Source organism: Acipenser ruthenus, chromosome 7 (assembly GCF_902713425.1).
Source record: "Acipenser ruthenus chromosome 7, fAciRut3.2 maternal haplotype, whole genome shotgun sequence".
NCBI lineage: Eukaryota > Metazoa > Chordata > Actinopteri > Acipenseriformes > Acipenseridae > Acipenser > Acipenser ruthenus.
The window spans coordinates 61559384-61619076 of record NC_081195.1 but is presented as its reverse complement, the minus strand read 5'-3'; the positions used below and the strand labels follow the sequence as shown (position 1 = coordinate 61619076).

The 59693-nt window shown below is 36.6% G+C and overlaps 1 protein-coding gene across 1 annotated transcript; it reads left to right on the top strand.

Annotated features, from left to right (window-relative positions):
* The first annotated feature begins 43906 nt into the window (after nt 1-43906).
* LOC117415930 (sodium-coupled neutral amino acid symporter 2-like) lies at nt 43907-54096 on the top strand. Its single transcript, XM_034026873.3, has 16 exons — nt 43907-44264; nt 45285-45536; nt 45835-45913; nt 46265-46380; nt 47555-47628; nt 47732-47824; nt 47992-48073; nt 48728-48810; nt 49140-49198; nt 49372-49554; nt 49682-49761; nt 49966-50066; nt 50450-50574; nt 50748-50892; nt 51010-51107; nt 51588-54096. Exons 2-16 carry the CDS (start codon nt 45406-45408, stop codon nt 51687-51689), a joined length of 1551 nt encoding a protein of 516 aa, XP_033882764.3. The 5' UTR covers nt 43907-44264; nt 45285-45405; the 3' UTR covers nt 51690-54096.
* The last annotated feature ends 5597 nt before the right edge of the window (nt 54097-59693 follow it).

Genomic DNA, 59693 nt, shown 5'->3' with positions numbered 1-59693 from the left:
TTTCTAAATTTATCACAGTATAGTAAGCAAACATCTGACATGGGAATGGGAGCATGCAAGCCTGAAGAACAAAGAAAATATATATATATATATATTTGCCGTGAAGTAGAGAATTGCCTAAATATCCCATGTCTTTGCTTCTTTCTTCTCCAAGTAGTTTGAACATGTTGGTACATGTTTCTCTTGTGATTTAAAATAAAAGTTACACCCTGTTTTATAGTACCGATAATTTTGATACCTACAGCTATAGCCAAAAGTTTTGCAGCACCCTATAGGATTAACAAATTTTGCTTCATAAAGTCTAATGAAACCTGCTGAATAATGTTACATTAACATATTGAATTACAAACTGCTTTGTAGTTTTCCATATGACTTTTGGTAGACTTTTGCGATATAATTTTGTAGTTTCTTTGATTACATGATGTTAAATAAAAGATATATATATATATATATATATATATATATATATATATATATATATATATATATATATATATATATATAGTATTATTTGGGCTCACCTAAGAGAAAAGAAACACAGGCCAACATTGTCTGATCTGTTGAAGGGACAGTAAACTTAAATTTATAAAACTCATGTCCTGAACAGATATGTAACACTAGTGTGTGGTTTGCTGGGGCTGGCAATGCAGCCAGAGAAAAAAATTGATGACCTTTCACTACTTTGAAAATGGTGCCACTAAAGTTATGCAATGGCGTTCATTTTACCTTTAGTCTGACATCAGATGAAACTTTGAGGTTTGCATTGAGCTTCAGAGATCTGTAAGGGCAAATTAAAGGATAAAAGTTTAATAAATCAATTTCATAAACATCATCTCGAACCGTTATTCACTTTGCACGTCACGCATTGCTTGTTATGAAAGAACCACACTTTATGAAAATAATATTTTATAGTGATAAAATTAGTCACAGGATTAACTGATTCTCTCAGAATTTCAGCTTCCAGGAAATGATGGAAGCATAGCAATCCAATTACCGCTCTTGTGATAACTTAGTCCAAGTTTCTATAAGAGAGAGGCAAACAGTTGTTTTAGTATTAGTCTTTTGGTTTACATATCAAAAAAGCTGCATCTAAAGCTCCTTTGCTATTTTCCTGTGTAATGTACATGGCTATTTTTCATTCATTTCACAGTTAAAATCACATGGGGATCCAGAGCCACTACATGCTTCTGTGCAGATTACCACTGCCATTGATATTGATATTGATGGTGACAGCTTAACTTGAATGGAGGGTCAGTCAGGTTCATCATTTGCAGTAATCCCAAAAAAACAGGTCACAGTCCTGCGCATGCTAATCGCTGTAGATTTGGGTTATATAAGACAGCAGTTGTTGGGGTGGAGATGGTAAAGACCACTTGCCCAGTGACATGTGTGGTCTGGCCATGACAATTCCTCTCAGGCCTGAAAGGAACAGCCAAGTCTATTAGATCCCCATGAGGTCAATGATATACTATATTTACTGCTTTCACCACCCTGTATTTGGATCATGGCCACTTTAAAACCAAGTGTGATTCTAATCTATTTGTATTTTATTCATGCACTTTTTGAGAGCTTTTTGGCAAGACATAGTACAGTGTTCAAATCGGTTACAAACAATCAACAAAAAAGATACAACACACAATACAAAATGGGAAATAGAAAATAGAAATAAAGCATAGTTGACAGTGTAGACCCAGATCAGTTTGTTCTGATCAATTTACAAAAGCTCGCATTATGACTGTGCTATGTGTACATATTAAAAAATGTTATATGTGAAATATATGCTGTACAGATTAACTAAAACATCATGTATTTATTTTGAATATGGGCCATGCTGCTACAGATGTCCTGTTGGACAAATTACACTTATTATATAACACTGTGGCAGGGTTTGTATTAAAATGGGTTAGCATGAGCAACCATTTTCTCATACACACCAACCTTCACTCACTTGGCCAGTTGAGAATATAACAGTCTGGTACTGATTCCTGGCAAGCATTCCAGTAATAAGCAAACACTACTGATGTCAGAGTGGAAACAGAGACAGAGATCTACAATTGTCCCAGACTGAAAGTACTTCTGACAACAACACTTTTGCCATAAAACCATTTTAAGAATCCTCCAATTTCCTACATAGTGTTATGTTGGTCATGAAGGCTTAAACAACCTGGACAGGTTTACTAATACTGTCCCATTTCCATAGCCCTAGGAGATGCCCCAGAAACAAACCCACATGGCCTGGCATCAGTGCAAACTGGCCTTTAACTCTGCCAACATAGGTGTTTGGGAATGTCACAATGTTCTGTCATCCCATACACCCCCAAGGAACAATGTGCCCGTTTTAAAGACATATTAAATATGTCCTTCCATTTGGTGCTAGGTTTTACTCCTTTTCATCTATGTGCTGTAAATGTGTTAAAAATGTTACATTATACATCTATTTACTATTATTAATATTTCATTATTTTCAAACCTGCAGACATGTACTGTGAGAGTGTCAGCTGCTTTCATCTTCCTGCACCTCTTTGAAATGTGATGTAAATGTAGTAAAACGATACAGAATCGAATTGATTTGAATTAGTGCATACAAAAACAGCAGTCTCTCACCAACCTTTGATGTTTCAGTTGATTAGATAATTCCACTGAAAAGTGTAGATCCTTTAAAGAAACCACAGCAATCAATGGTATGGTACAATGAATCACAGGCAACAAATTCAACATAAATGCACCTTTATATGTTATATTCTAACATTTCTCATCCAATGAAAGAGCTTTCTAGCAATGAGGAAGGACAGCACATGTTATTGGGTCCAAACAGGGCGAACAATTGATCAATGAAAGTTTAATTAAGGGTCACAAAATAATAGCCATGTCAATCAATAATCAATGCATTCATTCATTCATCTCTGACACCTTTTATTGGCCAGTAACATGATCAACAGGTTTTTGGAGGGAGTTCAATTAGAAATGTTATGTAGCATGCTAATCCCATGCAATTAATATACAATATTGACCTAAGAAAAGTATTCTTATTTAGATTGGATATGCTATTATTATTGATTTCTTAGCATCTGCCCTTATCCAGGGCGACTTACAATTGTTACAAGATATCACATTATTTTTACATAGAATTACATACAATTACCCATTTATAAAGTTGGGTTTTTACTGGAGCAATCTAGGTAAAGTACCTTGCTCAAGGGTACAGCAGCAGTGTCCCCTACCTGGGATTGAACCCACAACCCTCTGGTCAAGAGTCCAGAGCCCTAACCACTACTCCACACTGCTGCCCAATCAGCTGCAGTTGTATCTCTTCATTTAGTAGCATTGCTATTAAATTGAGAGCCATGTTATAAAAATAGTTTATCCACTCATCATATTTTGGCTATCTCTCCCTTTGGTTAGGATTTGAGAGCTTTGCTGTCCTTGGTAGATGAGCCAGATAAACAATTAACATTCTTATTCACTGATGCACAATAACATTTTAAAAACACATTCTTCACAAATCCCGCTTTGTGTGAAGTATTGTTGTTAGTGCTTGGGATTTTTGTCCTGAAAATGTTCCACCACAAGTTCTAGTGCATTCCCAATTGGCACTATATAAATCAAGCAATGCAGACTTCCATACACTGCCCCACACTACTCCAGTGATGTTCAGTCTACATGCCTAATGGAGGCTTGACATTTACAGGAGGAACAGTCCTCAACACACAATATACAGTATCTCTCTCCAGATTAAGCACTAACCTTTTAATATTGTGGTAAAGCTGTAAGAAACCGACACAAGCTGACAGACGTTGCTGTTAATGTCTTCATGCTGATGAAGGGAGTAGGAGAAACATTTGTCTACTACACTAATAGTTTTTGCTCAAAATGTATGACGGTTTGAGTATTTGAAGTATGGATGAACCTATAAATATTACTCAGATTTCTACCTTTCTTATGAATTCTCAACACACCGCCTGGCAATCGCTTTTCTGCCAAGCAGGTATTTGGGCAAAGTTATTTCAAACACGTCTTCTAATGCCCACAAATTGTAGGGCTTGTCCAAAACTACTGCATTTAAAGTCAAACATTGACGCCAATTATTTTTTTTAGCTGTGTAAATAAACAGTGCAATACTGAGGGCTCAGGTACTAATCTAACAAACTAAATAGCACTTCCTTGATGTGATTCTAATCCTGTACTCCAAAAGGAGTCAAAACCATGCAGAGGTCCACTATGTATTTCCTTCTGTAATTCTTTATTATTATTTATTTATTTATTTATTTATTTATTTTGCTGATGCACAGAATCGGGATTCCAAAGGCTCTTCCTGCAGCAGAAAGGCAGCCTGCAGTCAAGGCAGTGACATCAGAGCACGTGAACACTGCTGCATGTGGAGACGTGCTGCAGTGCAGGTATTCTTCATTGCATCCGGGAGGACAGCAGAGAGATCTAAGGATAGAGAGTGTCATGTGGTGCTAGTGCCGATTACATGGATAAGTGATTGCCATGTGGCACATCTTACTTTGACAGTGCAAGTGCGAGACAGTAAAGCTGTGTCCATTAGTGGTTAGTGCTGCTGGCATAGGAAAAAAAAGAAGCTTCAGACAAAACCATATGGACTGTGTGGCAAAAGCTGGTACAGTGCCAAAGAAAGGAGAGTGATGCCATAGCTGGTTTATTCCTGTACGGGCATATCTGTGTGCAGGCCCTTTTGTGCTTACTGAAACGTAAAATATTTAACACTTCCATCAGAGGCCATAACCCTAACTCACATCTGTCTCAGTTTTGAAGTGGGTTGAAATGTTACTGCTTCAGGATAAAAAATAAAAGCTTTTATTCATTGTAGATTGTCAACTGGTCTAATTAACAACTGCTTTTGTTAACTAGAATCTACTGGAAGACTTTTTTAGTAGAGGCTTAAAAGTGGTGTATTTTAATAGTTTATTTTCTGCATCCTCAACAGGGTTCTGCAAAATGTATCCCAGAATCCTGCACTATCCTTGTATGTGTGTCTCCTTTACTGTGGTAATCCTGATATGTAGGTCAGATGCATCAGAAACAGGTACACTGTGTAACCATGATTTATACTCTTTCTCTCATCTAATGTATTAGTTCTGAAGACGTCTCAGTAACTATAACAAATTCAACTCATTCTGTATAAGGTTTAACGATAAGACAGCTGGATCTGTATTTGATGCAATTAAATGTGTTACCCTGAGGAAATGGTGAACTAAAGATTGAAGAGTCTGGAAAGATGAATTGCATTTTCTAATATTGTATGCCTCTGTACCTTCTACATGTGGTAAGCAGAATGGTATTTTTTGGCAGTCAGTCCTATAGCTTTCCAGCCAGAACATGTACAAATGTTTAGAACGAGAGGACAAAACTGTCATACATCTTGTAGTGTGCCAGGGGTGTACCCAGTATAAAGTTTACAGTAAAACATATATAAGGTAGTCTGACTGTAGCAGTAACTGGGGCTATCTTCTCTGCCTAGCTGGCATAGGTATGCCCACAGGGGAAAGGCACCTTCACGTTAATAATAATTGTGACGGGTTCCCCCTGCTAAATTGCTTTTCCTGCTTGTATATCCTGCTAGCTTTTGGCAGAAGTAAAATTAGTAAAAATGCTCAATGTGTTTCCATTCTTCTTTTTTTTCATGTGGCAGGATGGGTTGAGGTAGCAAAATTGCTGGCAATCAGATTACACAGTAAATAGATCCAGCTTATTTTTTTTAACCAAGGATATTCAGATCACAAGACTGTGAGATTACCTGATTAATAAAGGCGTCATAATCTTTAGCAGTTATTATTATTATTATTATTATTATTATTATTATTATTATTATTATTATTACCATCACAGATAATGCTGGAATGCAGAAGCAGAGTATTCTCAGTAATAATAACCAGATAGTGTATAATGTGGCAGGTACTGTACAGCTGTGTTCTCTAGGAAACTGTTACATTTATCACATTTTGAGGGGCATTGTTCTGTTTGTCTTCAGAACAAGAATATTTTTTAAAATAAACTTTATGAATCTAATATCATTAGAATAGATAATGGAACACTTTATGATACAGTATGTCCACTTTTCTATACAAAATTGTTGAAATTGTATTTTTATGGGGTCCCATATACGCTGATCATGCCTGTCTGTCTGTCTGTCCATCACTCTCTGATTTTATTATCTTCACGAAACTCATACACTAATAAAAATACAAAGAAAAGTATTGATTTATGACGATCATATCTATGTGGATTCATTATTTGTAGGGCTGTATTTTTTCACAGTAAAAAGTAGCTTATTTCACTGGGTCATCTTTGGCCATCAGCAAATCCAGTAAAAAATAGCATCGTCCACCTTTTAAAGATTATTATTTGTTTATTTAGCAGACGCCTTTATCCAAGGTGACTTACAGAGACTCGGGTGTGTGAACTATGCATCAGCTCCAGAGTCACTTACAATTACATCTCACCCAAAAGACGGAGCACAAGGAGGTTAAATGACTTGCTTAGGGTCACACAATGAGTCAGCCGGGATATGAACCGGGGACCTTCTGGTTATAAGCCCTTGTCCTTAACCACTGGACCACACAGCCTCCTGTTATTATTTTTTGAGCACAGCAGAAACATTACCATCCTGCTAAATCCGTCCATGGCACCATGAACCACTAATTTCCAACAAATCAATTTGTGATTACCATCTATATGCCATAAGTAATTTGGGCATGTCACAGAGTACAGACGTCACTGTATTGTTCTGCTCCTGCAAGCCTCAATACCATGAGACTCCACTCTCTTTAGAGACTGTCTGAGATGGTTTCTCTGCATAACAATGCCTCTAGACCGCAGGTGACCATTTAGCATTACCTCTCCTACATGTGGGTGGTGGACTTTTATCTCACATACAGCAGCATCAAGTTGCTCATCACTTAAAGTGTCTGTTCAGAGTTGGTCTTGAAATCCCAAGTTGGTCTTGAAATCCCAAGATATTCTATTTTCACCATCAGTGAATTATCAAACAAAATAAAAACATAAATAAATAAAAAATAACAACAGACACATGAACTGTCCCCTTCTTCTAGTGGAAAGAGATAATTTAAAACATATATCAAATGTCTAGAAAACAAGACATATCTTCAATATACCATCCAAATAAAATATCTAGTTAATGCAACGCAAGTAATCTAATCAGCATTATTATAGTAAATGTAGGTTCAGCAAGAGTACACCCGTCTACCCACCAACATGTGAAAAATGTAACATACGTGATGAAAGCTTCTAGGCCAAAATGCATGAAAGATTCAGTTTCATTTCTGAATATCGCACATTCCCAACACTCTGTGTTCTGAGGTTGTGAAATTCAACTGCAATATTATTTCAACATCCTTTCATTTGGTGCAGGAATTCACCACGTGCTCAACCACCAAGGCATTGCCTGTCATGAAAACCAATCCAGTTAGTTAATAAAGGATTTTTCTTTGGGGCATACATATTGAAAAGCAAGTTCAATCAGTGAAAGGAAACAGTCATGAAAATGTATTGCTTAAGACTGTGCTTAACACTTTCAATAAAGTATTTCCTACTACACTTGAATAACATTTTAATTACATATGTGGTTACATAAACAAAAATAAACAAACCCATGTGTAAATATGGTGTAATTGCAAAAATGTGCATGTTGTTGCATTGAGACAATAACATCTTCTTTAGGTTGAATTGGGTTTTCTAATTTCTGTATTTTCGTCATTGGTCAGTTTTTGCCTGAAGGAAAAAAAAAAACAACACTTACGACTTTAAAGCCCTGGAATATGCATCTATTAAAGTTGGTCATTTTTACAGTTGCATTTTTATATTGAAAAAAATGGTGCAAATGATGTTTTGGAGGAAACAGGTTTGAGAATCTAGCCCTTCTAACCCTATGAAAAATCTTTAAAAGAAAATTATTCCCATGACACAGCATTACAGACTAAAGTATGATACCATTCGGGGTTCTGTGACCTGTGCATCTTCACACAAAATAATCATATTGCATTTCTGATGATAAAATGTGAAACAGAATACTCGATGTTCCTACATGAAAACGAAAGGTTATACCTCCCAAGTATGTCTTGCCAGATAAAAGACACAGATTAAGGATTTAAGGACAAAGATACAGACAAGGACCGAGTCCACATAGCCATGCAAGTAGTAATTAGGTTAAAAGAGTAAATGTCTTCAACTTCTATAGTTTATGTGTTTTTCTTACCCTTTTTGATGATGTTTGTCTTACAACGGGTCTGTTTCCCTAAAATCCCCTTTATAATTGTATTTACCTAGCTTCACTAAATTAACGCCTGACTCTAGACTGCTAAAGTACCTAACTCTGTATGTCTGCTTTTAGATTATCAGGTCTTAAAGAAACGGAGAAGTAATTGCTTTTTAAAATGTTTAATGCTTCAAGTAATATTTCCTTCCCATTGTGATAAGGGGCTGTGCCATATTATTTACAGAAAGGTGGAACAAAGGAATAGGGACATGCTTTGACTTATGCTCTGTGGTAATATTTAACCAACACCCAAAGCAAATAACCTACACGTATTCCTAAATGTTGTAAGTCTTGAAAATATTGCGTCAGACAGGAGGTTATGCAATTATTTTACTTCAGCTACTGAGTAACAGATACTGTATTTATGTACTGTTTCAAATGGTACATAAGCACTTTTTTTGCGTGCTACAAATAAACATCAATGTTTACATTACTACATTTTTGATTAGGCCTTTTTATTTTTACTTAACCTTTGTATGTGTCTTTTTGTTGACTTCACTGAAATACAAACTGCAGTAAACTGTTTTTTTAATTTATTTTTTAACTTTTCTCAGCTGTACAAAAAATACTACTCACTGCAGCAGCAGTAAACAAATAACCCCATTTTTTTGTAACAAAATCGATCAAATTACCAGCACCAGTGAGTTAGCTATATGTTTACTTAAATAATGTAACACCTTCCGGTGTAAAGAAGTTAATTTTTCAGACTTTATTGATGAAAAAAAAAAGGGTAAGTGTATCAATAAACACCCCCTGTGTTAACTTTTATTAAACTTGGTTATGTATAGTGTGGCTGGGAAAGCTCAATGTATAACTATAGGATGATGGCACACACCTCAAAACATTGAGTCACTATGGTGCACATAAAAGACTGCTCCTAACAGAAATACATACACCAATAAGAGAGTGCATACACTCCTTGTTACTTCCTTATTTCCTTACTAGGTTCAGTTAAATATTCTCATGTGGTTTCTTTATTAGCGGTAATGCCTATTCATTGTAGTTGTATTGCCTAATTAGGGATGTGTTGGAAATAATAATTATTATTATTATTATTATTATTATTATTAATTTCTTAGCAGACGCCCTTATCCAGGGCGACTTACAATTGTTACAAGATATCACATTATTTTTACATACAATTACATTATTTTATTTTTTACACATTATTTTTACATACAATTACCCATTTATACAGTTGGGTTTCTACTGGAGCAATCTAGGTAAAGTAGGGTACAGCAGCAGTGTCCCCCATCTGGGATTGAACCCACGACCCTCCGGTCAAGAGTCCAGAGCCCTAACCACTACACCACAAAGGGTGGTAAAAACAAACCCCAATGTAGGTGCCTATTAATAGAATTATAACAACTTTTGTTTCAGGGATTTTCGATAGCAGGATTTAGGGGTCGTCAACTGAGTTCTGTATACAGTAAATTACTTAACCCCTGTTGAATGTGAAATGTTTTCTTTAAATTTGCTGCAAGAAAAAACGGATATGCAGGGCTGGCATAGAGTCGCTAGGCTTCATTTATATCCATATAGACTGTGACTTATCTAGCCAATTTATGGATTTTGTATTAGCACAGAACAAGCCATGGGAAAAACAATGATGTAGTAAATGAGCTGCATAAAGGTGTGTGTTTGAGGCCTTGGCTCGTTCTTTCAGCACTGTATCACTCAGTGAGTTTACCTATGTTATATGGCCCCCCACTGACCTTTTCTCTCTTTTTTGCATCATTGTGTTTACCTTGGCATCACTGTGTTTTCATAACCTTCCTTGTATTCTTATCGTGGTATATTTTTTTAGGTTACTATAGTGTAAAAGAGGGTCGTGGGTATCCACTGAGCTTGGTGAGACACATGAATTGACTTTACAATGTTGTACAGGTGATTTATTTACAATATTTACAGAATTTGGTTGCAAATGTAGGTTTGGGTTTCTTTACTCACAAGATGAGTTTTTCCTTTGTTCCTGTGTTCCTTAGTTCCTTAGTTCCTTTGTTCTTTTGTTCTTTTGTTCTTTTGTTCTTTTGTTCTTTTGTTCTTTTGTGCATTTGTTCTTTGTTGTTTTGACCGTATGATTAAATGACGTCATATCTGTCACTATAAAGGAACTGTGTCCATCTCACTGTATTTGAAAATCATTATTACGTCTTGTTCTTGGTGTTTTGGTAAAAGTAAGTCTTATTTTTTTAATTAAAATAAGAATGTGTTATGCTCCAAAAAGTTAAATGAATGTTCTCAAGTTGCATGCATGATCGATGCTGCAGGATGTTTTCAATGATGTTTGTTGTGCAGCTTTGATTACAGAGCGCTTTTTCTAAATGAGTCCACTGCATTTTATTTGCACAAGACAAATTCCTGTACCCCAACGTGTCTTATGTAGTTTTGTTTTTATTTGTATTTAGTATTAAATTTATACATCATTAGATAGTGCATCTGCAAAAGTCGAATGGAACCTGCTGAATAATGTTATGTTAACATACTGAATTACATATCGCTCTGTAGGTTTCCATATATTAAAAAAAAAACTGACACAAATTAAAAAATGTGACATTTCAAAACATGAAATACTGTATTACTATTATGGCTTCCGGTAGACTTTTGTGATGTCATTTTGCAGTTTATTTGATTATATCATGTTAATAAAAGATCTAAAATATGTTCAAATAGTTTTTTTTTTGTTTTTTTTTTAATTATGTGTCAATCCTAAAATTCTAAGTGATGCAAAACTTTTGGCCATAGCTGTACCTACAGACATAAAGTGTTTGATTCTGATCTTGTTAGCTGAAAGGCAAAGAATCCAAACAAGAAAAGAGGCTTATTAAAGGGTTTTTTTGCCCCCTCTATCAAGATGACACAGGTACATTTTTATTCCTTGTAGCAGTAAAAAAAATAATGTAAAACAAAGTATGTTCCTTGCACTGTGAGAAAAATGATGTATATTGTTAGCAATATATGCCATATGGCCTTTGTCCTTTTTTGACCACTTACATGGCTCACTTTCTAGAAGAAAACAGAAAATACAATTAATCACAAACAAAATAATATATGATTTATGAATTTCTGACAAGAAGTACTCACAGACCACTAGCAAATATAGTTCTACTCACTCTATTAAATAAGCGGAATTTTGGAAAAATGTAGGAAGTACCTGTTTCTATAAAAAGGGTCCTAGCTCAGCCCTGCCACTGACACCCTGCCTCATTTTGACCCCCAGAAGTCCTGCTATCAGGCTGACACAGGTACAATTTTATTCCTCTCGTGGGCTTAAAAAAGTTAAAATCTTGACCTGGACCCCAGACTACTGGAACAAAGACTCTGAAGCGACAGCTGGTGCTACTGTTGGAGGACTACAGAATTGTGATAGTGTTTGCGGTGTTAAACTGAGGTCCTACTACTTTGAGGACATCCTATGGAAAAAGCAGGTTTATTAATCATGGTGTCTCAGCTAAACTCAATTTTAATTTAATAATATAATTTAATTAGTAAACATAAACCGCATACAGCATTCTGTGCTTTTCAATATCAATGACATTAGACAGGATGCTCTGCAGTAATGCACATAAGAATGGTGACATTTGAAAGGATAAGGATTAAAAGAAAGAAAACATAGTATTTTACAAACCCAGTGTTACAGGGGGGAGACATTATTATACAAAAAATATTATTAATTACAGAAATTTTAGCTTGATCACGCTACATTATGCAAAATGTTGTATTGGCTGTATATATTGAAAGTTACTAACTAATAAAAAATCTTGTTTCATTTTTTTCTTGTAAATGCTGTGCCCCTGAAACATGTACAGTTGATAGCTAGCAGTTAGTCATCATGGCGGCTTCCTCTTAAATATTTTCCAACTTAAATATTGTAATTAAAAGGGTTGCATTCCTAAATTTCGACGTGGTTTTATCTTGTATGAGATGTGCCCTGCAGGTAGAACAATCAGAGAATGTCCCAAACTGTGTATACAAATTATTCAATGTTTACATCTCTTCTGTGTCTAGAAGTGGGAGCAAATGGACGAGTACAGTAGAATTGACTTTTTCTTAAGTTCTCTGTCTCTCTCGCCACCCACATATCTAAATTGTAATCAATTTGTCACACACTGCAGTTCAATGTTTACTTTATGATTCATATGTTTCAGCACACCAAACATAACTAGACACCTGGGAGCTACAGCGATACTTTCTCGTAGGCTCTATCTTTCAGTCTGTACAATTACAGGTAAGATATCTGTCCAGAACTGTCTTTAAAAAGTCAGTAACACTTTACACTGAGTGTCTCTAATTACTGTGTATTTACATAGTAGTTCATTAATAAATACACTTCTACTTACACATAATTACAGTGTTATTATGCATAGTTACAATGTACTTAATGTGTAAATTCTTTTTGCACTTAATGTAAAGTGTTACCAAGAAGTCAATTTCACAACTTTTTTTGTACCTAGTTACAGTTTAAATAGAATTAAAGCAATATTGTCTTCCTCTCGTCAATTGCAATCCAATTGCTCATATTTTTTCTTTGTCTTGATAATATATTCAGTTTTAGTTTGGTTTAGGGTGAATAATAGGGTGTATAATAGCATCAATATCCTCTGCAGTGGTCATTACTTGTAGATAATTGCCCTGGTCTTTAAGTGCCCTCGACTTGGGACACCTAACAGCTGTGTTGGACATTATTATTATTATTATTATTATTATTATTATTATTATTAATTTCTTAGCAGACACCCTTATCCAGGACGACTTACAATTATTACAAGATATCACATTATTTTTACATACAATTACCCATTTATACAGTTGGGTTTTTACTGGAGCAATCTAGGTAAAGTACCTTGCTCAAGGGTACAGCAGCAGTGTCCCCCACCTGGGATTGAACCCAGGACCCTCCGGTCAAGAGTCCAGAGCCCTAACCACTACTCCACACTGCTGCCCCAATACTGAATCTGAAGTATACTGCTCTGACTGCATTGAAGCAAACAGGTTGGATTAACAAGTAATCTTACATCAGCACACGAAGAGAAAGGAGAATCTGATCTGCATACAATCATCAAGTTATTTGAGTCTTGAGTCCTGGCAACGTCAAGGGTACAGTACGTCACTGGTACAGTACGTCAATGGTACAGTATGTCAACAATACAGTAATTCAAGTAAGAAAATGAAATGTAAATATTGCGAGATGACTGATGTTTGTTGTTCTCCGTAATCATAGGATTATTCATCATCATTTCTGTTAGCTTCACTGTGTGTAACGAAAGCAATTTATACATGTAAAAATCTCCTGTTTTTCCAAATAGCATTTGGATTGTAGGAATCAAGGACATCCTAAATGTACTGTGTTATGTAATGTGGGATATCAGGATTTAGAATCCCAGTGAAACTGAATGTCAGAAAGTTTGATTATCAGGGTTTTAAAAACCATGCCTGTATTGTTATGTTACATTTTTAATTACATGGAGACAAAAGTCTCTCTCGTTAGCTTTAAGTGTCCACTTTTTCTTCACTTGGAGACTGTTATCTGCTTGTACACTTTACGCATTCTGTACATCTTGCTTTATTGCATACAAGGTATGCAATAGAGGCAAGTGACACAGAAGTCAAAAGTTGACATTCATCATTACCTAGAAAAGGACTTAGAGCTCAAGATCTAAGAAAGGTACGATTATTTCTGAACCCATCAACCGCAAAAGTTTATATTTTCATGCCAAGAAGGACAAAGTTCATTATTTCACAGCAATCATTTCTCGTTAACAATGTTTGTAACTGTCCACCTCTTTCATCTATTCACCTAAAGTTGAGATTTCCAGAGCTCTGTGGGATAATAGTGTAACAGTTATGACGTTTTATGCTGGCAAGCCTTGATGTCTAGTCTCATGAGACTACTTATATTTTTTTTCATTGACTAGATCATCACATGTGCCATGTGATGCACTAGAAAATAAAGTGGGTTTGTCACTGATATATTTCATTTTAATTAAACAAAATTATCCATCAATATAAGAAAATCAGATAGTACTAATCTTAATACCCAAACTTACTATAAATGCATGGATGATAAAGTCAAGAGGCTCTGGGAATAGTCTTATTTAATCCAGAAACTGTTAAGGATGTGCCAATAAACATCCTTATTAGGCAAGATGCATTCTTCAGGCATTTCCTAGGATCTGCAGCCAGCTCAATTCTTGCTAGATACTGTAATGAACAAAAAGGTTTCCCAGTACAACAATTTGAACTGCATATAGAAACATAATGGGAAAAGACAATAGAAACGATTCTCAAGCGCCATCAGAGTGATAACTAAAGTAATACTGCACAAAAAACAATGAAACATACTGTCCACTCCACTATAAACATAATATAGACTTCCTAGACAGCGTACATATTTAATTGTCAAGGACAGAATGACATGTTCTCTGTGTTAAACTTCAAACAGTGCTCTTTGAAATGGACTGAAGGGAGAACCTGGTCTCATTTGTAAAACTATAGATTCAATTGGAACACTTAAAAAAATGCTTCAATATGAATACGCTATGTAAAACATAAGTTAATAGACAAGTAAAGATAAACGTTAATTATGACTCAAGGCACTTTAATTACATATGTGTTACAAAAGGAAATTGTGTCATTTTGACCTGAGCCACTGCCACAAATTTTAATTTTGTAATTAAACATATAGCTGCTTTGTATTTACACAACCACATGTGTCATTTATTATTATGCTATTACAGACTACTTAGAGAAACACTTTCATTATGGTTTTACTCGTAAACCTTCCGCTCACCTCCCACATAGACTTATAGTAGCAGTCACAAAACAACAGTGTTGGGAACTCATGTATTACATGCATATGTATAATGGAGGCAAAAGTATATTTGGATGTCAATACATTCCATTTTAGCATAAAAATAAATGTTAACTTTGGTAAAATTCGGGGGGCATGAACCAGGGCTTCGCTATTTCCTAATTCCACTTGTCTATCATCATTGACTCCCTATTAAACACAGTCATGCTCAGCTCTTTCTCTTGCGTTAGCTTTTTTCATCCTCCTCCTCATTCTTTTTTCATATGCTGCGTTCTTCTGTGTTGGTCCCCTCTGGGGGGATAGTGAGTCTCACTTCCCCGACCTAGAGTTCCCATGACTCCACAGGTTCTTCATGCAGTCAGAAGGGACCACCGGCCACACTATTCTTTCACAGCTCATGTGCTATATCTTGCCTCAAGAAAGAAGGCTCTGTCTTATCCTCCTGGGATGTGGCCATCATACTCTTAGTGCTCGAGTCCCATAACTAACAATTGTTTGTGTTCTTTCAGATTCTCTTTTCTTCCTTACGTCAGGCTTCGTATGAGCCGTTCAGTCCTCTGAGGGTCGAACCCGGTCTCTAACTGGGACCCAGTCGTGAGGCAACACCTATAACGACTCTCCGAGAAGTCAGAGGACTCTGTGTTTTCAGGGGCCCGGAGGCCGATAGTGCCAGCCTCGACTCCATAGGGAAGGCTCTCTCGATTGGAGTCCGGCTCGTCCTTTTTCTCTCTCCCAGCTCTAGAAGCCGAGCCTCGAAAGTTGCAAAACACTCCCTTCATCTCGCAGCCCTGGTTCCCGCCCCGTGAAATGTAAGCAATAGCTGTTTAAATTCCTGGAACTTAATAGGACTTCAAAGGGTATTGGTATTTTAAACATATGGGTGTTACTGCTCATGAAGGGTTAACATTCTTTTTTTATCACAGTGGCATGTTCAGGGATTGCACAATTTGAATGAATACAACCATAGAATAGGAACATTACTGAGCTAATAGCTCAGTAACAAATACCTATATATAGTATACACTGTATTTTGATTTTATATCTCTTTCAGTTAAGCATTTAGTTAAATGTAGTTATTCGTTAAGGTTTATTATATGGGAATACAAAATACCAAATCAGAACTAATTGTGTTGTAAAGTACATGCAGTTCTCTGCTAAAGTATTATAACAAGTTCCTGGTATTCAATGAGTAGTCACAGAAGGGGTCAGGGAAACAACACAAAGCATGTAAGAATTACCTAACAAATTCCACATCAATATAGCAGGTTTTCAATCTTACAAAAAAAAGTCTTAAAATAGGACAGTGGACTCCTCAACCCGTCTAAATGAGGCACACTATGCAGTTTTAATGGAAGACAGACCCAAGCAATGGCCAAGGAAATAGAAACATATTTATTCCTTGGGGAGCTTAAAGTGTTTTCAAAATACCTGTCCTCAAGCATTGCTGTATCTGGCTCAAACCAATGTTAAATGCATTGTCAAGTCGCCACATTGGAAAACATCTATTAACTAGTAAAACTACCTCAGAGAAGCAGGTGGCGATTACTTTAAAGGTATAAAAAGAAAATAACGTGTGTCTATTCCATTCTTGCATGGAAGCCAAATGCATCTTATCCAGTTTATTAAATAAAGTCTACCACACTGTACTATTACCTCATGTTCTAAGGAAGGCAGGGCCAGAAGTTTTGTCATGTCTCTGAAGCTCAAACCAACTTTTAGAAGATGCTTGTTTGTTCATAAATTGCAATGACATATCCAATAGCTATAAAATATCTTGTGGTTAAGTTGGGAAGCAACTACTGTATCCTACTAAAAATAAACTTACCAACAACAAATATGAATTGTCGCAAGTTTTTAATATTCAGGAACATTTCTTGAGTTGCATACAGTTAAATTTCTCATTACAAGACTATGGGCTATTGGCAGAACATTATGGACTTTTTAAAGGAATGATTCGGTTAAACAATAGTTGAGAATAAACCAATAACTCTGAAACATTTGAATAAGAGCTCATGGAAATGCAAACTCAATTTAATTAACCAAAACAGGCTTAGAGCAGTCCTTAAAACAGTTTTTGTGAATATCTGTGTATATGATTAGAATATTGTATAAACACCAGGGTATTTTGGAAGCTCTGTGTAAGAAACACTATACAAGCACAATATTCGTTTAATGTACTGTATATACTTATTCATTATTACATATTGAGAGAGTGTAAATGAATGTGATAGATTTGTTTTAACACACTTCTGAGTTACCACCAGTTAATAAAATGAATCCTAATAATAATAATAATAATCTTTATTTTATAAAGTGCCTTTTATAAATAAATATCGCAAAGCGCTTAACAAAAGTGAAAAACAGAAAAAATTAAACAAACATACACAATATATTAAAACAGTTAGAATTAAAAAATACAATGACAATAAAAGTCTTAAGAATGCCAATTTAAATAAATGAGTTTTGAGGCAGGATTTAAAAATAGACAGAGACTCAGAATCACGGATCTCAGAAGGAAGTGTGTTCCACAGCCTAGGAGCATAGGAGGAAAAAGCCCTGTCACCCACTGTACGCAGTTTAGTCAGGGGGACAACCATAAGGCCGGCATCAGAGAACTGCAAAGCATGACTAGGAGTGTAGGTGGTAACTAACTCAGAAATGTAAGAGGGAGAGATACCCCTATTGGCTTTAAAAGTCAACAGCAGTACTTTGTAGTCTATGCGGTATTTGACCGGTAACCAGTCTAATGATTTCAGTATGGGGGTTATGTGACCACCAGAGCGAGACCTCGTCAGCACCCTAGCTGCAGAATTTTGAACATACTGGAGCTTTTGAAGGGTATTCTTTGACACCCCAGTAAGTAAGGCATTACAATAGTCAAGCCTGGAGGATACAAACGCGTGTACAAGATTTTTTTTTTCAGTTAGGCAGCACTACATTTATTTACTGTAAATCCTTTTTTTTTTTTTTAAGTCAAATGGAACCAGGATTTGAACCCTTGACCTAATAGTCAGTCATACATCTGACACACAAGAAAGGAAATTGCTAAATAACAGTCAGTCCCCAGGAATGCTTTGATAAAGTGACACCATTCTGGAAAAAAAAAGCTTGAGTTCTTTGTGTTTCATTAACTGTTATGTAATATCTAGAATTATGTGCAACTTGACACTAAGGTTGCACTATACATATATATATATATATATATATATATATATATATATATATATATATATATATATATATATATATATATTTTTTTTTTTTTAATCGCTCTTCCTGTAGTGATTTAGAGCAGTGGTTCCCAAACCGGTCCTGGGGACCCACTGTGTCTTTTATTCCAACTGAGCTCTCAATTACTTAACTAGACCCTTTATTGAATTGATAATTTGCTGAATTAAACCTTTTTAATTGTTTTCAGCTCATAACAGTTGCATATTTCAAGTTAGCGATACCATTTTATAAGTAACTTGAATTCTGTGACTGTTTAAGAGCTAAAAACAAAAGGTCTAATTAAGCAAATTATCAGTTCAATTAAGGGTCTAGTTAAGTAATTGAGAGCTCAGTTGGTATGAAAACCAACAGACACAGTTGGTCCCCAGGACCAGGTTTGAAAACCACTAATTCACAAGAGCAGACATTTTGAAAACAGCTTTGAAACAGACTTCAAAGTTATAAGTGTAAAATGTTGTCAGGATGTTAACAATGAAAAGAGAAATTACAGGTACATTATTTAAACAGTTGTAGCAACACTTGGGGATGTGTAACGCTATATTTTTCAGAACCCTACTACTTCCTCTTTAATGTCCTTCAACTGTTTCTATGGGTCTGTTAAAGTCCAAGTTAGGGGTTTCCTACCGTATAAGAATACTAACAAGCTGAAGATGGCTCACTGGAACATTATTGCATGCTCTAAAACAACACATTTGAATATTAGCACATAATAAACATAAGAAAGTTTTTACAAGCTTAGGATTGATATTCAATTCAATTTGGCTGATACTGGGGATTTTTTTTATTAATCACTTAAAATAAAGCTTTTAATAAAACACCAAATACAACATCAATCCCATTTAAATTAAAAAACAATACTGCAGGATGTATTGTCCAAACCAGAGCATTTAAACAAGGATGGGGTCAGCCAAAATTGGTTCTTGAGACATCAGTCCAGGTTTTGTTCAAACTAAGGGTGAATGAATACGGTAATTTAGCTTTTTTTTTCTGTAGTTCAGTTAAATTTTACACATACACTTGATGACCCATATGTTTTTAGATAATCTATTCCTGCTTCTAATACCAACACAATACGGTTTTATAAACCATTTAAAAAATAGAAAGAGTTGTTGTTGGTAATTAGGCAAAATGACAAGAATTTGAAATTGTAGCATGTAAGCTTTTTCCAGCACCCTCAAATGTTATAAAACTGCAAGAACCTGGAAGAAAATCTGTATTTGTATTGTTCCCAAATCTTGACACTGTGCAAATGTCAGCATAGTTGTATTGTATATTAATGTAAAGTGCTTGTATTGTAAACTACTTGTTTGAGGCGCTTCACAACTTATGATGATAGACACTGGCCCATAGCTTAATTAACCTACGATATAGTTTGTACTCTTGTGCTTTTGTTTATTATTTTTTTGTGGAATCTTCAGTAAAACACATCATCAAGAATCATTGTTTCTGATTAGACTAAAAGTTCTTTAGTGCTCAAAATGCCTGGTTGCAATTGCTGACAGTTTAAGATTCATCTGATCAATAAAATAATTTGTTTTAATTATTTTTTTTTTAACCTGTCTCAGGCTTCTTTATTCTTGTTATCAATCAATGCCTGCCCAATTCCAAGTTGAGGTATGCAAAGAAAATGTCAAATTCCTACAATCTCAGCAGTCAGCTATTCACTTCACTGACAGTATAACAACCCATTATATAACAACCCATTACATATTTTTCTGTAATTCACTGACGCTGTTCGATTATACTTTCTCAGTGAGAAAAAAAACATTAACTTGGCACACCTAAAGTGGTTTTAACAAAAAAGAAAAATTCAAGTGTTGTTTATGAATATGGTAACATTTAAAAATTGTGTATAAAAGAAATTACACACAACAAGGTTTTCAAATACGGCCCAATATCTGCATGCCAAGGATTTTGTTTTAACAGCCTAGGCCACCCTACCCCACCCTTACCAAAGCTAATTGGCTGTCAAGGAAATCAGGCAGTGGTTATATAAGTTCCAAACTGTGCTGCTATGGTGACATATTTGCCCAATAAGATTGCTCCCTCTATCCTTGCCAATTTATATAGATGTTATTACATATCAATGGTATCACAATGGTATCTAAGGATAGACTGACATATTTTGTTAAATCCTCATTATCGTATACACTAAATAACTTGTGCTAACTGTATGTTATTACAACTGAATGGTTTGGTTGCTTCCAAAACATACAAAAAATATAGCTGTTACAAAAAATGTAGCGTTACACGTCCCCACGTGTTGCTTCTAACTTGTAATACTGTATTTGAGAAATTTCAGTCTGGATTTTGTGCTGCACATAGCATCGAGATGGCCCTTGTTTAGTAAATGATCTTTGGGAAGTTCCTTCAATTTTAATTCTCTTAGATACCGTGGACCATTCCATTCTATTGAATTGTCTTGAAAGCTAGTGGGTTTGTGTGGCATTCTTGCATGTTGTTCCCGCACTAAAGCAGGCAGACAGGCAGGTGAGAGTAGGAATGGAGGCACGGAGACACAGAAGTGCAGTGAACCACAACAACATGGCGCCCAGTATTTATTAACACATGAACAAAAAAACAAACAATAATGTCATGTGACGCTACCAGCAATGGTAGCACACAGAGGACGATACAAGACTGTAAAAACACTAAAAATAAATCCAATACAACAAACTATAAATCAAAGGTGCCGTGGAAACATTAGGCCTTGCAGCAGCCCCAATCATAATGCTCACCATGTTTTTATACTGACTGCTTTCAGCTGCTGCTCCACGCAGAAAGGTAGTCGTCCCTGGCGGAGCGCCACAGCAGTTAAACAATTAATTAAATAAATCTATTTACAACAATTAACCCATAAATATACAATAAACTACATATTTCCCATGTGCAGGGCTTCCGCCCTGACACAGTTTGTCAGGAGGTCTTATCTTTCCGATTGGTTCCAGTTTGTCTCTATCATGCTTGTAGGCCCACAGCATCAACTAAAGAATATCAATTTACAGAAGTTAGACCTTAGCAGTCTCTCATTGGAACTAAAACTAGAAATGAGAAATTTGGGGGTCATCTTTGATCCTGATCTATCATTTGAGAATCACATTAGGAACTTACTAAAGTATCATTTTAGCATTTGAGAAATATGCTAAGCTGAGACCTATTATTCCAGTACCTGATACTGAGAGGCTAATGCATGACTTTGTTTCATCAAGAATTGACTATTGCAATGCACTTTTCTCTGGTATCCCAGAGATAAATATAGTAATGTGCATGTGATTGCCAATAGTATGTCATATGACAGTTAGTAGGTCATAATAATAGTGTCTTACAGTGTGCATGCATACAATCAAATTGAATATTGCTAAATTAGTAAAATTAAACCTGACCATTAATTCCACATGTTGCCCTATCTTGCAAGAATATGAACAACTTTGAATATCCTCATGTTGTAAATTAAAGTGAAGGACTTACACTAATAAACACGCATACATTTTTTTTTTTTTTTTAATAAAACCATTGTATTTAGTGCAATACGGTTTTCTATAAACATATACAGGATTCAAATATTACTTCTGGAAAGTGAAGTAATTACATTACTGGGGGCATTACTGACAAGTGAGTTCTAACCTAATGCCTGATGCAGTGGACACTAACAGAACAGTTCCTAATACAAGCATTAGGAGACCACAGCGTTGGCCAGCAACGGCAATGCAGTTAGATTTGGAACAAGTTAAACAATGCTGAGTGCATGCGAGTTGAATGTATATTACATATTGCACCCAAGGGGTCATGTTTAATAGCAAATGAGACAGATTTAGATTACGAAAGGTATTTCTGATTCGTATAAGCAAGTTAGTCATGAGCCCTCTGCTGCAGGTCCTTGCTGGAGAGCTGTTCCTCTAAGGCGGGTTGTAACATTGACATCTGCCTTGAAGGCACTTAACATTGTTTACCTCTGCCCAGTTAGTCAGGCACAGTTTAATTTAGCTGGTCAGAAACAAAGAATAAATTAAAGTTATCATATTATATTACAAATACTTCAAACCTATTGCACAATTAACAAGGTCACAGTGTTTCAATGAAGAAACGGGGCAGCTCAAAATGAATAAGTTCCTTTAAAAGGTGATTGATTTCTTACATAATTTGGCCACTTGTCAAAAAACTACAGCGAAAAGTTCAAGCCCTGCATATAAAATATAAGATACTATACGTCTATCTGGAGTCTTCTGTGTAATTCTTATAGGTGGCCCATTGAGAAATGGAATTGCTTAACATTGACCAGTTAACACTTAAAGTTTAATTGTATTCTGCATCCTGACAGAGGCTAAGCCACTTCTCCTTTCAGCACAAACATTGAATGGCGGTTTTACAGAAATACAGTACTTGACTTCCTGTTTCAACAGAGGAGTATCTCTTATATTATTTTATATTAACTTGTGTAATAATTAACCATAATTGCATTTTTAATTCTTGACCAAGTGATTTTTCAATGCATTTATTTGTATTCTCCCTACACAAAAAAATAAAAACAAAAATAAAAAACACCAGCTGAAGGCTCCCGAGTGGTGCATCCAGTAAAGGCGCTCCACATGGAGTGCAGGATGCGCCCTATAGCCTGGAGGTCGCCGGTTCAAGTCCAGGCTATTCCACTGCTGACAGTGGACAGGAGTTCCCTTGGGGCGGCGCACAATTGGCCGAGTGCCGCCCGGGGAGGGGAAGGGCTTAGGTCAGCCAAGTTGTCCTCGGCTCACCACGCACCAGCAGCCCCTGTAGTCTGGCTGGGCACCTGCGGGCTTGCTTGTAAGCTGCCCAGAGCTGCATTGTCTTCCGACACTGTAGCTCTGAGGTGGCTGCATGGTGGGTCTGCAGTGTGAAAAAGAAGCGGTCGGCTGACGGCACATGCTTCGGCATGTGTGTGTTCATCTTCGCCGCTCCCGAGTCAGCGCGGTGGTGGTAGCAGTGAGCTGAGCCTAAAAATTAATTGGCTATTCCAAATTGGGAGAAAAAAATGATAAAAACAATTGGCGACTACTAAATTTTAAAAAAAACACCAGTTGTTACCAGATTAATTCCTCTGTGTATAACCATTTTAAAAATGTTTTGGTTGTTTTCTGTAGAGAAGCTACCTTTTTTAAGACTGATTTTTGTATACGTTTTTAAGAGCTTTTCATATTTCTTTTGTCTTTTAACGCATTAGGAGCAAACAGTTAAAGGTTATTTTATTTTGTTTTTATTTTCAGAATATGACAAGAATGTATTTCAAGCCTTAGTGTGTATTTGACCTGCCTAAAAAACACAAAGAAGTAAAAACATTAAATAAACGGAATTTTAGGAATGTTGTCATGGCAGCAAATGATATTTCTTGACAGCTGTTTCCCTTTCAGTCTGAATTTGAAAACCCTTTTGTGTCTGGGATGAGGAATGCAAGGACCTCTTGATGTGGATTCTCTATGAAAGGCAGATGTCTTTGATGTTCAAACATAACTTCTCAGCAGTTGTTATGTATATTGTTTCATCCTGCTGTTGCTTTTCAAAATATATTATTTACATCTGTGTTTTACAGGAACACAGGATCTGCATCTATTGCAAGTACTCTTAAGATCAGAAAAAGAATAGAAATAAAAAAAATCAGCTTGTGTTACAAGTGGGATTTCAGCTTTCTGTATGTATTTCAATTATTTATCCATAACTTCAAACACTGAATGTAAGGTAAAACTAAGGGGTTGATTTGATCAACCTGTATTTTTAACCTGTATAACCTGATAATCCACCGAGCATTTTACAGTACCAGACAATCCACTTGTATTGCAGCACCCAATTATTTTTAGGTATAATCCACGGATATCTACAGATAGATGCTTGATTAAATTTACTCATCAAGCAATATCAAATAATACAAATACGACTTACCATTCTCAATTCCAGAACCATCCACTTTTATTCACTATTTTGAACTCCTGAACCCAGCAATATCACATAATAGAAATAAGATTTATTATTCTCAACTCAGCAATTCTGCAAATTCCAATATTAGCACAACTGTGCCCAGGGGGGTTGTTCGACACAAGGCAAAGGAAAGTTGCATTAAACAGCTTGGCCAAGCAGATATTTGACCATATTTGTACTTCTCAAAATGGCACCCCTCAAACCTATATTTAATTTAACATGTGCTCATAAAGGGAAATTGTAAATGACATGGTTTAGGATATTTAACCCCCAGCCACAAATATGGACTGTTTTCCGATGTTCCCTGTGTGCTCACTCTACCTGCACAGCCCAGATAAGTATGCACATTTATTGAAACGCAAGTATTGTATTGTATTGTATTGTACTGTTTTGTTTGTTCCTGTTTTGTTCTGTTTGTGTTAATAAACTCCTCCAACACCACCAAAACAAATGATTTTTCCTTCCTTTATATAGATGTGGCCATTCCCCAAATAGTACTCAATTACCTAATTAGGGAATCGCCACACCTGTGACTGTTGGCAGGGATAGATTTAACCCCATCCCTGCCAAACTTACATTCACACACCTATTTACACCAGCAGGGCTTAAGCCCAGCCACAGTTACCTTCTATATTTTCCTAATATTTAATTTCTTATCATGTCTATTCTGTATCATTCTGAAACAGCTTCTTAAGGCTGATAGTGGGGAAGTATATCAGAGTTACACAGGCTCCAGTCCACAATCATTCACATATTGGCTTCAGTGTACAGTGCAACACTAATCCTCTATAGCAATGTATTGCTGGAATAGTTAGTAAGTATGACAGCATGATAATAATACAGATCACACATATTAAACAAGTGAGACATTAAATTCAAGGAAAATGAAGATGATGTAAATCATCCCTTTAACTGTAGAGTGCATAAGAGTTGCTCTACAAAGTTGACACAGTTCTTTGATAAGTTATAAATTAGGCAAGAGCCCGCCCAACATATAGTATTAAACAGACACATTTAACACCTTATGCTGCTCAGACAGACTTGACATCTGTGCACTTGAAACAGACAATAAATTACAAATCAAGTGCCTAGCAACTGGATTGTCATTTGACTCTGTATCAAGTTACACTGACTGAACCCGTCTTGTGTTGCTCTCCAGCTGTGAAAGTAGCTTAAAAAGGGGATATGGGGTGTTCCCTTTGGCCCATAATGTCATCAATCATGCAAGTCATCGTGGCTTTCCTAAGAAATAAGACATCATGTCTTTCAGTTGTTGCTGAGTCTGCACACCACCCTGAATCATACATCTCTTATAGTGCAAGTGAGTCTCGTCAGTAACTATGTTTACATGCACAAGGACTCCTTTTGTCATTTATTTTCAATTCAAAATCAAGTTTACATGCCAAACTCAATGAGGTTCTGAGGAATCAATGTTTCTGAACCTATGCATTTGAATCTGTTTAAACCCTGACACGGTTAGAACTTGAAAGTGGTTTTAATGAAGAATTCAGTATGTAGGATTCGGGAATCGATTCCTGGAACATGTGACTTGAATCCGATTAGAGTGTGACTAAGATTAGTGTTGTTGTCTACGTAGGTTCTATAGACATTGTCATCTCAAATATATTGCAAATGTCATGGACTTTCTTATGTTATGATATTATACATTATCAGGAATCTACATTGAATGAACATTTAATCTAATTTGTCTAGCTTTGCCCAGAGATAACGATCAACCTAACACCTTGAATGCACCAGGCACTCAGGAAACAAAAGGCTAATCAAAACCGTCTCCATGATTTAATTAACCCGTCTAGTGAGAGAGGTGGTTTAAAATTGGAGTCTGAAAGAGAGAAAAATAGCTTAGAGATTTAAGACAAATTTCACATCATATTGATTCACATCATATGAGTACAAGATGCAAGCGTTTTTATTCTTAAATTGCCTAACAAGTATAGAATAACCCAGGTAATAAATCCCTAAGAGAACTAAACTGTTTGCAATGTCTAACCAAAGTCGCAACCCGACATGTTTGGTGTCTAAAGAAATGTAATTTCTTATGGTAAAAATAACGGGAATTCAGAATAAAATCTGAATTATTTAGCAAAAGTTATGCATGTTTTAAAAGTTTCCCCTTTCCAGATTATGAAAAAGAACTAATCAGACAGAGGAAGGGGGGAGCAATCAATCAAGATTGCAAGCCCATTCGCTACAAAATAGCCAATCGGAGCATGCAGCGGGAAATTATTATTATTATTATTATTTATTTCTTAGCAGACGCCCTTATCCAGGGCGACTTACAATCGCAAGCAAATACATTCAAATAATACATACAAATTCAAATAATCTCTTTGTTTGAAAAGTATAAAACCCTCTGCTTTAGCCCCAGCTCCTTGTTCCCAGCTCTGCACTAGCCCTCTAACCTGAGTCCCCAGCTCTACCCCCCTACGCCGCCCCAGACCTGCGATAGCCCCCTCCGCTATCTGCTCAGACTCTAAGAAACTACAAGACTGCACCTGGAGCCCTCAGCTCTCAGTATTTATCCATCAAGGTTGGGGGCCCTGACACTCGGAGAAACACATGGTAACAGAACGCTGAAAGTGAATGCTTTTCAGGCTAGGTAACAATACTCAAATATCTATTCAGGTATTGTGTGACCCCTTGTTGTGTCAGTATGTACTAGTATTTCTTTGGTAAATTGTTGTTTTAAACCTTAGTTCTCATTGAAATGCTTTTAATGTGACTTTAATTGTGTAACTGTTTTGTGTGATTTTCAAACTTATATTGCTGCATGCTTAATAAATACCATCTTTCTAAGAAGAGATTCCCAGTATTGAGTCATTCGCTCATGTTGAACAAACACGATTTATGTAGTTTGAACAGTCTGGAATGTGGTCTATTTTTGGCTTGTTGTAACGTGTAAATCCGCCATCGTTTTCAGAGAGCGATATTAAAAACGGGTTTGTACATTATAATAGGACACTGTTTATTATTATTATTATTATTATTATTATTATTATTATTATTATTTATTTCTTAGCAGACGCCCTTATCCAGGGCGACTTACAATCGCAAGCAAATACAAATACATTCAAGTGTTACAATACAAGTAATACAATAAGAGCAAGAAATACAATAATTTTTGTTCAAGTGTGACAAACCACAATTCAATAATACAGCAGATAATAGTGATAGTTACATAAGGATATGATTAAATAGTGATAGTTACATCAGGATATGATTAAGTACAAAATACTACAGGTTAAACACTTGGCAGATTACAGTATTCTGAAGTACAGGACTAAATGCAGTAAAATAGGGGGCAGATAAGAGCAAAATAAAGCACATTTACATGAAGGGTGATAGTGTGTTTATTGTAGAGGTCCCACCGAGATCTTGACTATCAAAGGTATCTCTTTGTCCCCTACAGTTTTTGGAGGTCCTTTAATTTATTGCTTTTAAGAATATATTAACTGCCTACAATAGTACCCACATCTATAAAATATTTCAATGCTATTACCTTCAGCAAATCAAAAGAAAACATGTGTGATTCTAGTTATTAACATACTGTATACTGTATACAAAGGAAACTCTGGAAAACAAACTACAGTTATGGTCCAAAGTTTTGTATCACCTAGAATTTCAGTATTGGAACATAATAAAAAAAATAATATATACTGTATATATATATATATAGAGAGAGAGAGAGAAAGAGAGAGAGAGAGAGAGAGAGAGAGAGAGAGAGAGAGAAAGCGAGAGAGAGGGAGATCTTTTATTTAACATCATGTAATCAAAGAAACTACAAAATTATATCGCAAAAGTCTACCAGAAGTCATATGGAAAACTACAAAGCAGTTTGTAATACAATATGTTAATGTACCATTATTCAGCAGGTTTCATTAGACTTTATGAAGCAAAATTTGTTAATCCTATAGGGAGTTTTTGGCTATAGCTGTAGGTATCAAAATTATTGGTACTATTAAACAGGGTGTAACTTTTATTTTAAATCACAAGAGAAACATATACCAACATGTTCAAACTACTTGGAGAAGAAAGTAGCAAAGACATGGGATATTTAGGCAATTCTCTACTTCAAGGCAAATGCTGTTGCACTGTAGCAAGAAGTGAATGAGTGTGGTGTTTAAAATAACTGTGTGCAATTATTAAATGCTAATGCTGCATAACAGTTATTTTTTGTTTTGTTAATTGGTTAATTTATAAGTTGCTATAAGAAGGCATGTTAACTTACTTTAAATCTCTGGGTAGATTACTGTATTATTTGTAATAATACAGTAATCTATTATTGAGTTCATTTTTTAAACATTAGGTTGTACAGCAATATCTATTATTTGAATAGATATTGCTGTACAACCTAATGTTTAAAAAATGAACTCCATAGGTGTTTCCTGAAATAATTGTATCCTCTATTTTGCTATGCTTCTTGAAAACAGCTTGAAGATCAAGGGATTTGAGTGTTTTACGGTTTTTTTTGTTTTTTGTTTTTCTTTGCTATAATGCCTTCATACCTCAGACCAGTATTCCCGTGTTTGCCATTGTGACAGAGACAGAATGATTCTTGGTGATAAATCTCTCTCCTGACCTGTGAGGGTGATGTGTAAAGGGAACAGAGTGCAGTGGACTGGATGGCCAGACAATTCATTCCCAGGGTTAGAAGGAAGTCGGTCATCTAGAAAGGTGGCGGAGCTACGATACACTAAATCATCGACCCGGAAGGGAAACAACATGGCAGCCGCGGATTGGAGGAGCGGTTGCACTAGTTAACCAAGGGGTCACGATTGAAGGTGCAAAAGGGGGCGTAGCGAAATGATCTGTTCCTTTGTATGGTTAGAGCTGAACCGGAAGGAGAACGTGAATTGTAATCATGAGTGTTTTGTTTGTTTTGTTCTGTCGTGTCTAAAGACTTACTGTTTGTTGTTATTAGACGGCTGAACACGAGCCGGAGCTGTCGCCAAGGCCAGCACATATGCGGGCATCACTGCACTTGTTTCACAATAAACTGTATTTATTATTTGTACAAATAAAATTCCTGCACCTGCACACTGTTAACCACTTTGCCACAGCCATGTAACCTGCTTCTGCTCTATAGTTTAGTAATCTATGTTAAATGTGTACTGAATCTATGTTAGAGCTAGAATGGCATCAGATTTAGAATATATTTTGGAATTCTTTGTTGCAGGGGGAAAATGGTTTGGATGGTGTTGTGCAAGTCTTGCCATTCATTGGCCCACTTCTTAGTGGGCTACTTTTAATCTTGTGGCAAGACTGACACAATGTAACTGTAAGTGATGTAACCATTGGGCTTTGGAATCAAATGGCTTTGGAATGGGAAGTCAATGAATTGTCAGTAGCAGTGGATAGTGTGGAATGCTTTACTTACTGTAAGTTCTTATGACTACAGTACTTTTTCAAATTATTAAAAATAACAGTAGGCCTATGTTCCCTTTTCAAAATATTAATTCCTCGTCATTACCCTGACCCTTTGTTCTCAAGCGGTACCTTTTAAGTGGGAAGCTTGTGTGCAAGTATTAGGTCCTCTGCTATTCCTAATCTACATTAATGATTTAGACTCTGGTATAGTAAGCAAACTTGTTAAATTTGCAGATGACACAAAAATAGGAGGAGTGGCAAACACTGTTGCAGCAGCAAAGGTCATTTAAAATGATCTAGACAGCATTCAGAACTGGGCAGACACATAGCAAATTACATTTAATAGAGAAAAGTGTAAAATACTGCACACAGGCAATAAAAATGTGCATTATAAATATCATATGGGAGATACTGAAATTGAAGAAGGAATCTATGAAAAAGACCTAGGAGTTTATGTTTATTTATTTCTTAGCAGACGCCCTTATCCAGGGGGACTTACAATTGTTGCAAGATATCACATTATTTTTACATACAATTACCCATTTATACAGTTGGGTTTTTACTGGAGCAATCTAGGTAAAGTACCTTGCTCAAGGGTACAGCAGCAGTGTCCTCCACCGGGGATTGAACCCACGACCCTCCGGTCAAGAGTCCAGAGCCCTAACCACTACTCCATGAAATGTGCAAAGAAGAGCAACCAGAATTTTCCCAGGTTTAAAAGGCATGTCGTATGCAGACAGGCTAAAAGAATTGAATCTATTCAGTCTTGAACAAAGAAGACTACGCTGTGATCTGATTCAAGCATTCAAAATGCTAAAAGGTATTGACAATGTTGACCCAAGGGACTTTTTTGACCTGAAAAAAGAAACAAGTACCAGGGTCACAAATGGAGATTAGATAAAGGGGCATTCAGAACAGAAAATAGGAGGCACTTTTTTACACAGAGAATTGTGAGGGTCTGGAATCAACTCCCCAGTAATGTTGTTGAAGCTGGCACCCTGGGATCCTTCAAGAAGCTGCTTGATGAGATTCTGGGATCAATAAGCTACTAACAACCAAACAAGCAAGCTGGGCTGAATGGCCTCCTCTCGTTTGTAAACTTTCTTATGTTTTAAATACAAGTTAACAAGATTTTAGGTCTGATAAAATCATGTAGAAAGTCTATTATGGAAAAATGATTTTGTGACACTGCAGCTTTAAGTTACTAGTAAAAAGAGGGTTTTAATTGCCTCCTAAACTCATTTAGCTGAACAATGAGAAAAAAGTTCTTTAAGAAAATGCAGCAATTTGAATAAAATTGAAAATACCTCAAAATCGCCCTGTGGAATGCCTTTATAGATGAAAGACATACATGAAAATTATTGGAGACCATTAACTGTGTATTTATGCCACAGTATAAATCCAGGGTAAGGATACTGCAGTTTTCAGGCAAAACTAGGTCAAATGTCATCACAATTTTACTGACTAGGTTTGATTACCATGAATAAGATTCATGACTATACAGGTAACAAGCTTGTTTCAGTGTGCTTTTGATGTGGTGGCACAACATAAAAGCCTCAAACGCATGGCAGCCTGCTCAGACACATGGCTAAGAAACATCCTTTTCTTTACAGCTCAAAGATTTGCTTTGGAGTAGATTGGGTAGACAACATCACTTAATTCATATTCTACATGGGCATTCCTAAATCAAGAAGCCAATTTCCAAAAACAACAGGATCAGCACGGTGCAGAACAGTGGACATTGTGTTACCAAGATCCATAGCATTTTGTAATAGGAATCATCACAGGGTTTTCCCACAGGAATTGACAAATGTTTTCAGGTTGCGCATTTGCTCAGCATCTAATGAAGGTGTGCAGGATGTAGAAAGTTTCTGTAGGTACCTCCTATGCTGTGCTCTGATGCCATCAGTTTTGTTCTCATTCTTGTTCTGCAGAATCAATACCATGTTGTTCAGGTTGCAGTTAGATGTGATTGATGCGCTCATGTAGATATGAGATACCAGGACTGACACCACATCCAACAGTGCAACTGACTAGCTCTTAGAGGTCTACAACTTTCATGTTGCTTCATGTTTGATAAAAAAGGGTATTTGTCCCCCCATTTAGATCTGTGTCAGCTGCTCATGCTTTACTCCAGATCAGAATCTCCAGGTTCTCATGTTATTAACTGAAGCTATGTGTAGGTTACAATGAAAAACTTCACCTCAATGGCCAAACGCCGCTATGGATACTCCGTAAAAAGAAATGCTTCTCTGGGTAATTGTATATGTTTTACTTAAAGAGTAAGTAGCGGGGTTCCGAAAATATATAATGGTATATGCCCCCACGTGTTGCTGCAACAGTTTAAATAACGTACCTGTAATTTTTATTTTCATTGTAAACATCCTGACGACTTTTTACATGTATAACTTTAAAGTCTGTTTCAAAGTTATTTTTCAAATGTCTGCTCTAGTGCCCTTGGGTTTGAGATCTGTCCTCTAAATCTCTGCAGGAAGAGCAATAAAAATATAAAAACAAGTGCTCTGGCTTTTCAGGACCTTTTGAAAATAGGGTCAACACATTACATATGGTAGCATATTGAGCGACTGCACTAAATTAGGATAATATAAATACAGTGAGGTCGTGCAGTTGGAGCTCAGTATTAATAGATATGAGGGTTGCATCAGGTCTGCACTGGAAGTTACTTATTGCACAAAAACATTTCCTGGCAGTCACACAAGTCTCTTTTCTCTTCCCATCACGAGCTTCTTCTTTATTCAAAAGTCATTAATCGAAAACATCTTTTCAACTGCTCAGTTTCCCACCAGAGCTGTTATGCTGGTAGTAGTTTATTGTTGTTACATTTCCTGTTCTCCCTCTGAAATAAGAATTTTAATTAATTATTTAGAAACAATAAAATAAAGTGTTCTTCACAATTTAAATGTTTGTTAGTTTTATTGTTTTCACTTTACTACCTGGTAAAGAAAGGGTAACTTAGGACAAAAATGCAGAAAATACAAAAATATGGGATTAAGTTGTAGTAATTTCATATACTTTTAAATCTCCTACTATGGTTTTTTATTTATTCTATACTCTGGGTTTATTTGTCATGTCAAAAAGCTCAAAATGTGGGGGCTCCCGAGTGGCGCATCCGGTAAAGGCACACTGCTGGAGTGCAGATTACACCCTATAGCTTGGAGATTGCTGGTTCAAATTCAAGCTATGCTACTGCCAACTGTGGATGGGAGTTCCCAGGGGGCGGCGCACAATTGGCCAAGCACTGCCTGGGCAGGGTAGGGGTTAGGTCAGCTAGGGAGTCCTTGGCTCACCACACATCAGTGTCCCTTGTGGCTGGCCAGGTGAATGCAGGCTGGCCTGTACACAGTTCAGAACTGTGTGGTCCTCCAACACTGTAAGTTCTGAGATGGCTGCATGGCAGGCTTGCAGAGTGAAAAAAAGCAGACAGCTGACAGCACTTTCAGAGGGCGAGTGTGCCTGTCTTCATCTCTCCTGAGTTTTAAGGGGTTGCAGCGGTGAGCCAGGCTGAATAATAATGGGACATTCAAAATTAGGAGAATTGGAAAATGAATAAAAATAATTGTTAAAAAAAAGAAGCAGCTTGCAAATGGGTCACCATGTCTTTTAATTTAAGTTATTGGGTCCATGGCATTTAATTTGGAAATGTTCATCTTGAATGGAATATTTATACATATTCCAAAATCCAACGAGCTTGCATTGGATACTTCTGTAAATGTATTCTGTTCAATTACACCAGTTTGAAATGATAATTTCAGGTAGATTCTGTTGCATATTGTAGGATCTCAAGTTGTAATAAAGGTCAATGGGAATGGACCTACCCTGTCAGCTGGTGGTTCATTGCCCCAAGTCAAATTCACAAAGTCAAAATCTAGTTGTGCTAAGATTGGGGTTGTCATGCTAATTCCCCCCCATTGTGATGCATAAATTTGACTTCTGCCTCAAAATGGTCAACTGCATCTATGTGTTCTGGGAGCAGAATGTACTGTTGACTTAAAGCTTCAGGATGCTGAACCCAGTCCCTGGGTACCTGAGCTGCACACTTACCGTACTCATAGCTGAAGCTATTTTATTAGGACCTGTACCTCATATTGGGTTGAGCCATTGTTTACCCCGATTACAGCCTGGACCACAAGAAACTGGAAGGTGTCTCCATTCAGTCATTATTTCACACAATGAGTGCAGATGTAGGCAGACGATCTTGATAACAAATGTGTTGAACAAGTTCAAACTTGCTCAACTAGATAAATATCTGGGATTGTGGCGGCCATGGAAGTTACCTGTCTCTGTCATGCTCCTCAAACCATTCACACACAGTTCTGTCATGCTAAATAGCATTATCGTCTTGAAAGTAGCCATCTCCATCTGGATAGAAGTGCAGCATTGTTGGGTGGAGCTGATAGTTCAGCCCAGGGTATACCAGGAGACCATGCTCCACACCAAGGCCATGCCAAGTCCAATTGGGTAGACAGGTTCTTTTAAAGTGGCCAGGCAGTGTAGTTTTTTTGTTTTTTTTTAACCAGACCAGCATAGTAAACAGTTGTCTGCATCCTGTTGATTTCAATTGTTCGTGTAAGCTTCTTTGCATGAGAAACAGATTAGGCAGTCAATGTGTTGCATTTAAAAATTAAGCAAGTGATGGCTGTGGTGAATAGCAACACATTCCATTATATTTCAGTGTCTGCTATAGTACCATAACAAAAACATGTTTATATAAATGTCCTAGGAAAAAATATTAATGGAAATTTTTTCAGCCCACTGGGGAACATGTCACTGGGGAACATGTATACTGTAGATTCTTTCAGTTGCATGACCTTCATTAACGTTTCCTTCCTAAAGAATTTTGTACTGAAATCACTTTCCCACCAGTAAGAGGATTACGAGGTAATACTTTATATCAAATTATGGTCCACTAGATCTGGGTAGCGGAAGATTAAACTGTAACCATCCATGGGGAAAATCAGCATCATAGTTTCCCTAATAGTTGCCAATAGTAATTTAAAGATATATCTGTCCCCTAAAAGTAGTCTGATTTTAACCTGAACAGTCCCTGTATGTGGTCTGAATGCTTATGGTTTAGATAGGATATTACTATCTTTGTGACAAACAGTATAACCTCCCAGTAGGCAATCGACAGAGGAAGACAGCATGCCATCATGTTTATTACATTCACTTACTCAAACAAAACTCCCTACATTGCAACTTTTCACCATAATCGACATTTAGTGTCATTATAGACTTAAGATGTGCTGATAATGCAGGTTGCTTTGAAGGACACCATGTTTAGCATGTGCGTCAAAAACACACTAGTTCTCTGTAATACTGCATTCCACAATATCGTGACCTTGATATGTTATTTTATACTGTCAGAGTTAGTTTGTATTTTTTTTTATGTTAGTACAGCAAATACTGTATTAGGAGAAATGGCAGGTGATTAGTTATGTGGGTGAATAAACATGAAGATTTCAAAAGCATGTTTTATTTTTAAATGTAACATTTCTATAATATTTTAAGCCGGTTTGCTATCGCTGCGAAGCTCACCCACACCAACTTTTCTATTCATTCCTGCAGTTCATTGTCACTCCAAGGGATTCTCAGGAGTTCCCCTCCTGTCTCAACCTTTTGCCTACCTACATCGACTGACATTCTTCAATTTCAATTCATTCCAGGTGCGTTGTTAAATTCATCGGTGCTCTGCATCGCTGAGTCGGAAGTGACATCACTTTGTGCACATCGGTGCAGGGAATTTAAGAACAATTTGGTGAATCAACATAGCTGATAATAATAAAAGAAAGGTTGCTGCTACTGCGGCATGCAAGGCTATTGGAAATGTATTGGGACAAAGGCTTAGTTATCTTTAACCGACTAATTAGGAGCTAGCTTGTTGTTACATTAAAATGTAGAAAGCAGCTAGCCTGCAACTGTAAATATTTATAAATATGAATATATTAATGGATACACTTTCAAATACAGTTCGTCCACTTTTCTCAACTTTGTAACATATTTGTTTGAAGTTTAAAAGGACAAATCCCCTTCGAGGACCTGGTCATGAAGACACACGCTTATCGGCTTTCTGAGATGCACAGAATCTACCGTCACATTAACTTCCAACTTCTCTGCATCAGGCATCCATTCCTGTGACCTCTTCCTGTCCCCTCATCTGGTTCAGCTCCTCCAAACAGACCAACTTCATCAAGACACTATTCAACTTTCAAAGTCATCATTTCACCTACGATTATCAACATTTCAGTCAAAGTGTCCTACCCCACAATAGACTATACACTCATAGACTGCTCCTGATCAAATCAATAGGTTTGTAGCAGCCTCAGAGCAATGCATTCTTCAACCTCTCAGGTCTGCAGTGGCCTCATATCTATGCATTCTTCATCTCTGCCCAAAGGCAGCCCCATCTCCGGCTCCATTTAACCCACCTTAACACTCAAGACCAATATCCACCGCATTCAGCAGATGTCTGCTCTCTACAGCAGACCACCACACAGTACCGATGGCAGTCCACCGTTCACTATTACAGATCACCGCTTCAACAGATCTCTGCTCTCTATAGCAGGCCACTACACACTACTGACAGCACTCCATGCTCTATAAAGGACGGTTCATCCAAATATCAAAAATCAATTCTCCAATATGTCCCTATTCCTCAATGCTCAGTTAATTTCCTGCAAGAGCTCTTTCCTTCCGGCAGACCCTCTATTCATCAATTCTTCCCAAACAATCAAAACAAGACATTGTATTAATTTAAACATCTATATTAAAGCTAGTAGAGTCTACAAAGTCGGAATAATATATTTAATTAATAAAACTAAAATGACAACCTAGTTCACACCAAACTGTGCAGACCATATTTAAACAATTTTATAAATGCTTACAGGGCAGTGTATGGGCAGTCATGCACATTCAACAGCATTCATAGACCTCAAGTTGATCCTAACCCTGAATGCCTGACCAGGCAGCCGCCATTTAGTTTGACATGAAGGACCACACTATCCATGGTTGTGGGCGGCAGCAGCCCAAATGACAGATCAAAGGTTAAACCATGTGACTGCATGGGCCTCTTTAGAAATAAAATGATTTCAGGATTATTGTTCTGTTATGAAGAGTAAGTATGGCATTCTGCTCTAGTGGACCATTTCTCCTATTTATCAAAGTTTTATACTCTGGTGTACGTATGTTTTTTACTACTACAAAGCTCAGAAGCTTAAGTCCACCTAAGCTGCTTCTTATAAGTTTGGTAAAATTACTGTTGGGTTTTCTATTCATAAAAAAAAAAAAAAAATGTTGATTTTGCACTCTGGAGTAAAATACTACAGCACTGATTAATTTAGAGGCTTTCCAAATGAAATTAAGCCTTGTATGACTTCTCATTGAATGATTTCAATGAGCCATTTGAGATCATTCTTTTAAATATTTGTTACAGTATGCATCATCAGAGTAGCCATGAAAGAAATAAGTGGGTATGTTGTTTTCCCCAAAAAGTCTTTCTTAATAGACTAAATATGTGAAACCCCAAATACCAATTGAATAATATCATTGTCAGTGATGTTACTTACAATGTGTTTACCAAAATGTGGGCATGGGGATTTTAAATAAATGCCATTAAAGTAATTTTCGGTACCAAAATAAGTCCAGAAAATGGCTCTGCAATGCACATCCATTCATTATATGGCTCTGCCATGCACATCCATTCATTATATGGCTCTGCCATGCACATCCATTCATTATATAAGTCTCAATGTGCAGTTTTGAAAGAAACATGGTATGGCAAACACGTATTTTCAATGTATTAAACATGCTATCATGTACTACACTAGTAAATAAATATCTGCTTACAAGCCATGCCTTTAGATCATCTTCTGAGTCGTTTCACCTGGAGAGCAACATTGGCCCCACCCCTTCACTGGTTTCTTTCCTGTCAATAACCAATCATCTGATTGCCGTATTGACTGACATGCTTTCAGCCAGTAGCATGCTTTGGCCCCCTGCGGAGGTCTAATGACCCAGGAAGTGCAAGTGGAACCAGATATAAGAATAAAGCACAGAAATGGAGAGCTTCCTTAACCTAAAGTAGCACCAGATACCATGCTTTCAAACATTAATCAACATATTGTGTAAGGAGGTGGCTATATATATATATATATATATATATATAGCACACTGTCACATGAATAGCATGCCCAGTCCCAGCACTGAGAATACTCCAGACAAGCTCAACGCAAATTCACAGACAGGTAAAGACAGCAAACACGATAAAATAGTAAGGCGAATGTAAGAAAAAAATGCATGGCTTTTATTCCCAGAAGAAATGAGGAAGTTCTTTGAGAGCTTTTTTCTTGGAATACATCTCCACACCAGGACAGATTATCCCACAGACATGTCCCAACCTTTTTATTAGTAACTCCATAATAATATCATAGTAATAAAAGCATAAAAATGTACTTTTGATTAAAAAAAATAGCTTGTGAATGTTTTGTTTTTGCAATGAAGTAAACTAAAAATAACCACAGTAATCCTTTACAAAGTAATGTTTCTCAGCAAATCTAATCCTGGAAAATGTAATGAGTGTCCCGCGCATCCTGTAAATCTCTCACTGGTTTCCGTTTTGCATTAAATAGAAAAAAAGCAGTGTTCTTCTGGGGAGTAACCCTTTAAAAATACATCTGCAGTAACAGCCAACAAACCTGAGCTTAATTTAACAAGCAGGTTGATATAAAATATTTCACATAAAGTCTCTGAAATATTAATAAAGTGCTTTTCAATGTTTTATCTATCCTATACATCGATATGTGAACATACAGTATGTTGACTGAAGTTAAGCTTAAGAGTTAAGAGATGCCCATTTTTGGTGTGTTAAAGCTTAAGTGAAATGTTTAGTTGTGCAAGGCATCCAGGTATTTGTCTTTAATAAAGTACTTAAATTATTTCGCATTCCTGTAGTCAGGAATAGGTTTCATGCCTTGTTATCCACCCCCAGAGGCAGTCTGTACATTGTGTCTCTGAGCAACCAATTGAATCAAAGTGACTGAGATCTTCCCTCTCGGGAATAGTGCCAATTAAACCAGGATAGCTTAAGGTCTGCTAAAATACTACGGACAAAGCATTAATAATTAAGCCGTATTTCACTTCTTTTTTTCAAGTAACCCTACTCATTGCTGACTTTCAGGATGCGATCAACAATGTAATGTTCATCATTAAAAAGCACATTATCTGCCATGGTAGAACATGGTAAGACTATGTTACATATTACATGAATGTGTGATCAGTTTTTTCTTCAACAGCAGAATTGGATTTAGTTGGATTTGCAACCAGGGGTGGACTAGTCTAGATGCTGGAATTGATTTTTTATTTATTTTTATTTATTTATTTTTTTTTTGCATGACCTGACATACTAAATGACCTGTTTTGACCAGCAACTTATCGAAGTTAAAAGAATCTCTACCAACTCTTTCTGGTTTTAAGCACCAAGCCATCTCACAAGTGCAGTGGCACACAAAGATTTTACTAGGAATGCAGAATGACTAGAAATGGGGCTTTTATCAACAAAGCCACCATGATCATTAATGGTCTTGGTATCTCTAGATCAGGGGTGTCCAGTCCAGGTCCTGGAGGCCATGACAGGTACAACATTGAATATTGCTTCAGTAAGAAACTATTTAGCTACTTTGTTAAGTCACTAAGATCCTACTGTTGGACCGTGTGGCGTAGTGGTGTGCGGTCAAGGCTGGTCTGTGGCAGAAATATGAGACCCAGACACGGAAACTGTAGCTTAAGCGCTTTTCTATGCACATAATCACAAATCAAAACCGGAACAAATAAAAGGTTTGAACAAAACTCTTCTTACAAACACTTAAAAATAAATTAAACACTATACAACACCCACGCTTCAGCTACCTCAGTATATTCTTATACATTTGCTTTCTCTACTCTCTCTGTTCAGGCTGGGCAACACACCTTCACTGAACCAGCTCCATCCAAACATTTCACATTGTCTTTTATAGGGTGTGTGGCCAGGGGTAACTGACATCAATCATTCAATTCTCACCTAGCCAAATTTCACAACCACTGCACCTTCCCTTACCAAATCGTGGCCACATTTAACTATATGTTATAACCATATGTATTAATATTTGTATCACTCATTTTTTATCATTTTGCTTACTTTTAGTTTAGTATAGTAGCCTTTATGAAAAATATTATTCTGGAACCATATGTAATATGATTTATGATTGTTTACCTAATTAACATATGGAGTGCTATCTGGCACTGGGAGTGTAATGTTGTAAACTGAGAGAAAAATGTCAGAGCACATGAACAGTTGGTGGGAAAAATGGACAGTCCAAGTCAGACTGGGGCGTCTGGGTGCCCTACTGTGTGTCTGTGATTGTATCAGAACAGTTATCAGGATTGGGACTGTTCTTTCACTAGTTGTTAGTTTACTGCCTTTATCTGCACTGACACTGAGCAATGATTGTTTGCAAAGTGTGGCTTACAAGTTCATATAGGATTCAGAACTGATTAGGATCATCATTCATTCCCTTTTGATAAAACTATACAGCCACATACCACTTCCTCAGATCAGACGTGTTTGTTTTTCAGTCTGTTAAGCTTGTCTCTAGAAAGCTCATGTAACAATTTTCAGTGTTTAATGTTGTTTTCCAAAATCTATGTCCTTTTAAAATACAGGCTAAGGTTTAATGGCTCACCCTTTCATTCATAAACAGTTGAACATTTAGTATTGTATAAACTCCTTTGCAAATACTAAAATACTGAAGTTGTGTTGAAGTATATTCATGCTAATTTGGCCCAAAAAGCTAATTTTAATAGCTTTCTTTTTTTTTTTTTACCCATGCCTAATGTTTGAAATTATTCTGAATGGTTCTGAGCTCTGTTTCTCTCATGTTGAGATGTTATATCATTTTTTTTATTGGTCAGCCTAAATAGCTTTCTTGCTTACAGGCCTCTGTTGTTTTGCTGTGTTTTTTGCTCCCTTCACTTGAGAAATCTTGTCACACTGTGACCTTTCAATATTGTCTGATTCTAAAAGTAGCGTTTAACCCTGAATCATGCCTAGAATGTACTAATTGTGTGTGGTTACAGGTTTAAAGTCCTGTCCTCCTTCTAAGTCTAAATGCAAATTGGGGGTGAGGCATTTATTGACTCCACTTAGACCCCTTGCTGACTAACCATATTGTTTTTTTATTATTATTATTTATTTCTTAGCCGACGCCCTTATCCAGGGCGACTTACAATTATTACAAGATATCACATTATTTTTACATACAATTACCCATTTATACAGTTGGGTTTTTACTGGAGCAATCTAGGTAAAGTACCTTGCTCAAGGGTACAGCAGCAGTGTCCCCCACCTGGGATTGAACCCACGACCCTCCGGTCAAGAGTCCAGAGCCCTAACCACTACTCCACACTTATTCATCTGTTGAACAGATATTTTTTCTTCAAATTAACAAATACACACCATTCACCATTATTTTAAACCAAAAACCTTTTGCTAATGTTGTTGCTAATGGTATCCCGATATTTTTTTTAGAACATAACTCAAATTGAGGTAGGTAGGAATATCCCATACATAATGTTGGTGGTCGTCTTCTCTTTCAGGGAACCAGGGTTACGGTAAGAAAGTTTTCTTAAACCGGGTTTCCATGAAGTTTTTAGGTTGTCTTAAAACACAGCCTGCCTCATTTGGTCCCCAAAACACACACACACACACACACACACACACACACACACAAAGAAATAAAAAAATATGTTGTTTCTGTGTGTGCAGCTCTGCTGATTCTGCTGACACAAATAATAATAAAAAAAACAACATCACATAAGAAAGCGCTGTGTATTATACTTGTATTATTTGCTAAACATTTTTGACTGCATATATATTTACTACAAACCTATTATACACATACATATTCAAGAGATAAGGACAATGCGTGTTCAGATAACTTGCTATTACGACAAAAGAGTGCAGTTTGCATTTCCCATGTTTTATTTGACACTGCAAGTAACTAAAACTAGGCGAATGCTCATTTTCAAAACTGATGCGAATTCAAACTTCGAATCAGGTCAAATATGGATCAGCTAAGACTGAATAATTTGACATTAATGTTAATTGAATGTGGTGGTAGTAAAACAGTAAAGGGAAGGAACTGAATATGCAGAGTGGCCCCCAAAACGATAACAGCCCCGGGCCCCCATTACTCTTAATTCCGCCCTGACCGCCTGTTGCAGTGAAGGTTCATTAGAAGGAAATGTTACTCCACCCTTGATAGCGCCTAATGTTGAAGAGATGCCCTCCCACATTACTCATGCTTTATTCAGATTTGTCTCAGCAGCTGTTGTGCACTTTGTTTTAGTTACAGTATGAGGCATGAAACCATTTATCAAATTGGTCTTTTCAAATGTTGTTTCAAACTATAAGATACTTTATAAAATACTCTGAGATGCTTCCATGAAGTGAAGGGCACTCTATTGGTGTAACATAACATTATGTTGCATTGTTTGTGTTATGAAATTAACTTTGTTCTTTTGCGTGATTATACAAGGTGGTTCAAGTCACTGTCAAGTTCAAGGAAGAACTAAAAAGTGCACCATGGAGGTAGTATTGGTGATACTTTGTGTCTTCGCATCAATTACAACTTGGAGGCTATTAAATAAAGCTTACAAAGACCACAGACATCTTAATATAGCAACCTTTATGAAGCAATTTGCCCCTAGTCAACTGTTGCTATCAGAGAAGTTTTATTACACTACAGAGTATATTCATCCCCCATCCAACCCCTGCATGTCTAGATGATAAACCTGTCCACCTACTTTTGCATTTGTGTCACAGAAAAAGTAAAGAACACTTTTTGTATTTACTTCTAAGGCATCATTTTGCATTTGTCGACAGTATTAACTTTGCATTGCAGTATGAGTTGAACATAAAGCTACAAAAAAAGGTCCCTTAGCAGACATCAATAATTTAATGTGCAGTTTAAGATTTTAACCAAGATGCAGAAAACTAAATCTGAAAAATGATTCTACTTTACACTGTCCTTTTGCAAGTTAATACTTTGAATTCCTCAGTACTAAAACTGGTGTTACCTGAAAAGGCAGGGGGACATGAAAGGGACATAACATAGTGTACCTCAACCTGGATTGCCTTTTTGAGCATTCCATGCTATCTTAATTGGGATTTAAGATACAGTACTTTTCTAAAGACTAAATTCAAGTTGACATACTTAAGTACTGTAGTTCAGTACCTGGCAAGCCATGAAAAAGCAGCATTGTGATGAGACTGACAATCTGTTCTGCTGATCGCCGCCTGAGCAATCGTCACATGACATGGCGTCCTAATCTCCTTGGGAAACGGGATGGGCTTCCTGACCTTTATACCGGCAAAAAAATAACTATGTATATACACAAATAATTCCGCATGCTTTCGGGCACTAACTCTCCATAAATTTACCAAATTATATTCAAAATAACGCCTATACTATAGCTTTATATAGCCTACAGATAATGCGAATTCTTGTCTGCACTGTCATGGGGAATCGTATAGTTTTCTTTTATGGCAACAATAGCAAAGTAAACATCAATAAATATTAATAAATAAAATATATAATAGTAATATCCAATGTATTAAAAGCTCAGATGTGAGTTTAGAATGTATGTGCTCTACCCTGCTGTAGTTTATTTTCACATAGGTCGAACACCCCCATCCAGCCACCACGGCCACGTTTTGCAGTTGTCGCGTAGACACCATCTGCTATTAATGACAAAAATCAATCAATCAATCAATCTTTATTTTATATAGCGCTTTTCATAGTGGCCCACCATCACAAACGCGCTTTACAAGATAGTGAGGAGCACTGCATAATACATTAAATACTGTGAAATACAGAGCATAGTACATTAAATACAAACAGTAAAAAAAAACGTTAACAATAATAATAAAGTCGATTGTGGCCATGTTATCGACATACTGTACATTACTACATTAGTCTTACAAAAAGGCAATTCGCACCCTGTTCAGCAGGGGAAACGACTATCGTTTTTTTTTTACTTGTAACTATAGTGGAAAAATACAGCTTGCCATTGTCTTGGTGTTTGTATACAATCCTCGTCATTGGACACCCTTATGTCTTTACGTCATTACCACGCCCCTTAGCCTGCGAAGCTGATGCAATTCGGATGGTTAAAAATCTCGAACCCGTCAGTAGTGCAGATTAGAACAGCATAGACATCAGAGTGCTTTCAACTCAAAATATAAAATAATAATATCAATAAAAAGTAACATTATTTATTATTTAAAAACATGTACTGTCATTTTATTGTTATATTTACTGAACTTACAATTTAATTGTAAAGTATATTTATATTTTAAATTATACTTTGGTATCTATTTAATAAACAAAAAAAATAATAATAATAATCCACTATTTTATCTACCCCGTGACTTTTACTGCATTGGATTTTGCTCGTCTCAGAAAAATATTGGAAAGCAAGGTCATTTTACATATTGTTTCATTAAAGGAATTAACAATAGTAACGCTGCTGTAGAATCGTGAGGTAAGAAGCCTTTTAAAATGTTACGTTCAACTGTACCTCGTTTTCTTGTTTTATGCTGTGTTTTAGATTATTTGTGCATGTACTTTTATTTCTCAGTGTTGATAATGTATAGAAAGAGATACCGGTATTGTTTTTATAAATATTTCATTGTTATAAATTGTGGTTTAATTTTATTTCGGGAATACAGTGGTCGTTATCAATATATGGGTATAATTTGACATTCCTAGTTAATTAGAATTATTTCAAGAAATATGTTATCATTTTCAGACAGTTGTGTTTTAGATCAGCAACCCTGGAAAAAAAATCGAGACAATGCTGCGCAGTCTTGTGACTTGTTAGATTTTGCCGGGAGTTGGAGGGTTTTTTTTTTTGTTGTTTTTTTTTTTTTGTAGGTTCTGGTGCTTCTTAACTCAAAAGACACGACTAGAGATTTATAAATTAAATAACGACCCGTTACCGTTAATTCTAATTAATGGAAGTATAATGAGATGACATTTGAGACGATGCTGCGCAAGGTCTGAGAGCACGTGCCTTTGTTTCCATTCCAACCTTCTGGAGAAAACGATTATAGGGGCTAGGATTAAATAAAGAATGCAAAATGATGCTGAATAATATGTAGCCATAATTAAACAAAAACACCCAACAGACCTGTTTTTGTTTATTAATAATAATAATAATAATAATAATAATAATAATAATTTAAAGCATGTTTTCTATTAAAATGTACATGAGTTACTGATTAAAGACTACTGTTTAAAAACCAAAAAGAGAGGGAAAGAAAGAAATGAACCATGGTTTCATTTGAATAGATGTATACACACGTCCATCATCATACCGGTTTTGTGTTAGGGTGGCCGGTATGCAGTCTAGTAATTTTCCACTCCTTGAATGAGTCACCCCCCCCCCCCCCCCCCCCTTCCGCCCCTCCCTTGTATCAAAACGTTGATCACGCGGTGCTGATCTATAGAGGAGGATGCTGCAGCCTGCACTGTGTATATTGATTATTCCATATTTCCTTAGGGACCGACGGTACACCACTAGCAAGGACAAAGAGAGCACAAGAACTCGGAAGCAAGAGGCTAGAACCTGTCTGGCTAAAATAAAGAATAAATAAGACATTTCCTTTGGATTGGTTTTAAAGATGAAGCAAAGCACTGCAAAAACAGAGATGAGCCGGTTTAACATTTCGCCAGACGAGGACAGTACTGGCAGCTCCAACAGCAACGAATATGGCTACCCTGAATGTACCACAAAAAAAGCCCCCATTAGCAGGTTAGCAATGTTTACAAAATGTATACTGTACAAATTGACTGCTTGTGTGTGTGTTGTTGTACATGAAATTCTATGTCTTGAAGGCTACAATCTGGCAATTTCCCCTCAATGTTGTGATGTATTTAGAACGGTATATTTGTAAAATGAAAAGGAATGGCAATTTATTTTTACACCTAAGATTGAAAATTGTGTTAAATTATATATATATATATATATATATATATATATATATATATATATATATATATATATATATATATATATATATATATATGTTTATATTTATTTATTTGTTTAGTCAATATCAAGATATGGACCCAGAGAGCCAGAATTTCCTCCCAGACTACCTCGGAAAGAAAAAATTTGAAACTGAATATGTAAGTAAAAATAGAATACTGTATGGGTCAGAATATATTATCACACACTAGTACATGTCTCAAGTTGGTTTTGGACAGTAATGCACAGGTATTAGATAGATTAACAAGACATATAGAATAAAGTGATTTATTTCTCTTGTTTTTATTCATAAACTGCTGAAATAATGTATATTTTCAAAGCACAAGAAAATGTAAACCCAATATCCACACCCAGTGCAGTGGGAATACTATATCTGTTAACATGGCAACATAAAATATTAGCAAATAAATTAAAGTTATTTTTTGCTGATCTCAGTGGCCATTTTACGAGTCAACTATAAAATTGTAAACCTGCATTTTTATTCTCTGCAGTCTCCCGGCACAACCTCATTTGGAATGTCAGTATTCAATCTTGGCAACGCCATCATGGGTAGTGGCATCCTGGGACTTTCCTACGCCATGGCGAACACTGGAATTGCACTTTTTGTGTAAGTATCTACAATGATAACCATAGTAGCTCCACTTTAAGACATCTGATCTGCTCATGATGCAGTGCTGACTGTAGCAGATGATGTATATATTTGCATGTAATGATCTATCTATCTAACTATCTGTCTACCTACATTTCCACTTGTTGCACCCCAGGTACTCCAAATGAATTAGTGATCATGTGGCACTGCACTTGATTTCCTGGTAACCAGTGTTTAAAAAAGAGCATGTAGCTGCAGCTGGGTTCATGCAGTGCAGTTGGGCTTGATACAACTAAGTGAAATGAATCCGCTTAGCATCTTTAATCCTTTGCAATCAGGCCAAAACCACACCTGAAATGTTATATAAAGGTTGAAAGAGATGGGTTTGTCTCATCACATGAACGCATGAATCATCTTAACTCACATTTGCATTTAACTCTTTCATCAATGGAGACATCTAGGAAAATAACTCTTCAAGACAGCACAACAATAAACTAATATATAAAATATGTCATTTATTTTTATATAAGACAACATTTTTAATTTGTTATTTAAACGGTACAATTTTTCTGAGAGCCCTGAGAAACAGCAGGATTTTTGGAACTAGCCCACATTTTGTAAAATACAGATGCTCCAACAGCAGATAAACAATCTATACCCGATTCTTAAAGCATAGAGAGCTGTGCCGTGATCATTGATTGATGAGTGTGGGAGGCTGGGAGAGATGATACTATTTACAGTGTAACATTCCTCAGAGATAGGAAGCATAAGGGCAGTATTAGTTTCTTCCTACAAAGTCATTACACATTAAAGAATTATGGGTGTTCACCCATGTACCCTGCCCAAAATAGTTGCTTAATCCCAGCCTACTGTCACACTGAACTTCAAAGAAATGTTTATATAGTATACAACTTTGCAGTTTATTCTGAGCGCTCAAGAAGATTATTATGGATATCTTTTTATATTTAAGCTTTTAAGGCCCTATAATAGTGCTATATTTGAAGATAGATAGATAGATAGATAGATAGATAGATAGATAGATAGTTAAGCCCTTTTTAGTAAATTTGTTCACATCTTTAAGAATTTAAATTAGAGAATTTTGTATGTTTCAGAGATAAAAGTGAAACTCTAGGTTAATGCATAGTTTTGTAACAAATACATTCTTACCACTTTTTGTTCCTATATTTTACAGGGTCCTCTTGAGTGCTGTGTCTATATTTTCCCTGTATTCTGTACACCTTCTGCTGAAAACTGCAAATGAAGGAGGTAAAGAAATATATACATATACAGTATGCTCCAAAGAAAATGAAACCCAACTAACAGTGTTATTTATGAATAGAATTCCTAATACCGGATGTTCTTTTTTTAGGATCATTACTGTATGAACAACTGGGATACAAGGCATTTGGCATGCCAGGAAAACTGGCTGCTTCTCTTTCAATCACAATGCAGAACATTGGAGGTAATGATATTGCACATTTAATGTATATTATTTCATTTACTAGAAATTGCAACATTTCAGATGTAGTGTTATCCACCATAGTAAATCATGTATGTTAATACACTTATATATGAATCTGCACAGTTGAATACATATATTTATATTCTGTATATTTTGGTTTACTTTAGCTATGTCAAGCTACCTCTACATTGTGAAGTACGAGCTGCCAATTGTAATCCAAGCATTCCTGGGCATGAAGGAAAATACTGGGTATGTAGACTACTTGATGGAGACCTGTCTGGACATAAAACATACAAAAACCTGTTTTAAAAATGACAGCTTCGTAAAGCTCCCTTTATATAGCTAAAGGTTTAATCAGTAGCAAGAGGAAAAAGTTACAAAATGAGGCTTTTTAATGAACTGTATGTAGAACACAAACAATGTCATGGCGATGCAAGCTTAAAACTGCTTTGAAAAAATAAAACGTTTATAATGTTAATATTCACTGAGTAGACATGTACCAGACGTTGTGTATCGCTTGGCATAATAACTTCAGAATGCCTCCAAATACCAGTCTCTTAGGGTATAACCTCAGATCTAAAAAACAGAACATGGGGCCAGGCAAGTTCATTTATAAGGTTCTTGCAGCCTTGTGTTAAACTGAGCTTTGGTTGGAGATGTACCAAGAATAGCACAGCGTAAATGGAAGTCAACTTCATGAAACCTAATCTTTAATGGCGATAACGTGTCATGTCCAGAAGTGTATAATTACTGACACCCATAGGAATGCTCTTGTATCCAGCCTTTTGACTTGGCTGCCTTTGCCCTGGCAGATTTTATTATCCAGCATAAGATTGTGTTGCAATACAATAAAAAAAAAGTCAAAGGGTAAAATGAACAGCATGCATTTTCTTTGTTTTACAGAGAGTGGTATATCAATGGAGACTATCTTGTTCTGACAGTGTCCCTGCTCATTATTCTACCTTTGTCCCTGTTAAGAAACCTTGGTAAGTAAACCTTCAGGATTTAAGAAACTCAAGTATGAAAATATATATATATATATATATATATATATATATATATATATATATATATATATATATATATATTCTGTGAAGTTTGCCAAGTCATGTCTGTCTGTGTGTGTGTTTCTTTCATTCGTTAGATTATCTCAATAATAGTTACGTTGTAGAGGAGTGTAGAATTAAGAGAACATTCTTGACGTGCCTCGTTCTATATGATGACACCAACCAGTTGTGCAATGGCAGCCAATAACAGAGGAAGCAGCGGTCTTCTTTTCCATTACTTACAGTGGGTTCTATGTTTTGTTTTCCAGGGTATCTTGGTTATACCAGTGGCTTCTCCTTGCTCTGTATGGTCTTCTTTGTTATTGTTGTAAGTATATTAGTAATTCAAAGTGCAGTATTTATGCAAAAGATACATTTGGGTAGCTTGTTATAGGAGTATACTAAAGAGGATTCAAATTATAGACATTTATGGGACACTTTTATTACCTACACCGTCATTTCTAAAAGTTTTTTTTTTATTATTTGTTTTTCCCTCTCTAGGTTATCTATAAGACATTCCAGATTTCCTGCCCTCTGATTTTTGAAAATGATGCTCTTAACGCGACTCTGAACTACACAGTAGCTCACGTGGCAGCTGCAGTTCGTGAAACGGCTGTGACAGTGCAGAATGCCACTGCCGATGAGGACACGTGCACAACCAAGTATTTTGTCTGGAACTCCCAGGTGTGTGTTTCATTAGAGAAGGATTCTAGTACCGGTTCGGTTCTGCAACATTAAGTTGTATCAGTCTAACACAGGAGTACACTGACTACATTGGGATGTAGTATAATGTTCTCTGTCGTTCTTTCAGACCGTCTATGCTGTGCCCATCCTGACCTTTGCCTTCGTGTGCCACCCTGCTGTGTTACCTATCTACGAGGAATTGAAAGAGTAAGAGCAACTGTTAAACTTTTTGAATTACTTAAGAGATTGGAAATGTAAAAAATCACTTCATTTATAGAGGCATCAGAAAATATCCATGTGATAAATATGAATTAAGCATAACAAATTGCATATTGACAATAGACCTAATACTGTAGGTATTATATACTGCTCATCATATCCTAAACATCCCCTTTTTGTTTTGTTTTGCAGTCGCTCCCGCAAGAGGATGCAGAACGTGTCGAACGTTTCCTTCTTTGCCATGTTTGTCATGTACCTCCTGGCTGCTCTTTTTGGATATATAACTTTCGGAAGTAAGTTATTTTTTATTTTATAGCATAGACTACATTTTAAAAGCTAAACCTACAGGTGAGCTTGACTGTAATATCTTAGACCAGCCTCAATGGGAATAATTACACAATCTATTTGGTAGAAGTCACAACTAGCCTGAGGAAAGTTGCACCTATTGGTTTTGAGTTTTCTCTGTTTCTTGTTACAGCTGGTATTTTCTCATTCGAAGACTAAATATTATAGCCCCCTTTATTAATTGTGAATGCCTGTTTGGCCAAAGCATTTCCATATCTCAGCAGTTTGGCTAGTGCATGTGAAAATCTTTAGTCCTCTTTGTGGAAATGCATGTAAAGCAAGATGTATGAAGAGAGCAGAGCTTGATGAGGATTTGCTATGTTGTTTGCAGACAACGTGGAACCAGAGCTTCTTCACACTTACTCCAAGGTTTACAAGTTTGATGTCGTCCTCCTTATTGTGCGTCTTGCAGTGCTGACCGCTGTCACCCTCACAGTCCCTGTTGTGCTGTTTCCCGTAAGTATGAACATATTTTATGATGAGGATGTTAGTTGCTCTGCATTAACATTAAGTACAGCTTTTATTTTAAAATGCGTACATATGCACATGTGCAATTTGTGCTGTCACTGTGTAAATCCTGTTCCATTTTCACATAACCTAACTCAGTGTTTTCCATTTCTCCTCCTCAGATCCGTACGTCAGTTAATCAGCTGCTGTGCGCCTCAAAGGAATTCAGCTGGGTCCGTCATACCATTATCACTTTCGTTCTCTTGGGCGCTACCAACGTACTTGTTATTTTCGTGCCCACAATCAGGGACATCTTTGGATTCGTTGGTAAGTTTCATTCATTTTATCTTTACTAAATTCAGCAAAAATGTATGTGCGTGTGAGAGAGAAGGAGGAGTCCTTTAATTTTCAAACACTTTCCTTTTTGTTGTTGTCTTTGTACAGGTGCTTCCGCTGCTGCTATGCTCATCTTCATTCTCCCCTCTGCATTTTACATCAAGCTGGTGAAGAAGGAACCAATGAAGTCAGTTCAGAAGATTGGGGTACGTATTAATTAGCCATTTAGCAGACTCTTATCCAAAGCGACTTACATAGACTAGGGGGTGAACTTGGAATAGGATCTTGGTTTTATGTCTCGATCCGCAGGGTACATGAAAGGTCATATCATTTTATAAACTGGCATTGCATTGGGGGTCTACTAATATGACTTCCCAGTAAAAAAAAAAAAAATACTGTTCCCAATGCAGTACTAGCAAAAGGTTACTATCAGCAGAGGTTCGTACAGTATTTAGAGTCTCTTGGTGCATTCACATATCAACAGTAATAAATAAAAGTTGGTATTTTGTTTTACAGCCTTTTCTTTAAATAGTCCTAGACTTAGTATGCATTACTGCACATAAAAAATATTGGCCAGCTGTCATAGTGTTTTATTGTATGCCTTCAAGTATGGATGTTAATTGAACAAATCGCTTGCTGTATGAAGTGTATGTTCATTGGATTGTTTTGATATTTTTATTCTATAGGCTGTAATCTTCTGTATCAGCGGCTTCTTCGTTATGATTGGAAGCATGACCCTGATCATCCTGGATTGGACCCAGAATGCTGCTATGGCTGACGGCCATTAAACAAACCTGGACGTCACTGTCTTCTGGCTGCAATGTAATCCTTACTAAACAGTGTCTTTACCCACACTGATGAAAAAAAAAAACACAAAAAGATTCTTAAAAAAAAAAAAAAAAGAAATTGCTTAGCAGAGAAAATGATTTTTTTGTGGATTTCAAAGACTGCTTTACAGTAACAAGTACATTTTTGCTCAACCACAGCCAATGGGCAGCGACTTATACCATTCCAAGAGAATGTAATAAACTTTGTACAGTATGCTGTTAGGCCACATGGATGGCATTTAAAACTGTTCCTGTTTCCATTGATATATATTTTTTATGACAATTTCTTCTTTTTTGTGTTAGTTACAGTACTATATTTTGAATGTGCCTAAAGCAGGGGCATAAATCTAAGCCTAAAATGCAGCTATGAAGTTCCAGTTCAGGTATACAAAAAAGTGGCATTTGCATGTGTTTTCTTTGTACATACTGTATTTGGGCACAACTGTAGTTTTCACTTGCCTGACAGTCACCTGGTGCCCCTTAAAAGGGAATTACCAGAGTTAAAAAAGTGGGTATGAAGCAGAGTAATTGAGTCGTATGCAGGCTTTATTCAAAAGTCAAAGCACTTCTGCTTTACTTGGCCAAAAAGTATATTAAGAAATAAGTAGTTACTTGTATCTTTAAGGATGTATCTTCCTTACACTACTTTTATTCAGGTTTACCAAGTGTCAGAACAATTTTATCAATTACTTTTTTAACAGTGTTAAACCCCAAAGCTTAACTGCCCTTGGTAATGTAATTAGCTTTAGTGAAAAAAAGCATCACATTTAATAAAACCTGTTTAGAAGAGTCTTTATAGTGATGTATTTGTGAAGCATAATTAGATTAACTATCTACAGAGGCAAAAGGCAGGTTGTGTTGTTTTCTAGTTCTTCACCTCTGCTATACAGTATTAAAAGCACGATGTTTGAACTGATCAAGCCTGTAAAGAGGGTGCAGTAATGAAAGAAGCGTAGTTCGAGAGAAGTTACAAAACAGGTGCCATAGCAAGTACCTTCATTTATTTCATGCCAGCCACTAAGTTGACTGCATTTCATTTGATTTTTTTTTGTTATATGTGACTACTTTAAATTTAAAACTGCACATGAAAAACAGTAATGGGATTATACCTAGAAGTGGCTACCGGATACAAGTGAAAAGTGCATATCGCCGGTTCATGACATGTCACTGCCTGTTCCTGTAGCTTACAGTAGCAACATTTCCTGTTTTTACAACCTAGTCAAAATGTGATGTTTTATTTATAAGTTGGAAGCTTTTCTTTGAACACAGGCTTTTAAAGACGCATGTAATGTATATGGCTTCCCCGTGTGATGGGTTATGTTTACAGAAATATGAAAGCATCCCGATTGGGTACCTACTGTGTTAAAATTACAACTGCTGTTTTACTGTCACCTCATGTTTAAAGATATACTGTGCTTCCGATACAAATTTCAGTTGTTGTCGATGGTGTTACATTGTCCTGCGATATTTATGGAACAACATGAAATCAACGTAATTGAATCTATTTTACTATATTTATATAAAATGTATATATGTATATATATATATTGGTTTGAATGTATATAAGCAGTTTTTTTTGTTATATTATGTTTTTGCAAGTTGTTAAATATCATGGACCTGACCAGAGCTGCTGATTTCGCGTTGCTTTAGCAGCCTGTTTATTTCTCCCACCAGTCGTAATGGATCAGCTAGCTTTTATTTTCTTAGTAGTGAAAGCTATCCCTCAGACCACTAATTGTAATTCAAGCAAAATGTGTGATATTTTAAGTAGAAAACAAAAACAATAAACAGATGTAGATTATTAAGTAGCACATTTATTTATTATTATTACTATCATTTTATATATTTGTTTTTTTTCCCCCCACAATGGGTGCTGCCAATTTCAATATTATTTAGAGGGCACACATTAGGTATTCAGATTTTCACTGTAGAGCTCTGTTGAACTTGAATGGGTCCATAACAAACTATGGCTATTCACTGTCACTTGAACTTTATATTGCTGATGACTACTGTTAAAAATCATTAACCTCAAGTCAGTGTTACCTACCTTTTTGCTAAAAACCTAATTACACCTGATAGACTTACTACAGATCGATTAATGTGAGTGAAGTCTTGATTTTGCTAGTTTACAATGGTTTGTATACACTGTAGAAATACTGTATGTGTTGGTTCTGCATACATGTTTTCTGTATTCCATTATGTATGTATATTTCAGCACTGTTGGAGAGTAAGCAAACTAGAAATATCATCGTGGCAGACAGAAAGATAGCATTAACATCAGTGCTGTACTCTTGTTTCAATGAAACATTATGTATATCCTGTAATTATAATTCAATAAAAGTTATAGATAGTGTAAACCCTACATAAATATTGTTTCTTGTCTGGATTTCTTTCCTAGGGGAGGGTCTTCATTTATTTTGTTACAGTGGCCTATTATGAAACAAGTGCAAAGGCAAAGGAATATGATTAACATGTAAAACCATTAAGAATGTACTCTGAAGAATAACGTGGTTAAGCAATAGCAAATGTTAATAAGCAAATAAGCAAATGTAGCAATAGAACCCTGCTACACTACTGTACAAACAAGCTACCAAAGTAATGCCCACAATCCAGGGTTTTATTGTGATTAATCACTTATAAACTATTAATTTACAGACTTTTAAATTGTGGATTTACAGATATATTTATTGAGCTTTGCTTCAGCTTTTTAAAGTGAGACGTTCGTTCTAGCTGAATGTACCCTGCCAGTGCCCAGCAATGACGATGCATTCAAACTTTGGATCAAAATAGGATCCCCAATCTTGACGGTTTAAAAAAAAAACAAAAAAACCCCAAATCAGTTTAAAAGGCCAAGGAATGCTTTAAGGTTTGCAGAAATATTCCAGGAAATCCATTTGTTTTCCAGAGGGCGTATTTCATTGCTCTTACGAAATACTTATTTAATAGTCATGTAATTGAACTAGAACATGGAAAAATACAGGAGACGGAAATACACGCTCTACCTTCCTATTGCTTCAATTTATTTGTATAAACTTAAGGGTGTAAATTTCACTTCTGTCATCACATTCCTGTCAATGAATCACATTTCAATTGTACAGTAAGTGCCGTTTCTAATCAAAACATGTGCATGTGTATCTGGCAATAGTACTGTTGCTACATAAACAAAAGCCACTAAATTGAGTAATTACAGGGTAGAAGCCTCAAATGAACAATCAACTGAGAATCCAAAACACATATCTTCAATTTATAAATAAATACCTGTTTTTGGAAAAAAAAAAATCCATTCAATTTTTCATTATTATTACTATTGTTATTATTATGCATATATGGTACAGCTCGGATTTAAGCAGTAGAAGTCTTTACTACCGTTTTAATTACTAAGTTAAAACGCAGCCATTATGCACAGATTCAAGTTCCATTAATTCATTTTTTTTATATATACACATACACATACAGTGTGGCTGAGCCTTGACCTCTAAAATGTTCAAGGTTAGAAGCAAATATCTTTTGACAGAAACAAAATGAGGAAGCACCTGCACAAAAATGTCTGACTGAGAAATGCGCTGTGCTTCTCTTTAAATCCACAGCAGGAGCTGCTGCTCCTGCTACACATATGAGGGATTTCTCTGTCATTATTTTGGGAGGAGAGTTGTGACAGCTTGTTCTGCCTTTATCAGGGAAGTACAGGCACAGTGTGTTTCTCTACTGCTTATAATTCAAACATCCAGAATATGATATAATACATACAGCAGCTTCCCCTCTCACAAGAGCGTTAAAGCAGCACTGCCGATCACTGCACTAAGCTGAATTCCCTGTGGAGTAGGTTCACTACATTGTTCCAGAGTTTAACAATATGTAAGTGCATTCTATTTCATCAGAAAGCTGCCCTGGTTGACAGTGTGGTTTGTTTAAAGTCCGCCAATGGTCATTTTAGCTGGGTTTTTGTCGTACTTAACACAATTTACAGTTCATATTTTAAACATGTTCTTTCTAACCCTTTCAAAATGGATATCTGCCAGATTCACTCTCAGAAATGTGTGACAGTGCTTATCACCTTTCTAACTGAGGACAAACACAGCTATGGACAGATATTAAAAGTTTATGTAGAATCAACAACATCTTAAACCATGCAGGTTGGTTATGACTCAGGTCTGTGTCACATCCCTATTGACCTTCTACTTATAGTATAGAAAGTAATGTACTGTGAATGACCTAGAGTGCTTACAAACATGAGAACTTCCTTTGAAATAACCTTTCTTTATACGTTTAATCTCAGATGGGGATATCAGTAATGTACAGTATATTGTGAATTCATTTACAAACCATTCTTATTTATAGAAGAGCCTGCGGCCTTGTGTCCTGATATCATTATTTAAAATTTGGAGGATCATATAAAAGTGGCGAGACAGTGATGCTTCTCCCTCTGGCTCTCGAGACAGCGCTGCTTCTCCCTCTGGCTCTCGAGACAGCGCTGCTTCTCCCTCTGGCTCTCGAGACAGCGCTGCTTCTCCCTCTGGAGACAGTGGTGCTTCTCTGGAGACAGTGGTGCTTCTCCCTCTGGCTCTCAAGACAGTGGTGCTTCTCCCTCTAGAGACAGTGGTGCTTCTTCCTCTGGAGACAGCACTGCTTCTCCCTCTGGAGACAGCGCTGCTTCTCCCTCTGGCTCTCGAGACAGTGCTGCTTCTCCCTCTGGCTCTGGAGACAGCGCTGCTTCTCCCTCTGGAGACAGCGGTGCTTCTCCCTCTGGCTCTGGAGACAGTGGTGCTTTTCCCTCTGGAGACAGCACTGCTTATCCCTCTGGCTCTCGAGACAGCGCTGCTTCGCCCTCTGGAGACAGCGCTGCTTCTCCCTCTGGCTCTCGAGACAGCGCTGCTTCTCCCTCTAGCTCTCGAGACAGCGCTGCTTCTCCCTCTGGAGACAGCGGTGCTTCTCCCTCTGGTTCTCGAGACAGCGCTGCTTCTCCCTCCAGAGACAGCGGTGCTTCTCCCTCTGGCTCTCAAGACAGCGCTGCTTCTCCCTCTGGAGACAGCGCTGCTTCTCCCTCTGGCTCTCGAGACAGCGCTGCTTCTCCCTCTGCCTCTCGAGACAGCGCTGCTTCACCCTCCAGCAGCAGCAACTTACTTAGCAGCCACTCTCCCTTCAGTCTATGATCTCTCGCTGTAGAAAGTTGCAGCAACAGTGGCATGGCATTTTTCTGCAGTTCTCCTCCCGGTCACTAGGGCACTATCCCACCACTGGCACCAATGTAGCGTGTGCGGTCAAGGCTGGTCAACAGCAGGAGTAGCAAATACAGAGACAGTAACTGCAGTTCAGTGCCTTGGTGCACTTTTATTTACAAATAAATGAAAAGAAAACCCACAGAGAACTAAACAAACATTTCTTTCAGTATTTCCCTAACTAACGCAGGACAGCTAAGCTGCTTCTCTGTACAGATCTTTATTTTACAAACATAGCATTATCACCCAGGTGTCTGTTTTGATAGCCCCATCGATAATCAGTTATCCAATTACCCTCCCACATAACTGCATGTTCATTGATAATAATTCATTTACCTTTAATTGCCACTGGTGTCAACTACTCCATTGAGAACCCCAGCCCTTTGCACGGGGAGGACTTTTCTGGCTCCAGGACTCGAGGGCAGAAGCACAACCTGCTTAACAGCCCACTCTGGTCAGAGAATAGTCCATGGCTGTGAGGAGAAGCTAGTTTCCAGCTTCTGTGCTGCCCAGCTTTTATTCATCAGTCCACCTTTTATCTAAATATCATGATCTACTAAGTATTAAAGGGATTCCTTGATTTGCAACACACACAATATTGTGTGCTCTTTAACATGAAACATGTCACAAACATTCACACTGTCTTCTTGACAAAATGAAGTACTTCACAACAAAATGAAGTGTAAAACAGGGTGGTGCCTGTATATTTATTATTTTACACAACACAAATCAAAATAAACAAAAACCTAACTCCATCAAGGAGTGCTTAAACTAAACTTTTCACCAGTTCTAACTATATCAGACAGCTATGCTGTTTACCGGTCACAAAACACACATACCTTGTCATAAGGTTCCCCCACAGGTCTCCTCTCAGGCCTTAGGTGTCGCTAATTAAATTAAAACAATTTATATTATATATATAAACACACACACACACACACACACACACACACACACATACATACATACATACATACACACACAAAGTATACTATGGAAATCAAAACTGTTTTTTGTATACCACAATGTTAACACTTTTGAAGTTGTTTGAATTCCTTCGGGGCTAACTAAAATTTAAGTGGACAAAGAATGGTACCAATTAGGTTTTACTTTCAATCTCTCAATGTGAGATGCACTTCAAAGGTCATTGATCCAATGTAATACAGATTGAAACCCTCTATCCATGCTGACATACCAAGTGCAATAACACTGTTGTATTTCCACATAATACTCCAATATGGAGAAATATAATGCAGGGCCACAAGAAGTAAATGCATTATGTGGAGCAATGAAACTAACAGAATGATACATTCTGTGACATAGGTTGTAATCTTTATGGTTTCCAGCGGAAGGAAGATCTTCTCTGTGTGTTAAAAGGAATAAGCAGTATCTAACATCGGACTGGTCACTAATCCCATTTGTTAAATCTACTAAATATTCTCCATTTCACTGGGCCTCCATAAATGAAAAGAAAGTAAAGGATGAAGCAGGATTTAGGATAAAAGACCACAGTGGCGAGACACACACACTTAACAAGAGAAACGGAATAGCAGCTGCAAACCAAAACAACAAAAGAATTTGAATATTGATTCTCTGTATTTTCAGTAACAGCCTCCTTACGTCACTGTGTACCTCATCTGACTTTCTCCGCTACTCATCATTTGGCTCACTTACGCCAGGGGGATTAGATTTGTTGAGTAAATCATCCAGACATTTCTGAAAAAGGTGGGTATAGGGGTCTTGTGCAATTCATCCACCTTCTAAATGGAAACTTAATGTTAGCTTTTAATAAATCTGTTCCCCTTTCTGCCTTTGCGTCCTTGTGATTGTTTAAAATAACCACTTGTGATGACAGTTCTGCATGATTAAATCCTAATGGTAGTTGCTCTTTTTGGTCATTACAGTATTTAAAAAATTGAGCTTACCTTTTTTTCATTTACTGTTGATTATTTGCAAAAAGATGTTAGCACCTTGTTATTTTTTTTTTAGAAGGTGATAAACTGCAATTCAGTACTGAATATGATCAATAAAGTTACCAATAAGCACTGTTCTATCCTTTATGATAGTTCTTATTCAAATAGGTTATCCGCTCACTTAGCAACCACTGGCTCTTCGGATCATTCTTTATTCCCTGTCTACTTTCTAACAAAAGAATGAGTGACTGCAGGGCATAATTATAGGTGTAATTATTTGATTTAATTTAATGGGTGTCACCTGCCTGTAATTAGGAGGCAGGTATATAACAGGAATAAAATGTTTATACTAGGCAGTGAAGGCAAGAGGCTGGCAGTTGGTGGAAGGTACTGTGTGAACCTGTGGTGTATTGCATTGGTTACTGGTAAATGGCTTAGTCATCCAGTTATAGTTAGTTGAAGAAAACAAAAGTATAGTTTGGTACTCCATGTGGGAGTTATACACACACACACACACACACACACACACACACACACACTGCTGTGCAAAAGTCTTAGACATGTTGCATTTTTCTACTGTGATGCATTATGAGCATTAACAATTTACTCAAAGCGACCACTAGTGTTTTCTACTATTATAACAACCTTGACTTGCATAAAGAAGGAAACACATTGAGTGAAATAGCTTGCATCACTTGATTTTCAAAGTGTGGTATCCAAAGCATAATCAACAAGTACAGAGAAACATCATAAGTAATTGACAACTCCAGGACTGGAAGACCCAAAAAGCTGTCTAACAATGATGAGCAATACTTGAAGATAATATCCTTAAGGAT

Coding starts and splice junctions, on each gene's coding strand:
- LOC117415930 (XM_034026873.3), top strand. CDS start 45,406: ATGAAGCAAAGCACTGCAAAAACAGAGATGAGCCGGTTTAACATTTCG. Junction 45,914..46,264: donor AAAAATTTGAAACTGAATAT/GTAAGTAAAAAT, acceptor TATTCTCTGCAG/TCTCCCGGCACAACCTCATT. Junction 50,575..50,747: donor TCCCTGTTGTGCTGTTTCCC/GTAAGTATGAAC, acceptor TCTCCTCCTCAG/ATCCGTACGTCAGTTAATCA.